This window comes from Canis lupus, chromosome 1 (genome assembly GCF_048164855.1).
Source record: "Canis lupus baileyi chromosome 1, mCanLup2.hap1, whole genome shotgun sequence".
Taxonomy (NCBI): Eukaryota; Metazoa; Chordata; class Mammalia; order Carnivora; family Canidae; genus Canis; species Canis lupus.
In genome coordinates this window covers 102,199,157-102,270,884 of record NC_132838.1, presented here as the reverse complement: position 1 = coordinate 102,270,884, position 71,728 = coordinate 102,199,157, and the positions used below count along the sequence as shown (strand labels likewise).

The following is a 71,728-nucleotide window of genomic DNA, read 5'->3' as shown; positions in this document are numbered from 1 at the left end:
CCCAGGGTCCTGGGATCAAGTCCCACATCCGGCTTCCTGTAGGGAGCCTGCTTCTTCCTTTGCCTATGTCTCTGCCTCTCTGTCTCTCATGAATAAATAAAATATTGAATAAAATATTGGCAGTGGATCCACTTGCCAATAGCCACATGGCACACACCTCCTCACCTCCCTCAGATCTCTGCCCAGAGTCACTTTCCTATAAAGTCTCTCCTGACCACCAGAGCAGGCCCCTGATCTCCCATCACTCTTGTCCCTGCTTGCCTGTTTTTCCCTGTAGTGCTTCGCGCCATCTAACATGATCTGTTTGCTGGTTTATTGTCTAGCCTGGCTAGAATTAGGATTCGCCAGGGCGGGGCTTTGGTCTGTATCCCTGGTGCCTAGACAGGGGCCCAGCCTAAGTCGGCCTCAGTAAACCCTTGTTAAACTGAATGTATTGCGGTTTCCTATGAACCCCACCGGGATGTCAGATTCCTTGAGTCTGGGGGCTTTTCTAGCTCTTGGACCACCACATGCAGCCTCAGACATGTTGTGCTAAGTCCTGTACCCAGCCTGACCTACTTTTTTTGAGAGACCAACCCTGGCCCCCTTTCGCTATGGCCATGTGAAGGGGCTGGTCATGCCATGGCCTTGTTATTCCAGGACCTGACCACATCCCAGGACATGGTAGACTTCTCCCAGGAGTAGTGGAGGCAGCTGAGTCCTGGCCAGAAAGTCCTGTACTGGGGATGTCATGCTGGAGAACTACAGGAACCTGGTCTCGCTGGGTAGGGCAGTGATTTATCAGTGAACTCAGACCCCACCTCACTGCATAGAGGCCAAGGGGCATGGGGCTGGGATGGGGCTCAGACACTCTGTGCCTCTGTTCATGGTCCTCCCACCCTTCTTTCCCGAAGTGTCCACCTCACTGGATAAACATAATGGAAAGTTTAGGGTGACTCAGGCTTCAGGCATGGCTGGATCCAGGCTGGCCCCTTCCACTTCTGGCAGCAACAGGCTTCAGTGACACTGGTGGTCCCAGCAGGGTGGAAGCCTTTATTTCCCAGAAGTTGCAGGCACAAGTGTCATCAGACAATGTTTCCATCTTTCTTAAGACAATTGGAGGCCGGGGGATCAAGCTTTTTATTTGAGACAGAGTGAGAGAGCGAGGACTCTCAGGGAGGGGCAGAGGGAGAGGGAGAAGTAGTCTCCCTGCTGAGCAAGGAGCCTGTCAAAGGGCTTGATCCCAGGACCCTGAGATCATGATCTGAGCTGAAGGCAGATGCTACTGCCACCCAGGCACCCAGGGTTTGAGGTTTTTAACTGTCCACATTTGGATTACCTATTATTAGACCAGCTGAACACTCATTATGTGCAGCGTGTGGGGGAGGAGAAGGGGAGGGCCCAGTAATGAGGGTGCCCTTGACGGGTGCCACAGAGAACACACCGTGGACGTCTCAGCTCAGTTTAAAGCCATGTTTCTTTCTCTCTTGTCTCTGCCCCTCCCTGCCTCTGTCTGGCTCTATCCCTGTGATAGAACTGACTGCCTCTATGTCCGTGTTCCTCAAACTTGTTCCTACCACAGCCCTGATAAAAGGTACATTCTACTTCCCAGCCCACTGCATATACTATGTATACATCTGATATAACTGGAACAAAAATTTTACAAAATGCTACTTATCCTTATTATACACGCTGCACTCTTGCTCTGTTCTATTTCTTTTGTTAAAATTCCTTGCCACAACCCACTAGAGCAGTGGTCTGAGCTGGGTGTGGCTTTGCCCTGAGGTGACATGGACCAATGTCCAAGGATATTTGTGGTTGTCACAGCTGAGAGGGAGACACTGGTCCATAGTAGAAGTGGCCAGGGATGCTCTCAACATCCTACAATTCCCAGACAGGCCCCACAAAAGACAAGTACCTGGCCCAAAATGTCAATAGTGCCAGAGTTGGGAACTTGACTGAGTCACTTCCAGGACTCACTGAAGAGTAGCAACCACCTAAAATAGAATGTGCCTGTGTTTCAACTTCTGAGACCAGGCTGTGAAGCAGCGAGGGCTTACTTTGACCTCTGTGGGCCCCCAAGGCCTAAATATCCAGGTCTGTCCTTTCCAAGTTCTCATTTCCTGGGTGACAATTCATCCTTGGCATGTGTCTCTCCTCCTTGGATCAACCCTGCTTTCCCTGATTTTATAATGTGTTCATGCTCTGCCTTCATCCAGTCTGGACCCAGATGTCCATCCTCACTAGCAAGCTGGTACATTAGTCAGAGTTCTCCAGAGAAATCGAACCAATAACTTATATATATTGAGGGATTTAGTTTAAGAAATGACTCATGCATTTGTGGGGCTGGTGAGTCCAAAATGTTTGGAGCTGCCCAACAGGTTGGAAACAGGCAAGAGCTGATGCTGCAGTCTTAAGGCAGAAGAAGTTCCTCTCTAAAAAACCTCAGTTTTTAAATCTTCTGACCTTCAACTGTTTGGATGAGGCCCACCTACATGATCAGGGATAATTTCCTTTGCTTACAGCGATTGTAAATGCTAACCAACACTTAGATTCATATTTGATTGAATCACTGGGCACTACAGTGTGGTCAGGCTGACCAGTAAGATGAACCATCACAATAGGTAATGGAGCAGCCATATTATTTTCAGTGTTTTGTCTTCCATCTCACAGGAATTTGCAGTTTTGAAAACTTTATTTCAGACTGGGGCACTGGGCCTGACAAAAGGACACCTTCAAAGCACAATGTCTCTGAAAAGTCACCCCAAAAGAAAGGACTTTAGGACAGACTCCCTGAGATACCAATCCTGGTGAAATCTCTAGCAGTTTCACAGAGAATAAAGGCTACAGATGTCCTGAATGTAGGAGAACCTTCAGCTCCAAATCCTTCCTCACTTGGTGCTGGCTGGTCCACACCCCTATGAATGCTGGGAGTGTGCAAGGGCCTTCAGCCAGAGAGCAAACCTTATTCAGCATCAGAGAATTCATTCTGGAGAGAAGCCATACAAGTATGTGGACAGTGACAAAGCTTTCAGGTAGAGCTCCTCCCTCAGAGAGCACCAGATCATCCACAGTGGCAAGAAACCATTTCTCTGTAATGACTGTGGGAAAGCCTTCAGCAAATGCTCAGCCCTCATCTCCCATCAGAGAATTCATACTGGTGAGAAACCCTGTCAATGTAACAAGTATGGGAAGGCCATTAGAGATCAGCCATTCTTCAGCCAACATCAAAGGATCCACAGTGGGGAGAGACCTTATGGATGGAATGAATGTGGAAAGGCCTTTAGTGGGCCTCATCCCTTAATCTCCACCAGAGAACTCATACAGGCAAAACCCCCTACAAGTGCTCCAATTGTAGGAAACCCTTCTGGTATAGGTCCTTACTCATCGAGCACCAGAAAACCCACACAGGAGAGAAACCCTACAAATGCAGTGACTGTGAGAAGACTTCCAGCTACAGCTTCTCCCTCAGCCTCCATCAGAGAACTCACACTGGGGACAGTCCCTTACATGAAAGGTGAGGGGACACCTTCAGGTACTGCTCCTCCCTGACCAAGCACCAGCAGACCCAGAGCCTCAAGACACTCTATGAGTGTAGGGCATGTCTGAATGCCTTTAGTTGTGGTTCATCCCCTAAAGTACATCAGAGGATCCACACCATGGAGAAATCCTACACAGACAGGGAGGGTGGAAGACCTTTGTGGCAACTAACTTCTAGCAGTTAATAAAACATACTATGCTCATGGAACCTTCAGATTTCATTCACCCCAAGATGTCTGAGACATTACATTATACATCAGTCTTGGGGATATGCCTCAGGGGTGCCCAAGACCACTCCCAGGTTTGGTAACTCAGTAAGAGGACTCAAAAGACTCTGCATATAGTCATACTCATGGCTGAGTTTCTATAGCAAAAGGATACAAAGCAAAACTGGCAAAGAGGCGCATGGGATAAAGTCTGGAAGAAGCCAGGCACAAGCTTCCCGGAGTCCTCTCCAGGCTGAGTCACACAGGACACATTTAATTCCTCCAGTGAATTATGACAATACTGCTCTCTCACTCCTTCCTCCCAACATTAAACTATTTTTCTGACCTCAGGACCTTTGCTCATGCTATTCTCTGCCTAGAACCCTCTCCTCCCCAGTGTTCCTTGGCTGACTTCTCATAAGGCCACCTCTTCAGAAAGCTTTTCTTGGACCACCCAGTCTAAAATTAGCCCCCCAACTGGCACTCCCTTTATTTACCTTCCTTTTTTCTTTCTTTCTTTTTCTTTCTTTCTTTCTTTTCTTTCTTTCTTTCTTTCTTTCTTTCTTTCTTTCTTCTTTCTTTTTTCTTTCTTTCTTTCTTTCTTTCTTTCTTTCTTTCTTTCTTTCTTTCTTTCTTCTTTCTTTCTTTTCTTTCTTTCTTTCTTTCTTTCTTTCTTCTTTCTTTATTTCTTTCTTTTCTCTCTCTCTCTCTCTCTCTTTCTTTCTTTCTTTTTTTTATATACCACCTTGTTTTGCTTATTACTTTCTCTTTATTGTACACTGAAGTTTGAAAAATACTGGTTTTTAGATAGGGTTGAAGAGCTCATATGCCTGCAGGGATCAAGCACTTCATGCAAATGTGTGAATGCCTTTAGGTCAAGCTCACCTCCAGTTCTGCCACAGGCCCCATTAACACATTTGCACAAAAGGCCAGGCTCCTGTTTTTCACCCTTGCCTTAAGCCAGTGTTTTTGGAAATTTAGCTTTCAAGAGAGTCCCCTGGAGGTCTTGTTAAAACACAGGGTGCTGGGCCCCACTCCCAGAAGCTCTGATTCAGTAGGTCTGGGACGGAGTCTCAGAATTTCTAACATGTTCCTAGGTATATTCGTTTCCTGTGACTTTTAACACTTCGCCACAAACCTGATGGCTTAAAACAACAGAAATCTCTTTCACACTTCTGGAGGTTAGAAACCTGAAATCAGTATCACTGGGTCAAAAATCAAGATGTCAGCAGGACCATAATCTGGAGTCTCTGGGGAACAATCCTCCATTGCCTCCTCAGCTGCTGGTGTTCCTTGTTTTGTAGCTGAATCATTCTAGTCTTCAAATTTTGTGTGCGTGCATGCATAGGTGGGTGTGAAATCTCATTTTGCTTCCTTATAAGAATACATTAATGGCAGTTTGATCCCACCCAGATAATCTCTTCATCTCAAACTTCTTAATCCTATTTGAAAAGACCCCTTTTCCAAATAAGGTAACATTTAAACATTCCAGGGATTAGGACCTGACCTCTGTGGCCATTATTGGTCTACTACACCCAGTAACAGGATGCTGCTGGTCCAGGGACCACACATTGAGAGACATTGCCTTTAAATCATGGGCTGAGTAATAGCATGGCTTGGGAGTCACACTGGCCTTAGACTCAGTTATGATACCACCAATTTCCACCTGAGTGTTCTTGAGCAAATGACTGCCCCTCCCAGTCTATTCACTCTAATCCATACCTAATCAAGCATGAGGATTAGAAACCAGCAGAGGATCCGGCCCAGAGTGATTCAGGTGCCTCACAATGGGACTTGTGGACTGGATATAGCCCACAAATATTTTATGGTCCTGAGTGGGTTTTTTTTTTAATTAATTGTCTCCATTAAAATACTGGGAGACATCACATAAAAATTGAGCATTCCAGCATCTCTTAAAAAATCAAAAGATCTTGTAACAGGAGATCCTTTATTTAGGATTATTCCCCTTCTTCTTCATGACTTTTTCCATCCTGCCCACCTGGCTCCCTTGGTTACACCTCATAGTGGAGATTCTCTGCAGCTCAGTTCCCTCCTTCTCTTTATTCCAAGCCTAATATTTTACTTGAGAGGCTGAAGTGGGCCAGGTGCCATAGCAGTAGGTCCTGTACTTCTCTCCTCCTGTAAGAGACCTGATGGCCTGGGTACCAGCACTGAACCCAGAGCTTCCCAACTGAAAGTGTCAGTGGGAGGAGAGATTCAAAGCTGAGGTTGTATTTACAAGTACATGTGTGGGTGCGCACAGATGCACATACCCACCCACACTGCTAGACTTCTCTACATTTCTTGAAGAAAGGGTCTCTAGCTTACATCAACACTTCAGAAGCATCTGTGGTTCTCAACTGCTTCTAGAAGCCTGGGGTTTGGTTGGATTGAATGCACGCAGTGGGGCAACACTGAAGTGACCCCATTTCTTGGATGCTGGCTTTTTTTATGAGAACTATAATAGAAAAAAGAAAAACTACACAAGGAAACCCAAAACTGCAACAGTATATAGGAATGACTAAGGAAAACTTGTGACCTGATGAGAAGTAAACTATAAACTTTGATATGAAAGCTTGAATACACAGAATGACAATATGTTCCTGGATGCTAAGATTAAATGTAGTGATGTTTATTTTCTCTAATTATAAGTTCACTAATCATCTAAAGGCTGTTTTAATTGATAAACATACATTTCATTCAGATGAATAGCAATTACATATTTTTCATATAAATATACACTCATACTCATATAAATACTTTTTAAGGTACAATGATAGAAAACTCAAATATAAGGCTATAAAAATTAAGAATATAGATCTAAGATAAAATAGGGCAACAAGTCAATGAAACAAAGTATATGGTCTTGATAATAAATCCTACACTATACAATGTATGACTATGAATCATTTACTAATAATTGATGTCGGAACAATTAATAATGGTAATTTTGATCTCTTCACACAATACAGCAAAGTCAATTCAAGAGTAGTTAAAATAGATTTGAAAATAAAATAATGATGAGATGCCTGGGTGGCTCAGTGGTTGAGCATCTGCTTTAGGCTCAGGGAGTGATCCTGGGGTCCTGGGATTGAGTCCCGCATCAGGCTCCCTACACGGAGCTTGCTTTTCCCTCTGCCTGTGTTTATTTATTCATGAGGCCTCTGTGTCTCTCATGAATAAATAAATAAAATCTCTTAAAAAATAAAATAATGAAAAAAATAAAACAATGAAAACATTCACTCTAATGTTTAGATTTTATAGGCTTGGAACAAAGAAGGATTAAACTATACAAAAATTGAAACCTTGTCAAAAAATAATTCAAAGAAAATGTCAAACAATTTGGGCAAAACATGGCCAAAATGAAGAGAAAGAATACATTAATTATATGAAGAGATTAAATTGACAGAAAAATATTAAAGCCACAAAAATCATACAAAGAGAGGAAAAATATAATTACTTTAAAAACCTAGGAAATGTTCAAACTCCTTAAAAACTAAATAAATGCAATTAAAATTAGGTGCTCTTTCCCCTATTAAATTAGCAAAGGAGAAAAATGCTGTAAATACATAAGGCCAACAAGGCTGTGTGGAACACACACCATCACATTACAGGCAGCAGTGCAAACTGGTGAATGTTTTCAAAGGAGCTTGGATGTAATGTAACAAGAATCTTAAAATGATCATACCCATTTTGACTCAGTGATTCCCCTTTGGAAAAACCTATCTGAAGGAAAGAATCTTAAATTTGGAAAAACATTTAAGCACCAACATGTTCACTGCAGTGTCATTTACAACTATGAAAAATCAGAGCTAAGTCAAATGTTCAAACAACAGAGGAAGGCCCCACATGGAAAGCTCTGGTACAGCTGCTAATAAGGTGCTAACAGACAAGAGGGTGAGAGAGCAGGGTGTAGGGTATAAAACTGGGTGGAAAAATATGACCTGCTCTTGTACACACAGAATGATCACAGCTCTATGAAAACTATAAACACCTTACAATAGATAATACAGTCACATGGGTAGAAAAGTGAAAAGGTAGATGTACTGGGAAAACTAGACCTTTCCCCACTACTTCCCAAAGGCAACTACTATCATGAATCTAGTAATTATTTTTAAATTATAAGAAAATGGTGTTCATGGTGCATGGAGATTATTGAGGCAGAGGGAGGAGAACACTACCTTTCTATAAAATAGGAGTTATCTTTAATGAGCCAAAATGAAAACATTATTTTAAAATGAAAAACACTTATCCTTCAGAAATGCATACTTTAAAAACTATGGAAGGATCCCAGATATCCATTGACAGATAATGAACTAAGAAGATGTGGTATAATATATACAATGGAATGTTACTCAGCCAATAAAAAGAATGAAATCTTGCCATTTGCAACATGGATGGAACTAGAGGGTATTATGCTAAGCGAAGTAAGTCAGAGAAAGATAAATACATTATGATTTCACTCATATGTGGAATTTAACAAAAAGATGAACATAGGGGAAGGGAATGAAAAATAAGACAAATACAGAGAGGGACACAAACCATAACAAATTCTTAACTATAGGAAACTGAGGGTTGTTGGAAGAGAAGTGGGCGGGGGGATGGGGTAATTGTGTGATGGGCATTAAGGAGGGCACTTGATGGAATGAGCATTGGGTGTTACATGCAACTGATGAGTGACTAAATTCTACCCCTGCAACTAATAATACACTGTATGTTAACTAAATTGAATTTAAGTAAAAAATTTAAAAAAAAAAGAAAGTGAGTTTGGGCAAATCAATTAAGAAAAGGCACGAAGACACACCAGCTAAATAGGCAAAGGGCCTAGACTGTTCACAAAAAAAATTTTAAAGCACTTATGAATTTAAAAAATTCATTAGTAAGCAAATAATCACTTTTTTGGCTTATCAAATAGGCAAACTTCTTTGATTTGTTTTAAATGAGTTATCCACCCATCGCTAGTAAAGTTTTTCAAATGCTTATTTATACCAGGCGTGGTAAAGACATTGCATATACAAACTTTGCTTAGTTTGTCTTGTCTGTCCAGAGTGCTGTGTTGTGAAAGATTCTTCCAGTCCAGTGGACCCAGAGGGCAGAAGTGATGAGCAACACTTGTTATTGACTCAGGAGGGAGGACAATTTGTCACCTGTTTCACACCCCTGGACCTCCCTTTGGAACAAATGGCATGGCCCCTCCAATTTTAGTATATGTGCTGCTGAAGCGAGCACGGCATCGCCCCTCCAGAAAGAAATTCATTAGGATCTTTCAAGAGACACAGGAGTGTTTAAATCACATCTCATATAATATCACTTTTTGGAAATGTGTCCTAAGAAAACTATAAATACAATCATTTATGCTCTGTTAATCAAACCTTTATATAATTAGTCATTTAAAAATGTGATTACAGAGTATACTGGGTGGGGCTCAGTGGTTGAGCATCTGCCTTCAGCTCAGGTCAGGATCCTGGGGTTGCAGGATCTAGTCCTGCGTCAGGTTCCCAGCAGTGAGCCTGCTTCTGCCTCTGCCTATGTGTCTACCACTCTGTGTCTCTCATGAATAAATAAAAATAAAATCTTTTTTAAAAATGTGATTACAAAATGAGAAAAGGAGAACTTCAAATTTGCAACATATATATGAGAAACCCTTACACACAGAAAAACTTATTTTATTCCCCTGCAGGGAGCCTGCTTCTCCCTCTGCCTATGTCTCTGTCTCTCTCTGTGTGTCTCTCATGAATAAATAAATAAAATCTTAAAAAAAAAAAGGTAAATGAAAAATACATGAAAACAAAATATTCCATACTAGCAGCTACCAGTAACTGAGAACCTACTATGTACCATGTTACTATGTTAAAATTAGGGTTCTGGGGCACCTGGATGGTTCAGCCAGTTAAGCTTCTGCCTTTGGCTCAGGTCATGACCTTAGAGCCCTGCATGGGGCTCCCTGCTCAGTAGGGAGCCTGCTTCTCCCTCTCCCCTGCTGTTCCCCCAGCTTGTGCTCTCTGGCTCTCTCTCTGTTAAATAAATAAGTTAAATATTTTTAAAATAATAAATAATAAAATTAGGGTTCTAACAAACTACTTTGCCTGTGACTCTTTCCGAGTCTGACTTTAGTCCTGTTATTAGATGGGTTCATAGTGCAAATTCTTCAAGAAGAAAAGTGGGAGAGAGTTGAGTAATTTAGTTGTCCCCCAGAGAAAAAAAATCACAACTTTTAGACCTTCCTGGGATGAGGCCAGGAATGTTTCTAAAACCTTTCAGATGCACATACTTCTTGGTCCAGAAATTCTGCTGCTGGGAATTTCCTCTTAGGAAACATGACTATACGCAAAGACATTAGAGCAAATTGATAAGGGAAATGCTAAGACCGAAGAGAGAACAGGGAAATGTAACAATAGCAGTAATGTACACATACAAGATAAATTATAAGCAACCTTAATTTACAATCTTAGAAGGCTAGTGTTAGAAAATAAATAAATCAGGACACATATATGTAACCAGGACTAGGCAGCTCTAAAAAACAAAAGTTAGGGGATCCCTAGGTGGCTCAGTGATTTGGCGCCTGCCTTGGGCCCAGGGCACGATCCTGGAGTCCCAGGATGGAGTCCCACATTGGGCTCCCTGCATGGAGCCTGCTTCTCCCTCTGCCTATGTCTCTGCCTCTGTGTGTGTGTGTGTCTCATGAATAAATAAATAAAAATTTTTAAACATTAAATAAATTTTAAAAATATAAAACAAAAGTTAGAGGCATAAATATGGATGTGGAAAGAAATTCATGATATATTAGAATAAAAATTACAACCTTCAAAACAGTGCTAATGGTACAATTCTATTTCATAAAGCTATTTTTATATAAAAACCTATATAGATCTATGTATTAGAAAAATATCTGGACAATTTTATATCCCTTTTAGCAGCAAGTATATCTGGAAGAGAGAAATAGAAATATTCAAAGAAAAACATGTTATTTTCTAATTCTTCAAGGAATATGTATTACTTGTATAATCACAAAAAAATGCTTAAAACGTATTTCTAATGAAAACAAAAATTAAAAAAAAAAAAGAAAGAAAACAAAAATTAACCTGAATAAAAGAGCAGTGCCCTGTCAGATGTTAGGGGTTGGGTGGGAAAAGCAGGGAAGCAGAAAAGCATTATCCTTGGGAGCATACTAGAAGAGCAGCAAGCTGAAAGCCAAAATAATAGTCTGAGGTATGTAACATCTCAGTCAGGTCAAGTTTGTAAAATACAGAGGCAGTGGCTTGTATATTTCCATATGTTCTACATAGTTCAGGGGTGAAAGGCGAGTGAACTAGCTCATGTTGTCACCAATACCAGTTTTCGCATGAAAGAAGCATCAGGACAAAGTTAGTCAGGTCGGGCTCCTTGACTTTCTCTAGTTAAGGCTCCTCAAGAAGTCTGAAGCCCTGGTCCAGGGTTCTCAGCAAATGGCCCACACCCAGATCCGTCATGGAGTCTCCACCACTTCTTAATTCAAGTGCCTGAAGACCAAACTGAAGTGATGGAGGAATGTAGAGAAAACCTAGAAGAGGTAATAAAGAGGGAACTAAAGCAGCTGGCCTAAGTATAATCCAGGGATGGTAAATGCTTTGAAACCTCATTGCCTCTGACTGGTGCAGTGGCTTGGAGAATGACTTTAAAAGGTGGGGTGTTGGTAGGAGATCCCTGGGTTGCTCAGTGGTTTGGCACCTGTCTTCAGCCCAAGGGGTGATCCTGGAGTCCCGAGATCAAGTCCCACTTCGGGCTCCCTGCATGGAGCCTGCTTCTCCCTTTGCCTGTGTCTCTGCCTCTGTGTGTGTGTGTCTCATGAATAAATGAATAAAATCTTTAAAAAAATAAAAGGTTGGGTGTTGGAAAAAGCCAGCACCATATCATGTTGGTAAAGCACATAAAACTACCTAAGAGGTATTCTTGCCAAAGAAGTTGAAGATGAATCTATGCCTCTGATATACTAACTTCCATTTACAGAAAATACAGAGAGAGGAACAAGCATAAGGACACCACAGAAACAAACAGAAATATTTAGAATGGGAAACATCCCACAGGACAATTGGCAGTTTCTTTCAGTATTATTTACATGATCACACAAAGCTTTAACAGAAAAAGAATACTGGAATGATGGTTGCCAGGGCTGGGGAAAGGGAGAAATGTGGAGTTACTACATAATGAGTATACAGTTTTTGTTCTGTAAGATGAATAAATCCTGGGGAATCTGTTGAATAATTATATGGCTATAATTAATAATACTGAACTGTATACTTAAAAATGTTTGAGATGGGGCAGCCCGGGTGGTTCAGCGGTTTAGTGCTGCCTTCGGCCCAGGGCCTGTTCCTGGAGACCTGGGATGGAGTCCCACATCAGGCTCCCTGCATGGAGCCTGCTTCTCCCTCTGACTGTGTCTCTGCACCACCCCACCCACTCTCTCTGTGTGTGTGTGTGTGTCTCTCATGAATAAACAAATAAAATCTTTTAAAAAAAAGTTTGAGATGTTATGTGGGTTTTTTTTTTACCACAATGTAAAATAAAAAGTCTTTAAAAATAAGTGCTTCCAAATTAAAAATTAAACCAGAATATAAGAGGAGTACCAAAACTGTTAGTATATTAAGAACTGAGTGGGGAGAGTGGGGAGGTATATTTCTACATTATCCTTGGAGTCACACAAGGCATTAAGAAAAGAGGAGACTCCTTTAAGGCCTCAAGAGATCAGACAACCAAATGCACTTTGTGGACCATGTTTGGATCTGGATTCAAATGAGCCAACTGTAAAAAGACATTTTAGCGGCAATCAGGGAAATCTGTTTATGGCCTGGGTAAAACCATTTGAGGTGATTTAAAATTTTCCTTCTAAAGTATATGTATTAATGTTTTAAAAACAGAGAGGAAACAATTGGGGGAAAATATGTTAAGTGAATCACAATCTGGGTAGAATATGGATTTAGCAAAAATGGTGAAGGGAGAAATGACTGAGATTAACAAGAGCCTGAGGAAATAGATGGCCCTGGGGAAAGAAGCAGATTTCACAAGATGGAAGGTAGAATCCAACAAAAGGTCAGGACAACGTTTACCTGGAGGAGAAGTGAGAAAAATTAAGGAGAGTGTAGCAAGTTAGACATGTTCAGAAAAGGATGGGAGCTTGTCAAAAAGGCCCAGGAGCCAACCTGAAAGAGTTCCCAATGGCCAAAGGTGGAAGAATGTGAACAAAATGACAATAGTATTTAATTAGAGTCCATAGAACAAAAGAAATATCCATGAATTCATATTGATAAAAATAAATTACTGAATAAATAAATAGGGAGGGCAACTTTTCCTCACAGGAGAATTCTAAATGTAGAAGGAATGAAAGAAGTAAAAGATTCACTATTACAATACCACAGAGATCTGGCTTTAGGCAAGATCCACTTCCAAGATGCTAAAATTTAGTGGGTAAAAGTTTGAGGAGAAACTGGGTACAGGGCAGCCCAGGTGGCTCAGCAATTTAGTGCCGCTTCAGCCCAGGGTGTGGTCCTGGAGACCCAGGATGGAGTCCCACCCACATCAGGCTCCCTGCATGGAATGGAGCCTGCTTCTCCCTCTGCCTGTGTATCTGCCTCTCTCTCTGTGTCTCTCATGAATACATAAGTAAAATCTTGAAGAAAAAAAAAAAAAAGAAAAAAGAAAAAAAGAAAGAAACTGGGTACAGATGGTCCCTGACTTGTTCAATTTATGAGTTTTCGACTTTGCAATGGTGCAAAAGCAACACACATTCAGTAAAAACTGTACTTCAAATTTTGAAGCTTTATCTTTTCCTCAGTATGCAGTACAATACTCTCTCATGATACCGGGCAGTAGCAGCGAGCCCCAGCTTCCTGTCAGCCTTGCAACCACAGGATAAACAGCTGATATACTTACAACCCTTAAGTACCCATACAATCATTCTGTTTTTCACTTTCAGTACAGTATTCAATAAATTACATGAGAATTTCAACATAATCATAAAACAAGCTTTGTATTAGATAATTTTGCCCATCTGTAGGTGAGTATAAGTGTTCTAAGCACTTTTAAGGTTGAATATGCTAAACTATGATGTTCAGTAGGTTAAGCATATTAAATGCACTTTCAGCTTACACTGAATAAGCTTGCACTTTTCAGCTTATTTTCAATTTATGATACGTTTATCAGGATAAAACTTCATTGTAAGTTGAGGAAGATCTGTACTTGCATAGTCTCAAAGTTCCTCCTGCAAGATATTTATTAATTACAAATAATAACTTTATATTTTTTTTTAATTTTATTTATTTATTTATGATAGTCACAGAGAGAGAGAGAGAGAGGCAGAGACACAGGCAGAGGGAGAAGCAGGCTCCATGCACCGGGAGCCCGACGTGGGATTCGATCCCGGGTCTCCAGGATCGCGCCCTGGGCCAAAGGCAGGCGCCAAACCGCTGCGCCACCCAGGGATCCCCATAATTACAAATAATAACTTTAAAGAACCCAGCAGACAGTACTTTAAATCAAGGTATCAAGACTAACTGACATCACCATCAATAAGATGCATTGACATCCTGTCCCTCTATGGGAATGGTGGCAGGATTAGAAACCAATTTACAGTAGGTTGAAGAGTAGACTGTTATTAGGAAATAGGGCCAGCCAATGTTGGAAATGAAGAGAGGCTGTGAGGCTAACACTCATTTGGCTTCTGAGGTTCTGCTGAGTCATGTTTGTTTTTAATTTCATGACTTTGGGCCACACATAGTAGATCAACCTCAAAAATGGCTGGATGAAAAAAAGCAGGGTAGTGAATAACAACAGCAACAACTCAACCTACCCGGCAAAGAATCAGGTTCTGGGACTTCAGATCTAACTGGTTACCAAGTGTCTTTGTAATTGACCACCAGTCAAGGCAGTGATGGAGAGCTTTTAACAATATAGCAATATGGTATTCAAGAGATTTTTATGCAATTCAGGGCTCATACCTTTAAAGAGTGAAGTGTATTCTGCATAGAATTAGGATTTTAGGTTGGCTGTGCTAATGATGCCACAGCCCAAGAAAGTTCTCAAACAGAATTTTTTTAAAGACAGGAAAGTAAGAAACTCCAATCCCTCAAACAACTACAGGAAACTACAAAAAGACTCTCTTTGATCAGTAACTGTTTTACGATAACAATTACAAGCATTTAGCAAAAATACACTTCTCTGAATTAGTGTCTCAAAAAATCATCCTCTATTCATAAGTCTCAAGATAAGTGGCTATCAATACTTCACCCTAAGAAAGCTTTCTGAACCTCTAATACTGTAGATGTTCTTGCCTGATTTCATGTGAAACAGTGCTGGGCCTACCACAGAGGAAGACAGCTGAAGTCAGTATAGTACTGTACCTTTTCTTCAGAAGGGATGTGGCAGGAATAAAGAAAACCAGGCTTGAACATCAAGATATGAAATAAATATCTCATGAAATCTCAACATAAAACAAAACCTGAGTTCATTTTCCTACTTCATTACTTATAACCTAGGTCAGATCAACTGATAACTTTGGAGTTTCAAGTTTGCTTTACCTGTAAAAATAGAATAAATATGCTCACTAGGTACACTGCAGCGTTCCTTAAAAGATCAAATAAAAAATGTACATGACAATATTTGATAAATTATGAAGTACAATGTAATACATTACCAATTATATCAGCTTTGTGGATGAATCAATATTAGCACACCTTGAAAATCTTTTTAACATGCTCTGTGTTGACACATCCCATGTGGCAAAGACACCATATGTAAACACTTCTAAAAAAACTTGGGAACAGATTGCCTGTTTGTAGTCCAACTGCCAAAGATGTTGAGAATGTTCTCTGATTAGAGGTTTTCAGTAATAATTGCCCCATCAGGTTTCTCTTGAGAATGGAGTTGATAATGCTGAGTGAGGTATGAGGGTCGGCTGAAACATTTCCCACACAGCTGACACTGGTAAGGCCTCTCTTGAGCATGGATGCGATAGTGTTGAATGAGATGTGAACTCCGACTGAAGGCTTTGCCACAGTCACAACACTGACAGGCTTTCTCTCCAACATAGTCATGTTTCCGCTGATAGCGAATTAAATATGTCTTAATGCGGGGCAACCCAGGTGGAAGGGCTTTTGCTGCTTCGTGGGCTTGGAGATGTTGAAAAAGATGCACATCCTGGATAAAGGCTCTGCCACACTGGAAACATTCATAGTAGTCTTCCTGACTATGAATTCTTACATGGCCAGAGGTATTTGTATGCTGAATGAAAGACTTTCCACCTTCATTGCATCCAGAGGACTTCTCATTGGAATGAGTCCTCTGATGTCTGGTGAGGTGTGGCATGAGGTAGAAGGCTTCTCCACATCGTTTACATTCAAAGGGTTTCTTCCCAGTATGGATCTGCTCATGTCTCTCACGAGCTGTTTGGGTAATAAAAGTTCTTTCACAAAATCTACATCTGTTCTCTTGGAGGAAAGGCTCATCATCTGCCAGTTGGGGACTAGGGCAAATTTCAGGAGTAGTACATTCCTGGGGATCCTTTACTGGAGGCCCTTCTGATTGTTTAGTAAGATCTGAGCTTCTCTCAAAATCATCACTGTCGTGGCTTCTTTCTTGAGCGAGGGTCTTGGGCTTACTCATTGTTACAGGACTCAAAAGTTTCTTCTGGTTGTCCTGGTACAAATCTGATGGATCATCAGGAGAATACTCTCCTATGTTGACACTGCAGAAGTTATCTACCTTCAGATCCTCCATTCCTACCCCCAAGGATGACTTTTCCATAGGCAGGCTTTGCTCTGGAGTTAGATCTTTGGTTTCAGGTCTTTTCTCCCAATCTAAAAGAAATGTGAAAGTTCCTTCTATTCTTTCCTGACAGAGACACATCATTATAGCAGAAACAGAAGAAAGAGATCCAAAATAACAGAACAGATCTTATGCAGATTGGGAGAGATCTAAATGTTTTGCTAAAAGTTTGGATTTTCTTTAGAGACTAGAAGTAGTTAAAACTTTGTGTTTTACAAAGGCAACTCTCTGTGTGGGAAAGAAATGGACAAGAGACAAAGATGAACATAATGTCCTGGAAGATACAAAGTATCTGAGCAAAAGATTGTGTGAGCAAAGTACAGATGAAACAGTAGAGCCAGAATACAGCTTAGGAAATCGTCAGGAAAGGGATAACTGGACCCATCACAGCGGATTAGATCTTTTAGGAAGTGGTCTTTGAAGAGAAGACAAACGTGGAAGAGTAAGAGACAGCTGTTCTGCCAGTTCTCCTCATAGAGAATACCTCAAATCTGTACTCTACAATCACAGCACCAGCTTCCATCAGCTTTAGTCTGCAATAGCAGGCTCCCAGCTGGTTTCTCTGCTGGTCTTCCTAAAGCCCACTTTCCATAAACGGCCAGAGACATCTTTCAAAAACAGTGCTGCCCAGTGGAATGTCCTACAATGAGGTCAATAATGTATATTTTTTGTCACCTGATACATAGCCACTAGTGACATGGAGGTAATGAACACTTGAAATGTGGCTGGTATGACTGAATTTAAATTTATGTAATTTTAATTAGTGTAAATTCAACTATGTATGTCTAATGACTACCACATTAGATAGCACAGTTCTAAGGAGTCAGTAATACTACCTCATTCCCTGGCTCAAAACCCTCTAATACTTTTTTCACATCTCACTTGTAATGAAATCCACATTCTTTTTTTTTTTTAAAGATTTTATTTATTTATTCATGAGAGACACACACACACAGAGAGAGAGAGAGAGAGAGAGAGAGGTGCAGAGAGACAGGCAGAGGGAGAAGCAGGTTCCATGCAAGGAGCCTGATGTGGGACTTGATCCTGAGTCTCCAGGATCACACCCCGGGCTGCAGGCGGCGCTAAACCGTTGCACCACCGGGGCTGCCCTGAAATCCACATTCTTTAACATATTCCTATGTGAGCTGGCCTATGTCTATCTCCTTGACGTCATCTCCTATCCCCCTTCACTTGACTCAGGCCATATTGCTTTTCCTCCTTTTTCTGGAACACCCAAGCACATTCCAAACTTGGGGCCTCTGTATTTGCTACTCCCCCTGCCTGCAACACTCTTCCTCAAGATTTCAACATGGTTCCCCCTCCATCTGACTATCCTTTTTTTTTTTTTTTAAAGATTTTATTTATGCATTCATGAGAGACACAGGGCAGGGGGCGGGGGGCAGAGACATAGGCAGAGGGAGAAGCAGCCTCCATGCAGGAAGCCTGATAAAGGATTCGATCCCAGGACTCCAGGATCACACCCTGAGCCAAAGACAGATGCTCAACTGCTCAGCCACCTGCTGAGTCAGGTGTCCCTGACTATCCTGTCTTAAGCAGCCTCCCATTTATCACTGTCTGCTTTATACTCAGACTCTATTATTTGTTTGTGTATCAACTATCACCCCCATTAGAATGCAAGCTCTGTGAAGGAAAGGATTTTGTCTGACTTGTTACTGTATCCACAGAATCTAGGACAGGGCTGGCCCACTACAAAGGCTCAGTAAGTATCTGTGGAATGACTGAATGAGTCAAAGAGTGCATGAACTAGATTAAAGAAGACAGTGAAAACAACAGAGAGGCGAATAGAGGAGTCCCCTTGGTATGTCCTTGAATTTTGTTTGGACATCCACTTCTCTGCCCACACAGGAAAAGGCAGAGAGAGCTGTCCTGATTGGCATTAAACTGGGCACAATTACTGGTTCAGGGATGGGATATGACCCAAATGAACACTGAAAAAATGAGGTGAAGTGTGTCAAGGGCTTCTAGGGAAGAAGTGTCCTCGCTCTTGACAATGCTTCTTGAACACACCTGCTTGTTTGCATACGCTCTCTCCCCACCTCCCCGCCCTTGGACGGGAACAAGAAAGGACACCTAGGATTTGTTGGCAGCGTGAAAAGAAAAAATTAAAGTAGGCCCTGATAACATCTTTGAGCCCCTAAATCCAGCCATCCATGAAGCCTAAATGAGTAGTATCATAAGCGAATACAATCCTCCTATGGCTTATCCCAGTTTGCATGTGGTTTTCCGTTAATAGGACCTGAAAGGCAACAATGATCCTGGCTGATACACATAGTGACCCAATTCAGAGAAGGAAAGGATTTTATAAAGATGGCAAATGGTATCATACTGTAGTCACAGAGTTTGGAGAAGGTAAAGTCTAGAAGGTTCTTGTCCTTGAGCCATAAGGATATTGGTAGGGAACTTCTGGGGGCTGTAGCACAGTGTGGCAGTGAGAGACTGTGTGTGTGTGTGTGTGTGTGTGTGTGTGTGTGTGTGTATTGGCAGATGTAGGGGGATGGAAACCAGATTGTGGGGGTTAAGGACGGAAGAGAAAGGGAGTCTCTGGGTGTCAACAAGTCTCAAGAGCTGGCAAAAGGGAAGCAAGTGGAAAGAAGAGTGGTATCACACCAAGGGTTTTTGTCTTAGTTAAAGAGGAAAGACCTAGGATTTCTAGCTGCAAGGCTAAAGGTCTGAATAAGCACAGGAGTTGAAATACCAGAGGAAAGGGAAATGGGCCTCCCTGGAACTAGGCAGGAGAGTCACTCAGACTGCAGGAAAAGAAGATGAAAATAGTAGTAGGTGCACACTCAGTGGTGAAGCCTTGTGAGCCCCGAGATGAAAGCGTCGATCAGCCCTGTCTCTCCCTTGCCTGAACAGACAATCCCGACTGACTGGGGGTGTCTTCCCATGATTCGTCTCCATGGGCCTCCCCCTCACTACTCACCTTGACATTTGTCTGTATTGATGTCTTCCTCCCTCACATGTGACTCTTCCTCTTCCAGCTGTGAGATAATGTCGGGCTTAGAGAACTGGTACCCTGTTGAAGAAGGAGACTCATAACTTGGGGGTTCTGCCCTGCATCCACAGGAACTCCCAGCCGAGGCTCTAAAGACTCTGAGATAATAAGGAAAATGCAAATTCACACAAAAGAGAAGTGAAGGGGATTTTTGGGTGGCTCAGCGGTTTGGCGCCTCCCTTTGGCCCAGGGCGCCGTCCTGGAGTCCCGGGATTGAGTCCTGTGTTGGGCTCCCGGCGTGGAGCCTGCTTCTGTCTCTGCCTCTCTCTCTGTCATGAATAAATAAATAAAATCTTTAAAAAAGAAAAAGAAAGAAAAGAAAAGAAAAGAAAAGAGAAAAGAAAAGTGAAGCCTGTTTCTAATGCTTTGGGCCCAAATGGAGACATTTTTGATCATCATAAAAGTTCAGGGAGAGGAAGGAAGGCTATGGATATCTGATCTAGTACAGAGGCCGAGGATGTCGTTAAACATCCTGCAATGCCCAGGACATTTCCCCACAGAAGGAATGATCTGCCCAAATGTCAGTTGTGCCAAGGTTGAAAAACTGCTCTGGAGTAAAAAACAGGACAGTGTGCTGGGGTCTCTACTTCAGCACGGGGGATCTGATGTCATAGCTGCTCAAAATGTAAACAACATGTGGTTCTTTTCCTCCTATAATACCTTCATTCTCTTTGTCTGAAAATGCTCCTACTCCCTCTCCCCTAGTTGTTTTCCAAACTTCAGTCATTTGCAGACCACCATGGCAGGTGGTCTGCAAATGTTTGTATGTTTGTATCCCCCAAAATTCACCTATTAAAATCCTAATGCCCACTGTGATGTTATTAAGTCGGCCTCTGAGAGGTGCTTAGGTCATGAGAATGGCCCCCTCATGAATGGGATTAGTGTCCTTATAAAAAAAGAAGGATTCACGGAGAGTCTCTAGCCCTTTCAGCCTAGTGAGGAGACAATAAGAAGCCTGTGACCTAGAAGACAGCCCTCACTTGGCAGTGCTGGCACCCTGATCTTGGACTTCCAGACTCCTGAACTATGAGAAATAAATATGTTGTTTAGAAGCTGCTCACTGTGTGGTATTGTTATAACAGACTGAACAAGCTAAGACACCACCTCATTATTTCCTTATTTATTATATGTCTCACCCTATTAGAATTAGTAATACCCACCAAAACAGGAATCCTCATCCATTGTGTAACCCCAACACCTATACCAAAACCTGGCACACTGACAATTTCATGGACAAACTTATTAATGACCCTCACATTCTGGGGCTATCTATGTGCCACTCATAGTAACATTTGGTATTTGATACTTTTCTTTAGATTATCTCTTTTAACAAAAATACACTTATTTAAATGGCAGCTTTTTATCAACTTTAAAAACAGAAATTGATGCCACTTGCAAAAAAGAAAACAGCTCTGAAGATGATACAGCAATAAATTCAATTGAAATTAATTTTATTGAGTGCTACCTAGTTTTGGTTGCCTATCTACAGCTCAGAGCTTGAGGTCTGCTCTCTCTTTACTAAAACAGAAGGCCAACGAGATATACTACCTAAAGTAAACTTCTGTATAGCCCACTGTACTCATTCCACATCTGGGAAGATAGAATCCTGAGTGACATGTAAGATCTCTATTAACCCCAAAACAACAGTGATACAAGAAGCCAATGCCCCACAAGAAGACAGAAATGCTTCCACATCACTGCATGAGGGCAAAAAAGGTAAAACTGATTTATTCCCTCTATTTAAGTCATAAATGTGGTAACTGAGAGAAGAGTTATATTGGAAAAGGCACTCCCCTTTGTCTTCTTTGTGACCAATAGAAGTACCAGTTCAAATGACACACTCTTTTTAAAAATATTTATTCATTCATTCATTCATTCATTCATTCATTCATTCATCCAGGAGCGGGGAGAGCATGCATGCATGAGCTGGCGGGGCAGAGGGAGAAGGAGAGAAAATCTCATGTGGACTCTGCACTGAGCATAGAGTCTGATGCGGGGCTCAATCCCAGGACCTTGAGACCATGACCTGAGCCAAAACCAAGAGTCAGACCCGTGACCTACTGCACCACTCAGGTGCCCCTCAATTATACACCCTTGTGCCAGGTTTGAGGTAGGGCACTTCTATCTCCCCATACAGGTCTCGGACATCACAAGAACTAGAGCACCAGCTTGCTGCCATTGGAATTGTTTGGTTGCATGTGTCAGGAGATTTCAGGCCCCCCCAAAAAGCCACTGAAATGAGGATCCTGGCACCAGTAACAAAAAATATTTAGCTTGTGGCAAGAGGTAAACAATCTTACCTCTGGATGTGAAGAGAGACTGGCTCTTAAACTTTAAGTCTAGTAGAAGACAGTGGAGGTCCTGAAATTTTAATCAATTCCTTCACCCATTCAAAAAGCATCACTAGGAGTCTTCTACTGTGCCAAGACCTGATGAAGCCCACCCTTGTCTGGCAGTATAGTCAATTTAAGGGAGCATATTCTAGAGCTGAATCACTTAGGGTCAACTCCCAACTTGCCACTTTGTAGCTGGGTGGTTTTAGAACAGTAATTTAACTTTCCCATGACTCTGCTTGTAAAATGGCATTATAATAAAAGTAACAGGAAATATACCTCCCCCTCATAGGACTAGTGCAACAATTTAAAGAATTAGGACATGTACAGTGCTCAGATTGTACATATTAAGTATTCAGTGTTAGCTCTATTATGAGTAACTGAATTTTTAATTATTTTTAAAAGATTTTATTTATTTATTCATGAGAGACACTGAGAGAGGCAGAGACATAGGCAGAGGGAGAAGCAGGCTCCCTGTGGAGAGCCCAATGCAGGACTTGATCCCAGGACCCTAGGATCATGACCTGAGCCAAAGGCAGACACTCAACCACTGAGCCATGTAGGTGCCCCTAAGTAACTGAATTTGATATTAAAATATTGCCTCTGATTTGGGTTGATATTCACTGACATGGTGAACCACTATTACTGACATTTCTGATGTGACAACAGAAGAGTTGAGAACCACTCCATAGTGGGCAGAAACCAAGTTTCATGGAGAAGGCAGCCTTACCTAAGGAGACCAGGTTCCTATAATTCTCTAGCATCACCTCCCGGTAGAGGTTCCTCTGAGCAGCACTAAGGTAGGTTAACTCCTCTGGGCTGAAGTCCACAACCACATCCTTGAAAGTCACCAAATCCTAAAATACCAGAAACACTTCCAAATTATCAAAATCCAGAAATTATCCCAAGGAGGGTGAAGGACCCTAATGAGAGAGAGGACTGAACATAAAGCATTCAAACTGGCAGAAAGCGTCTTATCCAAGTGTTTTAATCCAGAGGGTACAGGGACCTAGTACTGTACCTTTCCTTGTCTTACAGTAAGAAGGGGAATATTTCTGAGAGTTCTGCTGCTAATTACTACACATTTGGATTAGAGGCAAAAGATTCTTTTAAGCCACTTTATAAGGAAATAATGAATGTGCATCATTAAAGCTAAGCAGCCTCAGCCTCAGGAATCAGAGAGAGTTAGATTTAAGTCCTCACTCTGGTTCTTGCAATCTTTGTGAGTGTGGGTTAGTTAAGTCTCAGTGACTCATCTGTAAAACCCAAAGAGCTCATAAAGAAATTTTCCATCTTATTAATAAAGAGATATTCAATCTTATTAATAAACAGAGACATGCAAATCAACATGACAAAGAACGATTTATATTTATTCAACTGACAAAAATTTTAAAAAGTATCAGTAAGTCTGGCAATACCAAATGTTGTCCAGAATGTGGACCTATGGGATCTCTTATTAGATGCTAAGGGAAATGTAAATTGGTAAACCACTGTCAACCCAGAAATTACATTCCTAGGTATATTTTTGCTTGTGTGTACTTGAAGACATTTACATTCTTTTTTTTTTTTTTTAAGCTAGAGAGAAAGAGAGAGAGAGAGAGAGGGAGGGAGGGAGGGAGGGAGAAAGCACATAAGCATATGTGAAGTGGAGGAGGGGAGAGAGAGCGAATCTTAAGCAGGCCACACATCTGCTGTGGAGCCCAATGTGGGGCTTATCTCACAACCCTGAGACCATGACCTGAACCAAAATCAAGAGCCGGACATTTAATCAACTAAGCCACCCAGGTGCCCCTGATGTTTATATTATTAACAATGTTGTTTGTAACATCCAAAACCTGGAAACAATCCAAATGTCCATTTAGAGTAAATATATTACAGTATAGTCACACAAAGGAATAATAGTCCAGAAATGTAAACCAATTAACTATAGTTACAATAATCTTGATAACCTATGGTTGAGTTAATTAATTTTTAGATTTATTTGTTTGAAAGGCAGAGAGAGCACACTCAGTATGCATGCACACGTACCCTGTGTGGGAGGAGCAGAGAGAAACCTAAGGTGACTCCACACTGAGAAAAAAGCCCAACATGAGCCCCATGACCCCCATGACCCCAAAAAGCCCCCCATGACCCCCAGATCATGACCCGAGCTGAAACCAAGAGTTGGACACTCAACCGACTGTGCCACCCAGGTATCCTGAAGGTTGAATTTAAAAAGCAGATACTAGGGACACCCAGGACTCCAAGATGGCGTCGCCCGTACCAGTGAAGGAAAAGAAGCTCATGGAGGTGAAACTAGGAGACCTGCCAGGCTGTATACTGATGCGGGATTTCACCCCTAAGGGCATTGCTGGAGCATTTCAAAGAGGTTACTACTGGTATTACAACATGTATATCAATGTGAATAAAGGGGGCGTTGCTGGGATTTCTATGGTGCTGGCTGCTTATGTGCTTTTCAACTACTGTCGTTCTTACAAGGAGCTCAAACATGAACGGCTACGCAAGTACCACTGAAGAGGGCCCAGTGTGGAAGCACATTTGGCATTCCTGACCATGACTTTTGCCTGGCATCCCTGAATCCTTCCATTGCTTAATTCACAATTAATATCCAATAAAAGTTGACTGGTACTCGAAAAAAAAAATTAAAAAAAAATAATAAATAAAAAGCAGATACTAGAAGACTACATAAGAATTTGATATATATTTTATTAATATACATCTTCTATGTTTTCAGGAAAACATTATGCAGATCAATGAACAACTGATTTAAACTAGAAGTCATACATTGGCTGCCTAGCTCCTACAAAGGGTTTATTTGGCTTTTATTATGGGTTTATTTTATTATTGTATTTAAAATTCGTATTAACTGCCAAGCACAAAAAATTTATAGATTTGATATTATTAACTGGAGTTTTAAAATCAGAAGATCTAGAGTCCTGGACCCACATTCTCACATGGCACCGACCAGCTGAAGCTAAGTCATAGCTTCCCGTTGATGGACACTGTAGGGACACAGGGCTATTCTCAGGAGCAAGTCTTTTACAACAGTGTTTCTCAAACTTTTTTCCTTATCTCCTCCTCAAGAAGTCATTTTAGACAATTTCTTCTAATTGCCAACCTCCATGAGGTTTTTTCTGGTTCTAAAGGAAATGTAGCATATTAATTTCATTATCTCTTAGGTTTCAAAATATGATTTAAGGGGCATCTGGATGGTGCAATCAGTTAAGCATCTGACTCTTGGGTTATGATCTCAGGGTCGTGAGGTCAAGCCCTGTATCAGGCTCTGCACTCAGTGTGGAGTCTGCTCAGGATTCTGTCTCCCTCTCCTCCTCTCCCCCTCTAAAGTAAATAAATAAATCTTTTTAAAAAAATGATTTAACAAGAACGTTAAGGAGAACATTTTTGAAAAAAATAATAAAACCTCATAATAGTATCATGTCCCTATAACAGCTGCCATTTGTTTCACATATAAAAAGGAGGATAACAGTGCAAACCACATAAGGATTGTTTTGCATGAGCCAACACTGGGTGTAAAATGGAATACTAAAACAAAACAAAACAATTTGAGATAGAAAAAAAGGGAAAATGTTAAGTGTGTGGTATGTGGGATGGTCTAAGTCCAAGAGAGAAAAATAAAGCAGGGAAAGGGGATATAAAGAGTCAGAAAAGGATTTTAAATAGGCTAGCCAGGAAAAGGTTAAGTGATATTTATATAAAGACTTAAAGAAAATGAGAATGTGGTTTAATTTGATAGGGAAAGTGAGATCCCCATATTGGAGAACCAAATCAGAAGCTTGACTTACCTGGGATCCCGCAGATACGGGACTGTCAGACATCTCTGTGTCCTCCTTTTGCTGTTCTTTGCTGTTCCTCTCTTCTGCAAGTACAAAGTCCTGAGGAGAGAAACCTGCAAGAGACAAAGGAATGACCATGGAACTGAGTCCCGTCTGGCAGTACCCAGAGACATAGAAAGTGGCTGGCCACCCACACCATCCTTCCTGTCCTGGAAGACAGCAGCCGTCCTGGACTTCCTATAAGAGAAAAGCCATAGACATCTTTTCTCCTCAGTATAGCAAGTTCCAAACAAGAGCTCTGGGCATTCCCCAGCTCGAAACTCCTCAATAGCTCCCCACTGCCTTCCAAATAAAGTGGAAGTTCCTTCTTTATGTCTGCTTGTAATCACCAGGGAACCTCAGTTTCTCAATTGTACAATGGAAATAATAATTCTAAGGGATCTTGTAAGGATTAAACATTACATATAAAAAGCACACAAGCATTTTTAAAAGGGGCCGCTCTTAAAGCTTTTCCTCCATCTTTGTCATTCACTGACCTAGAAGATGGCTACATTCCCTACAGAAACCTGAACCTTGAAGGCCTTCCCCGCCTATAGTCTTCCCAAGTGCACCTTTCATTAATCTGTTGTTTCATTCTCATATCCTACAGAGCTCTCTTTCCTTTCCCCCAAATTCCAGCTCCATCAATAGCCCAGGGCCTTTGGCCAAGTTTTTAACTTCTGGTACAATGTCCCCTATGTCCACCTGAGACAGTAGAACACCAGGATCAGAGTATAGATGCTGGAGCCACCTGCCCAGGTCTGAATCCCGACTCTGACAATTACTAATCATGGGGTCATGGGCAAGTATCTCAACTTCCTTATATGTCTGTGTCCTCATCTATAGAATAAGGGTAACACCTATTTCAAGAGCTATTAAGAAAATTAAATAAATTAGTATTTATAAAATGCCTAGAACAATGAATATATTCAACATGTTCACTATTAGCATCTTTAAAATCCTTTTAAGAAATGCAGGTGCACAGAATTGGATTAATAATAATTCTTAATTCATAATATCCATATTAAATCATGTATGACCCTATTTACTTTAAATTTATTCATTTATATGTTTAAGTATAATTAAGAAATGTGAATTCACTACCCAACCCCCAATCTAGAAAATTCCCAATAATTTACATCCACCCATGTGCTTTTTCCTGTCCACCCCCAGCCTTCTCTCCAGAGGTAACTGTGGTCTCATATTCATATTTTTTGTCCCCTTGCCTGACTCTGTCTATCCCTCTGTCTGTCCATCTCTCTATAAAATACCCCTAAACAATCCTTTGTTTTTAGTTAGTATCACTTTTATTCAAAGGACTATTATTCTTCTATTATTAAAATACCTTTAGCCCAAGCTAATAACTTGAGTTTCCAAGAGGTCAAATTTTGGTAGAGGTTAAATTTCCAGGTCTCATATCTCCCACACTTTATGCCCCTCTTTTTTGGGCTGTGTTGTTTTGTTTCATGTTGACACTAAAGTTTAGGCTGATTAAGAAATAAAACAGGAAGGAGCAAAGCTGGAGAGAAGAGGTACTCTCAGAGAAATAGTAAATATTAAAGGCAAAAGCCAAACCCCAAATTTCTTTCTTCTTATATAAGGCAGATTAGAATGGATTATAAAATTCATTCTTTCAGGGATCCCTGGGTGGCGCAGCGGTTTAGTGCCTGCCTTTGGCCCAGGGTGCGATCCTGGAGACCCGGGATCGAATCCCATGTTGGGCTCCCGGTGCATGGAGCCTGCTTCTCCCTCTGCCTATGTCTCTGCCTCTCTCTCTCTCTCTCTTGCTCTCTCTGTGTGTGACTATCATAAATAAATAAAAATTTTAAAAAAAGGTTAAAAAAATTCATTCTTTTATTTAGTCATTTGACAAATTTTTATTCATCTCCTATTGCATCCAGAGGATGTTCAATTAATGGAAATGCCTAGTTGCTTCCTTTCTCTCTCTCTTACCTTTCTCTCCACATGCTTGTATCAAATTGACCACCAGGGTTCCTGCCTCCATGCTGTTCTGAGGCTGTTTTGACCTCACCCAGGTCTGAAGCTCCTCTGGTAGGGTGTTCAGAAACTGTTCCAACACCAGTTGCTCCATCATCTGCTCCTCGGTGTGGGTCTCTGGCTGCAGCCATTGACGGCAGAGCTCCTGGATTTGGCTCACAGCTTGGTGAGGCCCAGTCACTGAAAGATACTGAAAATGCCTAAACTTCTGATGAGAAACTTTCAGAGACTCTGGATTTCTTAAGGAGATGGCTTCTGGATTCTCTTCTTGAGCACGTAGATGGAAGAGCTGGGGATTCTTCAAGATCTCCAAAACGTCTGTCACGTGCAGCATCTTTACAGATTGGCCCTTCACAGGATAGAGGTACTCTAAAAGGCAGGCTGCTCTAGAACACACTGTTGTGGAAGATGGTGGGTAGAGTTGTAGCATATGAAAAAAAGATATAGAAACCCAGGACCTGTAGAAATTACAGAGAGACTTACATATGGACTACACAGTTAGGACTGAACAATGGGGTGGAGGTGATTTGAAGCAAAAGGAATTACTTAATTTCACACAAATGCCTAAATACACATTCACAGAAATTTGCACATCTCCAGATAAGATGCTATCTCAGTACCATCCCCAGGTCTGGAAAATCCACAGGCACAGGCTTGAAATATTTCAAAAATAGCACTGAAGGGAAAAGAGACTTGAACCCCAAATACAATACACTGAATTAATTTGATGAACCACAGAAGAATTTCACTTTAAAAAAAAATGAGTTAAAATGGTTTTGTATTATACAAAGTTAAGTAAAGAGCCTTATAAAACATGTATCCTACAAAGGACTGGATTCATATGCAAAATATTTAAAGAATTCCTACAAATCAGGAAGAAAGAGTCATATTAACAAGAGAAAAAAGTTAAAAGATCTGATCAGGTATTGCACAAAACATAGCTAAATGGCCGACATGAAATGGGGCTCAACTGCATTACAGAAATAGAAATTAAAACCACCATGAGCTATCACTACACATCCTCCAGAACGTTCTAATTGAAAAGAATAAGACAATAGTGTTTGAGGGGAGAAAGAACCATGGTAGAATAGTACATTCATACAAGGAAGGCTTCTACTAATTTTCTCTTCCAATCTCAATACATAAGATTAGATAGCCATCTTGCAAGCCAATAGGCCAGCTTCATTGGCACGCAACCAGTGTAGTCATACAAGGCCCTATGCTAAGAAAGGCCTCAAGCTTCGTTTAATGTTCTGCCGTTGCTATCTTGAGATTTTTCATATTTTAAACAAGGGGCCTCATATTTCATTTTGCATTAGGTCCCGCAATTATGTAACTAATTCTGCCTAGCAAGAACATTATCATTCCTCAAAATCTGTTACTAGATGAAAAATATCTTTTCACTTTTTAATTTTGCATTTCTTTAAATTAATAATGAAGCTTACCTTTTTATTCAGATTTAATTGGCCCTTTATAAATTACACCTATTCTTTACCTTCTTTCCACTAGGGTGTGTCTGGTGCTGATTGGTAAAGACTATATATAAATGAAGGATATTCCTGGGACACCTGGATGGCCCAGCAGTCAAGTGTCTGCCTTTGGTTCAGGGCATGATCCTGGAGTCCCAGGATCGAGTCCCGCATCAGGCTTCCTGTATGGAACCTGCTTCTCCCTCTGCCTCTATCCATCTCATATCTATGCCTCTCTCTCTATGTCTCTCATGAATAAATTAAAAAAAAATCTTTTTAAAAATGAAATATATTCCTTGTCCTACTTGCTTTAAAAAAATTCTATCTATGCCACATCTTCTCTTTAGTCTTTGTAGAATTTTAACATTTTTAAAAAAATTTATTTATTCATGAGAGACATAGAGAGAGGCAGAGACACAGGCAGAGGGAGAAGCAGGCTCCCTGAAGGGAGCCCGATGTGGGACTCAATCCCAGATTCTGGGATCACGACCTGAACCGAAGGGTGGTGCCCAATCACTGAGCCATGCAGGCGCCCCAAATTTTAACATTTTAAAGTATAATTTATCACTATTTAGAAATAAATAGGCAATTGCATTTCATTATTGCTTTATTTAAACATTTCATTTTAATTCTTTGGCTGGAATCCATTCTGGGATAGGGTGTGAAAAGAGTGTCCTTTTTTTCTAAAATCTTTCCTGCCACTACCAATTACCAAGTTTGCTATCCTCCTTCCTTTTTGGGATGTGTGATGCCCTGCCTGAATTTAAAGTACAGGTCTGCAGTTTCCAGGAAAGGATCCTGAGAAAGCATTACTGGAAATGAGTGTGAGATCACAACAGCTTGTCTCCCTAGACTAGCTAAGTTCATGGGCAATGGGGTGTAGCAATCCTTTCTCCTGTACCAGAAAGGGGAACTATGACCATGAAGGGCCAAGGCCTCCAGTTCACAAGTGCTGAAAGGAAGCCCATGGGCCTCCTCCTCAGAAGGCACCTTCAGCACTCCTTTTTCATACATTCTTAGCTCTGCTTCCCTTAGGTTTCTATATTTTGGAGTTCAGTCTTATCTTATTCTACATCCATATCATCCAAGTCTTAACCACTTACCTCAGTAATTCTCAACATTTTATTTTTCTTCCTAACATTTTTTTACCCAATCTTTATTTTCTTTTTTTTTTATTTTTTATTTATTTATGATAGTCACACACAGAGAGAGAGAAGCAGAGACATAGGCAGAGGGAGAAGCAGGCTCCATGCACCAGGAGCCCGATGTGGGATTCGATCCCGGGTCTCCAGGATCACGCCCCGGGCCAAAGGCAGGCGCTAAACCGCTGCGCCACCCAGGGATCCCCCAATCTTTATTTTCTAACTCTCAGTCCCACTGAAATAATCTGGACAGAAGGCTCTCTAACCAGTCAACCAATTGTTTCACAACTTATTTCAGTACTTTTCAATGCACATTGGTCTATTAAGATTTTCCACTTTTTGACCTCAGTTTTAAGAAATCTTTTTCCAGAAAAATCATCCATTTGCTTGAAACTGAAATATACTAATACATGATTGAACATAGTATTCTTATAATATTAAATCTTAATAAATATGCAACTTTATTAAAGAATGATGTTGCTTTATTCCTAGTTTTTAAATTATTTCTATTGTTTGTTCTTTATTGCCACTTTTCTTTTATCCCAAAGAGATATTTATTCCAGCACTAGCTGCCAATTCCAATGCTACTATTTTTGTTTTCTCATATATTTATTATTATTTTTTATTCCTAGTTTTTTTTTTTTTTAGTTTTATCAATTATTTTTTGTTTATTTCTCTGTTTGGCGGACTTTGGGAACCTCCTGAAACAAATGTATATTTTCATTCTTCTTGACTATTGAAAACTGTTAATTTGGGTCCTGTGTTAAAATTTACAGGATGTCATCCCTCTTATTTTCACTATTTCTGTAATAAGTCATAATTGCACTCCTGGGAAACATGGAGGAAGTCATGTGAAAAAGTAGTAATGGGGCACCTGGGTGGCTCAATCAGTTAGGCATCTGACTCTTGCATTTCAGCTCAGGTCATCTCACTGACAGAGTTCAGGATGGAGCTCTGCACTTAGCTGAGAGTCAGCGTCCTCCTTCCCCCTCTGCCCCTCCCCCAAAATAAAGAAATAAACCTTTTTTTAAAAAAAGTAGTAACAAAAGTAGCTAACACATTAAATACTTAAAACAAACAAAAAGGGCACCTAAAAAAAAAAAAAAAAGCCCGTATTTAACATGTTAAATACTTTATAAAAAAAAAGTGTCCCTTGATTTCAGAGTGGAGAAGAGCTTTCAGAGAAGGGAATGGAGCCAAGCCATCCTGGATGAGCAGAGGTTATGGTGGAAGGAGGAAGCAGGGACGGGAAGGAACAAATGGAAGAGAGGTTCCAAGGCTAGAGAATAGCAGAGCAAGGCAAGGCAGAGAGCAGGGGCAGAGCTGAGGACTGGGGCAAGGAAGGGAGGAAGAGCAGATGGGAGAGGCCAAGCTGGGAAAGGAGGGGCGTATCCAGGGCAGACGGGAGAGACTGACAGAAGAGGGAACTGAGGTGGAGGGGAGCAGGGAGAGAGAGGCAGGAGCAGCACAGCGGGGCAGGACAGAAGTGGAACCCAGGAGCCTCCATAGGGAGAAAAAAGTGGGAACGGGGGTCCTGGAGCGGGGCCTGGGGTGGACCCCTAGAGAGGGTAGGGGTGTGGCCTAAGTTCAAGGTGGAGCCTGGAGTCCAGGGGGACGGGGCCTGAGGTGTCAGTCTTGGGGTCTGTGTGGGAACCGGGTCTGGGGCAGATGCCTGGAATGGGTAGGGGCGTGGCTTGAGCTCGAAGCAGGGCCTGGGGTGTCAGAGGCTCTGGGGTTCCGGGATGGGGCCTGGTGTGGGGGCGTGGCGGCCCCAGCCGACAGCCGGTGTTCCCACAGGCCCAGAGAAGGCGTTGGCCCGGGCCTGCGAGGACTGCCCACGGAGGCTGGGGAACTGAGGCGCACCAAGGCGCGGTGAGGCGCCCCCATGCCGGCGCTCCTCAGCACCACCCCCCCACCCTGGTCTTCGCAGCCTCCTTGTCCAAGCCCTTTCCCCATAAGGGTCACTACTGCCGCTGTCTCCTCACGCGGAGGAGCACCCCGGCCCTCTCCCTGCACTGTCTCCAAGTCGGCCCAACATGCCTTGGCCCCTCAGGGAGGCTCCACCGCCGGCCAGAGGCTCGCGCCTTCAGGAGTGCCGGCCCCTAGCCCTCAGGTCTCCTCCCACCACGTTCCATCCCGGGCTGCCCGCGCGCGGCTCACACGCTCGCCCGGACGCCCCCACGCGCCAGCTCACCTCGCCCGCCCGGCGCCTCGCCACACTGAAAGGCTCACGCTCGGACTTCGCGCCCAAGCCCCGGCGCATGCGCACTGCCATGTCTGCGCGTGCGCTCTGCAGGGCTTCTAGAGCCCGCGTGTGGCAGTCCGGAGTGCTCCCTGCCGGCTCCACTGGGGGTGCTCGAGGGCAGGTCGGCGGGAGGGTGGAGAAGGGGGGTGAGGGATGGGCGCCAGGTGGCCTACCTCCTCAAAATGCTTTCATTCAGGTGAATAGGTAATATATGGTTTATATGGGTTTTTAAAAAGATTTTTTCATGAGAGAGAGGCAGACATAGGCAGAGGGAGAAGCAGTTTCCCTGCAGGGAGCCCAATGTGGAACTCGATACCAGGACCCCGGGATCACCACCTGAGCAAAAGGCAGACGCTCAACCACTGAGCCACCCAGGTGCCCCTGGTTTATATGTTTTTAAGTAAATCAACAGTATGCAGTGAAAAGTCTTACTCCCACGGTGTGTGCAGCATCCACTAATTTTTTACGCCCGTAAACCACATTGTAACCACTGCAATTAGTTTGTCCTTCCATAGATCTTTCATGCATGTGTGTATATGTGTATACTTATATAGCATACACACGCGTGGATAGTGTACATATGCACATACATGTGTGCGATTATCATTGATATTTTATACATGTATGTTCCCATCCATGCGTATATATCTCCAATGTAAATGAATGTTTAAAAATACAAGATTAATATTTTTATAACTACATAAAAGTATAATACAATATTTACATATACAATATATAATAAAAACATATAATTATATACTTGTAATATATATTGTTATATGCAGGTTCATTCATATAAATATAAGAAATAATTTTAGGGGCACTTGGGTGGCTCAGTTAGACATCTGTCTTCAGTTCAAGTCATGATCTCAGGGTCCTAGGATCAAGTCCCATGTGGGGCTCCCTGCTCAGTGGGGAGGCTGCTTCTCCCTCTCCTTCTTTGGTCTCTCTCCCTCTCTCACAGATAGATAAATAAAATGTTTAAAAAAAAAAGACAATTTTAGGTCTGTGTAAGCATTCGTATTCTTATGTCCTCTCTTTTTTAGACAAAAGGTGGCACAATTTACACGCTGTTCTATGCCCTGATTCCTTTGTACTTACCAGTAAATCTTGGAGAGCTTTCCATATTAGTGCAAAGATAGTTGCTCACTGTTTTTGGACAGTTGTTTGGATGATCTTGTATGGTTATGACCTCACTTATTTAACTAGTTCCTGACTGCAAGATGGTTGAGTTGTTTTCAGTCTTTTTTCCACTACAACCAGTGTTGAGCACATGCCCCTGACCTCAACAAGTGTGCTGACATGTAATCTACAGGTAAGATAAACCTCCTGAATTGCTGAAGCAAAACATGTGTGTGTCCTTTTTTTAAGGTTTTATTTTATTTTATTTTATTTTATTTTATTTTATTTTATTTTATTTTATTTTATTTTAAGAGGGAGAAGTGGGGGAGAGGGAGACAAAGAATCCCAAGCAGGGTCCATGCCCAGCACAGAACTCACACAGGGCTCCACCTCACACCCTGGAGATCATGACCTGAGCCAAAAATCAAGAGTAGGATGCTTAACCCACTGAGTCACCCAGGCTCTCCAAGGTTTTGTTTTTAAGTAATCTCTACACCCACTCTGAAATCAAGAGTCACATGCCCTACCAACTGAGCCAGCCAGGTGCCCCATGTATTTGTCATTTTGATAGAGGTTTCTAAGTTACCTTTCATGAACTCTATTGCATCTTAGACCCCACCACCCTATGTGAGTTTGTCTGTCCAGGGACTCCACTCAGGTGAGAGAGGAAACCCCTGGCTGAACCAGGGCTGGGACAGAGCCGCCTTCTTGCCCAGGAAGGCCTTGAATGTCATAACCAGACTGCATCTCACCATTGTGGGAGCACAAGCCCAGAGGAACCAAGGAACTGATGACTGTGGGATTACTTTGAAAACCATACTGATTTTGTGGATATCAAGAAACTGATTTTAAAGTTTATAAGAGAGGCAAAAGGCCCAGAATGGCCAATACGATATTGAAAGAGAAAAACAGGGGCACCTGGATGGCTCAGTGGTTAAGAATTTGCCTCCGGCTCAGGGCATGATCTTGGGATCCTGGGATTGAGTCCCACATTAGGCTCCCCGGAGGGAGCCTGCTTCTCCCTCTGCCTATGTCTCTGCTTCTCTCTGTGCGTCTTTCATGAAAAAATAAAATAAAATAAAATAAATAAAATAAAATAAAATAAAATAAAATAAAATAAAATAAAATAAAGAGGAAAAACAAGGGCACCTGCATGGCTTAGTCAGTTAAGCATCTGCCTTCGGCTCAGGTTATGATCCCAGGTTCCTAGGATTCATTGGAGCCCCACATCGGGCTCCCTGCTAATTAGGGAGCCTGCTTCTCCTTCTCCCTCTGCCCTTCCCCTCCCGTCCATGCTGTCTCTCATGTATGCACTCTCTTTCAAATAAGTAAACAAATAATCTTAAAATTTTTAAAAAAGTATGAAAGAAAGATAAAAACCAAGTCAGAGGACTTCAGGACTTAACACTACTCAACTTTCAAAACGTAACTGGTGAGAAAATTAATAAAGGGAAACCCCACTAAAATAGAGTTAGGAGACCACAAGGGGGTGCTCTCACTCCGTTCCACAGAAGCCAGAAGGATGTCGCACAGGGAAGAATCAATTACAGGCCCCAACAGGAAAAGATGGACATGGCATCTCCTGCAAGAAATCGACCACCCTTGCAACCCAGCCAGTAAAAAAGCATCACCACCTTGAACCCCTACTTTTTTCCCAATGGACTTTCATTCTAAACGATCCCTCTCAATTTCCTCCTTCTCCGTAAAAAAAAAAAAAAAAAAAAATGGACTAGCCTATGCTTTCTGCAGCAGCTTGCTTGTCTCGAATTGCTATTCACTATTACCAAATAAGAAAGACCTTTTCAGTTGGTAAAATAATTGTTTTATTTTTAAGGTCAACACCAGAAAGCTATAGTAATCAAGATAGCGTGGTACTACTGGAACAATAGACCAATACATTGATGGAACAGAATAGAGAGCCCAGACATAGACTCACATAAGTCTGATCTTTTAACAAAGAAGCAAAAGCAGTACAATGGAGAAAAGATAGATTTTTCAGCAAACAGTGCTTCCATATGCCAAGATGTCATGTTTAGGTGTATGTTATCCAGAACCCCATCACATAACAAGTGATTAAATGCTGTCTGTCCCCACTACAGGCACTTTATGTGCTGCCTACAATTTTACCATTATTAGTGGGTAAGGATCAGGAAGCCTCTTTCTCCACCTTCTTTTGTGGACCCCAGCTATCTTGGATCATTGCCCCTATGGTTGGGGTCTTCATTTACCCTCAGATATCAGATCTCTTTGCTTAGTGCCACTCCCCCAGTTTTCCACCCACAGGGTCTCAGCCAGGACTTACTAAAAGAAGTATATTACAGTTGAAGGCAACGAAAGATCAGAGAATGTCATACATCAGAGCAGCAGAGAGAGAACGGCCTGGACTCCTGGTCAGGGGTGGCTGGTAGAAGGGGCTGAACACTACATGATCATCCCTCATATAATTAATGACGCTCAGTCTGGAAGAGAGCTTCCTCACAATGCAGAATTCATATCATGAAAAATAACATAACTAAGATAAGGAAACGTTAATTTGACAGGGATTATCACTTCAAGAAATATGCTTCTGTAAATCATATTGTACATGTAAAGATGTACAATTTTATTCACCAAGGATAAATCAAAAGACAGAAAAGAAATTAAATTTGCTTTAACTTGTGGAGACTCAAAGACAGAATTACAGCACCACCCTCCATTATCAATACCGCCGGCATGAAAACCGAAGGAGATGGCATGAAAACCCCTTTACCTAGTCGCACACACAAACGTATGCCTAGGGTGGGAAGAAATCATTGGCCATAAAGGCCTCTTCTAAAAATGGACAAACTGGGGATTCCTGGGTGGCTCAGTAGATTAGGCATCTCAGTTCAGCTCAGGTCATATCTCAGGGTCCTGGGATCAAGCACTTCATCAGGCTCAAGGAAGCAAGAGGCCTGATTCTCCCTCACCCTCTCCCTCTGCAAAACCCTCTGCATGGACTATCTATCACTCAAATAATTAAATAAAATATATTTTTAAAAATTGAGATAATGGCCAACTACACCCACACATTCTGCACACCAGGGCAAAAACAAAACAAAACAAAACACAACACAACACATAAAAACACAAACATTAGTTGAACACTGAGGAAATCCACACATCCGGCCCCAACATGTCTGCAGAGGCATACCAAAGGCAAGCAGCCAGACACGCACACATACACCCACCAGCAGGTCTCCCCGGACTCCTAGACCCCTCTTCACACATGCAGGCACGGACATGCATGAGCACACGCCCGGGGAGACACACACCTGCAACCGCACAGCTCGGACACTCGGAGGCCCCCTGTGCACACGCACACACCCTCAGACTGACCCCTAGGGCCTATGCTCAGCGCCGCGGTTGCACCCATCCCCGCCCAGTGTCCCCTCCTGGTTGCACACCCCGGCAGGTTCCCAGCCCCACCCCAGTCGGGCATGCGCATAGATTCGCTGAAGGCTCCAGAGCCTGTTTGTGGACACCCTTCCCATCCTCAGATGTTCATCCACATCCAACTCAGAAGTCTGATCCCCCCGCCCTCGGTGCCCAAGGGCTCCTGGTGAGGGTGCATTTGTGGAGGGAGGAGGTCCTGCCGGCCCAGAGGCCCCCACTTCTACTTCCCCGCTCAGTCTGATTTGGGATTATCTTCAAATTCCTTCTCCTGGGTCCCAGCCAGCCAAGTGAGCCACTGTGTCCCCTGATCGCTGGCTGACTTCTCCAGAGTCCCGCAGGTCCTGAAGAACCTCTGTCTCTGCCATCAGACTGCCTGGGACCAAGGTCTGATCCTCCCGCTTTCTCAAGCCCTCAGCCCCAGGCCCCAAGTCCCCGGGCCCTCAGGCCCTTCCTGGAGGGACACTGGGTAGTCCCCTTTGCTGGCCAGCCCAGCCTCCTCTGTCCCTGGCACTCTTCTCTCCTGCCCTTGGCCTCAAGAAATCCTGGGAGCTGGAGTACAGAAGCTGTTCTGAGGTGTTCAGACAAGGGGTCCCCTCCCTGCCCCACCTGCAGAGGTGATCCTGGGTCCTGGGCTGGGCTCAGGGGCCCGTGTGCACACTGGTCTCAGCGTCCCCTGCGCACTGCCTCCTGTCCTCACAGCCAAAGGCAACCACTTACGTACTCTGTCATGGGGCCGTGTTCCCAGGGCCCCTCCGCCAAGGTCCAGCACCCCAACTCCCTGCACACATGCCCCCTCCATTAGCAGAGCCATCAGCCCCTGGGAGCTGCAGGTGCTGGACTGTGCCCTGGGCCGGCTGTGATTTCGGCACCATTGCTCTGCAGGCTGCTCTGCTCTGTTCTGCTCCCTGGCTTGCAGGGGTGAGGAGGATTGGTTTAGTGCGTCTCTCAGGAGCTGCCCCCCACCCTTAGGCTCACCCCATGCCCAGGAACATCCCTAGACAAAGACCAGGGAAGGGGCTTCAGATACACTCAGTGACACATCTCTCCCCTCTCCCCACACACACCTAGGCACACATCCAAGAGAGGAAACCGCCCAGGACACTGAGTGTGAGCACAGGATTCAATGACAGAGGACACACGTTCTTTTCATTCAGAGCATGAGACAGAGTTGGGGCACCTTCTGTGCTGCTACCGTTTTATTGTTCTTAGGAGCTGAGGATCAGAGGGGCTCTTCCCCCACCTTCTCTCTGGCCCGACTGCCCTCTCTCAGTGGCCCTGTGCCCAGGTCACAGAGAGGTCTCCCCTCCTTTCTCCCTCCCTGCCCCGACCCCCAACCCCTCCTTACCATCTACTCCCAAACATCCAAGGAACCTCCACCACAAGCACAGCCCCCGGAAGGGCAAAGGCCTTCCATGGAAGGGCAAAGGTCAGTTGCTAGGGGGGATGGACAGGCTCAGAACTTCATGCTCTGGAGCAACAGAGGCAGGCTCCATGGATCAGGGACAGCTGGGCTATGGGGGCCCGGCACAGGAGGATCATCAGACCTGGTGCCAGCTGATCCCCTAACAGAGTGACCTGAGGGTGTAGGTGCATGTGCGCGCGCGCGCACACACACACACACACACACACACACACTACTGCTCTCCTGACCTACTTCTAAAACTCCCACCCACTCCTTTGGACTTCGAGAACGACCTGGAAGATCGGACCCCCGCTGGCAAATGCACACACAGGCACCTGCTCAGCCCTCAGGCACACAGGGGCAAGCACACACACAGACACGTGCCTCTGAGGAGGCCCATCCTGAAGCTGCAAGTCCCCCTGCAGGACACGCAGATGCCCTGCCCTCTCTCACACCCAGGGTCCATGCTGGCTCTCACACTGGGGCCCATTGCCCCCCGCAGCCCTCCTGGCTGCACACTCACTTGAGGCTCTCTCCCAGCCCCCATGCCAGGCTGGGCACCCACACAGACTCACTGGAGGCCCGAGGCTGGTTTGCAGGTGCACTGCTCCTCCACGATCCTTCAGAAGCAGCCTCCATGGATGCCTCCAAAACCAGTATTCCCCCACCCCCACCCCTGCCTCAGCAGCTCCAGTCACTCACCTCTACCCCCATCCTGCCAACTTCACACAGGACTCGCCTCTAAATTCCTTCTGTGCCCCAGCCAGCCATGTTCATAACTTTTTGGTCTGACTCCTAAGTGACCAGTCTAGCGTCTTGAACTCCTCCGGATGTGCCCATCCTCCCCCACTCACTAGCACACTAGCCTGGAGTCTGCCTGCAGCCATGTCCTCTGGGCTGGTCCCAGAATTCTGTGTTCCCTCTGGTCTTCTGTCCTGCAGGTGGCAGGAGGGATCCACACAATTCTGGGTGGCCTGCAGCTGGGAAGTGGCTTGGAAACTGCCAGCAGTCCTGGGGATGAGTCCCTGGTCCTCTGCAGGGCTCCAGGCCTCCACTCCCACTGCAGATGCTCTTAGGCAGCTAGCTGGAGCCCCCAGGGCCCCAAGAGCACTGGTTGTGCTGTGTTGACGGGGAGTGTCTGCCTCTGCCTCAGAGCCTCTGTTGCTCTTCTGGTCTTTCTGAAACTCCCTGGGCAGCAAGATACATCTGGATTCCTATTAGGATCGTGATTCTCATCCTCATCCTCAACACCACTCCCATCCCCATCTGGATCCAGCTGCCACAGGACAGACCCCAGATCAGTGCCCCAGCTCTGAGCAGAGTGCCAGTGGATACCTTCAGAGCAAGAGCAGCAGCCGGGACTGTCCTTCCCATTCCTGGGGTCTGACCTGGAGCTTGCTTCTGTTCTTAGCAAGGGTGGATTTGTCTGGTTTAAGTCGTCTCCTGGGTTCAGTGAATGTCCTTCAGAAAGTCTGTGGACTTCGTATTTCCTGGAGTTCAGGATGAATTGGGCTCTCTGGTTCTGCTCCTACTTGGAGTCACTCACTTCTGGGGTCGCCAATTTGTTTTATTTTAGATTTTATTTATTTGAGAAAGAGAGAGAAGAAGGAGAAGGAGAAGGAGGAGGAGGAGGAGGAGAAGAAGAAGAAGAAGAAGAAGAAGAAGAAGAAGAAGAAGAAGAAGAAGAAGCAGCAGCAGCTGAGGGAGGGGCAGAGGGAGAGGGAGAAGCAGACTCCCTGCTGAGCAGGGAGCCCCACATGGGGCTGATCCAGGACCCCGGGATCATGGCCTGAGCCAAAGGCAGATGCTTATCTGATTGAGCCATCCCTGTGCCCCAGCATGGCCTATTTCTTGTGTATTGTTTTAGAGGTAACATTTTTTATTTGTTTGCTTAGTTATATCTTAAATTTATATGTGTTTGGTTCTATATGCTATATGCATGGGTATTTAAATATATATATTTTCCATGTGTCCCTCTCTGTTCCCATTTTTTTTGTTTATATATATATGGTATCTTATTGTATATGCTTTTGCCTGTGTTTTCTTTTCTTTTTTTTAATTTAAGTAATCTTTACCCCCAGCATGACCTTGAGAGCAAAAGTTGCAGGCTTCTCTGGCTGAGCCAGCCAGCCACCCCAGTGTTTTCTTTGTTTAGCTAAAAAAGTAGTATATTTTGGAAACCTTGCCTTATCGGTACATAGGGAACTGCCTCATTCTTCTTAATAGTGATAGGATATTCCTCTGAATGACTCTACCATAACCTCTTCAAGCAGTCTCTAATGGATACTTAGGTTCTTTCTGGTCTCTTCTTACTACCAGCAACACTGGAATGACCATCCTTGAACAAGTGTCATTGTACACAAGTGGAAGCTGACCACAAGTTTTAGAAGGTAGTTGCATCAAGGGGTATTTGCATTTCAAATTTTCCATAGCTATTACCAATCTGCCCTCCACAAAGACTACAAACTTAGACTCCAACTAATGATGTATGAGAGTGCCTTTAGAGAGGTGATATCAGTATGTTAGCCAATTTTTAAATCTTTCCCAACTGCTGGATGAAAATGAGGTTAAAAACACTTTCAATTTTGACTGGGTCTTTCATGTGGGGTTTTTTTTCTTATTTAGTTGTAAGAGCTCTTTACATATTAAAAATGCTGATCTTTTATCTGTAATTTATTCTGAAAATATTATTTATCAGGTTTTCATTCATATTTTGACTTTGTTTATGGAAGAAATGGATGAAGGACTTTTTTTGACCATCAAGTACAATTTTGACCTGCAAATCAGAACTCACTGGGTAGTGCCACATCTGCTGGGTAGTGCTGCATCCACTGGGTAGTGCTGCATCCCATTCTTGTTTGAGCCGGAATCCAGAGATTCATCCAGGACACCTACCCCTCCTTGGTCTTCCACGACCAATTGCTAGCACACGTATTGGCTCAATCTTGTAAATGTTTTTCATGAAACCCTCCACTTCCATCTATCCCCACTATCACCAACCTGGACCGGGCTACCATTACTTCCTGCTTTGGTGACCACATCAGCCCTGTCAGGGGTCTCCATGTTGTACTCATTGTCCCCCTCCAGCCAGAGTGATTGTTTATTGTTCCTTGTTAAAGTCCTCTTCAAGAGTGAGAGAAGTTGGGACACCTGGGTGGCTTAGCGGTTGAGTGCCTGCCTTCAACTCAGGGCGTGATCCAAGAGTCCCAGGATCGAGTCCCACATTGGGCTCCCTGCGGGGAGCCTGCTTCTCCCTCTGCTTGTGTATCTCCCTTCTGCCTGTGTTTCTCATGAATAAATAAAATCTTTATAAAAAAGTGACAAAAGTGTCACATCTTTAATACAATCACCCCAAGAAAAAATTGAAAAGACAAATAATTCTTCTAATTGCTCCACCAGATTATAGTAGCTTTATTGGTATTCTGAGTCTGTGGGGGAAAGAAACTCTCTTTTTCCCCTAGGTTGGACCCTGGGGCCTCCAGTAACTGTGCTTCCTGGTTAATAGAGAATGCTCCTGTTTGCTGAAAGAAGGACAAGACAAAGATTTGCAGAGAGGACCAGAGATGAGATGTGCCAGGGAGTCCTGTTGGCATCAAATTCTCCATTCCAATCTCTAAAGTTCAAAGATAACTTTGAGCAAGGAAGCTTCCCAGTTGTGTGAGCCAACTTTTTTTTAAGACCTGAGCCAAAGGCAGATGCTCAACCGCTGAGCCACCCAGGCGTCCCTACATTCCTTTTCTTGATTTTGGTTTCATTTAAGCTAGTGTGAGCTGGGTTCCTGTTATTTGCAACCACGAATGTAGTGAATATGTCCAGACGCATTCTTCCCTTATACTGGAGGAATCTCCAATCTCCTCTACTCCTCTCACTTCCACAAATGTCTCACAGACAACAAGAATGAGCATCTGCCAAAGGTCCTCCTCCGCATGCCACCCAGCCCAGTCCTGAGGCAATTTGCAGGAGGATGCAGCCACATTGCCAAAGATGGCTCCCTCTTAAAGCCCCACCGGAGTTCTTGGAGATCCTCATACAAGCTCTTTCCATCCTCACCCTTAGTCTAACTCTGGACCCTCCAGTCCTCCTAATGCCAGGAAGGAAATGTTCTCGAAGTTGTAGAAGCAATCCAGAGAACTAGGTCTGTCTATCCTCCAAGCTGCTCTGGGACCAAGCACAAAGTCACACCCTCAACATGGTGGTGCTTTCCACATTCTACCTTCTGATAAATTCTCCAATGGTGATGCCAACCACAGCCTTGTTTGGAGGCCTTCGACTCCAAATCTCTCAAAAAGGAGGCAATATCTCACACTGTCCTGCCATGATGGCAGGGCTTTTCAAGCTGGGGGTTGCACACCACATTGATTAGTGAAATTGACTCATAAGGTTGTGATCAGCACTTTTCAAGTGGAAGAATTGATGTGGGCACATGATAAAGGTAAGTAGTGGTTCATTAAACTTGTCTTTCATCTATGCACACATATGTTCATACACACATAGAAAATACACAATGTGCACTGTACTGCAATACAAAATATATTTTACACTTTGAGTCATAGTCACAAACATTCAAGAGTTTATCTCTTTCTTTGCCAACCACTCCCACACTTCATCCTGATTCACTTCAATTTGTCAGCTATTCAGAGCAGGGATCACTCAACTATTTTTGGTCAAGGGTCTCAGAGCAAATATTTTAGGCTTTATGGACCATCTGGTCTCTGTTGTAATTATTCATCTTTGCATGGGAGCAGTCATAGACAATAGGTAGCTGTGTGCCAATAAAACTAGATTTATAAAAACAGGCCATGGGCTGGGTTGGCCATAGTGTGCCAACCCCTGATCTAGAGTCTCCTCTGTGCTAGCTCCTGCCATAGGTAAAGCCAAGCTGCTCTCTGCCCAAAAGGGCAGTCTGAACAGAAATGTAAACAGTGATATGTATTTTTAAAGATATATTTTGTGAAAATGTGAATCCCATGAATTTGAAAGCACATAATATAAAAATAGCAGTACTGCCCTGATTTATGTGCAAAATTTTAAAAAAAGCTCTCCCGAGCCCCATTTTCTCAGCTATAAAATAGGATCACATGAGTTCCTATTTCATAGGATGCTAGAGAGAATTCCAGGAGGCTATGTAATGTAAAGTGCTCAGCACCATGCGTGGCAGGGGAGGTGCTCAGGAAATATCAGCATTTATCAGTAACATCATCAATGACTGATTGTTTGTTCTGCCCCAGGTAGAAGGAGGTGTATGCCTCCAATCCTGGCCAATCCTGGGCAGCCCGGGTGGCTCAGCAGTTTAACGCTGCCTTCAGCCCAGGGCCTGATCCTGGAGGCCCAGGATCGAGTTCCACGTCAGGCTCCCTGCATGGAGCCTGCTTCTCCCTCTGCCTGTGTCTCTGTCTCTGTCTCTCTCTCTCTCTGTCTCTTATGAATAAATAAAATCTTAAAAAAAATAGCCAATACAAAAAAAAAAGAATAGCCAATCCTCACATATCAGAGTGCCCACAGAACCATCTGTGGATGAGCCAACACAATCTCAAAGCCATTGATGGAGTGCTACATTTGGTTGTGCTGCCCTCTGTCTTCCTCTGGCAATTGAACCCCATACTCACTTTCTTGGGGCTATGCTGGCCCATAGATAATTTTGGATAATTTTGATAAAAGATCCAAACCAACGCCAAAACAGAACCTTCTGTAACAACAGACATATTCTTTATCTGTGCTGATTTGGCACCCGCTAGGAAATCTGGCCACTGAATCCTAGCTGTCTGTGGCTGAGAAAACATTTTGAATTTTATTTCTGTTTGATTCATGTAAATGTTCAGAGCCACATGCAGTTTAGTGATTACTGTACAGGATGACACAGAAAACTATTTCTGAACTCCTCAAACTCTTAGCACCACTGCTGCTATTTGGAACCAGAACCTTCCTTGTAGAGGGAGGTATCTGATAGGGTTTGGAGGATCCTTGGCCTCTATCCATTACCTGCCAGTAGCAGCAACGGGTTGGGACAATCAAAAGTATCCACAGATACTTCCCAAACGTCCCAGGTTGGGGCTGTGTAGAACTGTCCCCTGAATGAGGACCCCTGGTCAGCTAGGTAACCTTTCTGGTGAGAGGTGCAGTTAAACTCCACTCACATACTTCTCTGGGGGTTAGGAAGGTGTGGGTCCTGGCTGAGGGCTCTGTCACACGCAAGTTCACTGTCCCTTTCCAGCATGTGCTTTCTGGTGGAGCATCAGGGACGAGAGGTGCCTGAAGGCCGTCTCACATTTGGGGCAAGGGTACAGTTTCTCTGTGCTGTGAATTTTGCAGTGATTGTTAAGGGTGGAGCTGTCGGTGAAGGCTTTCCCACACTCAGGGCACATGTATGGCTTCTGTCCGGCATGCATCCTCTGATGTCTCTGAATGCTTGACCTGCACCGGAAGGCCTTTCCACATCCCTCACACCGGTAAGTATGCTTCTCTCTGTGGCTCTTTTGGTGCTTCAGAAGGGCAGCCCTGCGGCGGTAGGCTCTCCCACACTCCGGGCATTGCTCTGGGGGGCCCCGCTGGTGCACCCTTCTGTGTTCCGACAGGTGGGAGCCGTTTCGGAAGTACTTCCCACATTGCTCACACCGGTAGGATTTTTCCTCCTGGTGGATCCTCTGGTGCTCAGAAAGATGCGAGTTGCATCTAAAGGCTTTCCCACACACTTTGCAATGATATGGCTTCTCTCCTGTGTGGATTCTCTTGTGCTCTGTTAAGGAAGAACTGCGGCCAAATGATTTCTCACACTCACTGCACTGGTAGGGCTTCTCTCCAGTGTGCACCCTCCGGTGACGAGTAAGCTTCGTGCTCTGCTTGAATGTTTTCCCGCACTCCTCACATCTGAAGGGCTTCTCCCCTGTGTGGGTCCTGTGGTGGCTGTGCAGTGTGGAGCTGCTGTTGAAGGCTTTCCCACACTCTTTACACTTGTAGGGCCTCTCTCCAGTGTGAATTCTATAGTGCGTGAGGAAGTAGGAGCTGTGCCGGAAGTGCTTCCCACACTCATCACATCTGTGGGGTTTCTCTCCTGTGTGGATCCGCTCATGCTCAATGAGGTGGAGGGTCTGGTTGAAGGTTTTTCCACATTCTTTACATTTAAAGTGTGCCTTCCCCCTTTGGATTCTTGGACGACCTTGTCTCAGAGAGCCTAGTGCCTGTGTTTTTCCATGAATATCTCTTTTTGGGGTCTTCTTTCCTTGAGAGGTACTCTGTGATGTTGTCATCGGTGGTGGACAACTCAGGCATCTCCTCACGGCCGTAGATTCATGCCTTTTCTTTCTAGGGAGAATTTTTTTGCATGAGTCTGAGGCCAGCCTGAGGCCAGATTTTTGCCTGCTCCTCAGTGGCCTGTCCTCAGTTTCCAAAATCCTTTCTGTCCTGGAACCCCTTTGGACCACTTCCTTTGCCTTCCCCGGGGAAGGCCTCATAGAGATGCCTGGCTTTGGAAATGTCTTCAACACAAGCCTTCTCTTTTTGTCTGAAAAGGAATCAGAATGTAAATCTCTCTCTTTTTTAGCGCTATTGTTTTTATCTTGGCTGAAAATGTTTTGTTGAGTATAAAAAACATACAAAAGAGGCACATGAGTCATAAGTGCATGGCATGATTAGAATTCACATCATGCAGGATCCCTGGGTGGTGTAGCGGTTTAGCGCCTGCCTTTGGCCCAGGGCACGATCCTGGAGACCCGGGATCGAATGCCACGTCGGGCTCCCGGTGCATGGAGCCTGCTTCTCCCTCTGCCTATGTCTCTGCCTCTCTCTCTCTCTGTGACTATCATAAATAAATAAAAATTAAAAAAAAAAAAAGAAGTCACATCATGACACCAAAAAAAAGTGGTAACTATGTGAAGGGATGAAGGCATTTTATAACCTTATTGCCATAATCATTGCATAATATATCCATGTATCAAATTATCATGCTACACACAATAAGCTTATACAATGTTCTATCACAATAAGCTCACACAATCCTACCCTAATAAGGTTGGAAAAAGAAAAGACAGCCAGCTCAAATGAAATGGAAATGAAGAAGGAAAAAGAATCAGTGAGAAAATATTTTGGCATGGAAAATCAAAAACAAATCCTGCATCAGAATACTCAGAGATATAATTCAAGAAATGTTCCATAAATAAATCAAGATCTATAGATTGAAGGAAAAAGGGATACAGAATGTTCCATACTAAATGTAACTTTTATTAGCTATCATTTACAAAGAACCCAGCGCACTTGGACAGCCATGCACAGAGGAATGGTCAGTTCGTATGTTCCCTCATCACTAAAACAATGTGATACTATCTGTAAATAAGTGAAATAACGTGTTTTGTGAGTCTAGTTAGGGGAGGAGAGAGAATTCATAATGTGAACACATTCATGTGTGCAGCACAAAAGCCTGCCCACAGTCCCTTCTCCTTCAATGTCTCTGTCCCTCTCAGAAAATTGAGATCTTGACTTCTAACAGTGGAGATTGGCTTCAGGTTTTTGTACATTATATAAATGCAACCTTGTAGTATGCACCATTTTGTGTCTGGCTTCTTTTACTCAACCGTTCCGTGAAATCCATTCAGATTGTTGCATGCAATTGTAAATCATTCATTTGCATTGCTTGTAGGGTCCCATGTGTGACTATACCACAATGCATTTAACTATTTTATTTTTGATAGGCATTTGGGGAGTTCCCGCTTTGGGACTATTAAGAATTGAGCTGCTATGAACATTCGGAGGTATCCTTTGGTGAGCACAGGTATGCATTTCTGTTGGGAAGATACTCAGGGGTGGAGTGACTGGGATGGGAGTGTGTAGACATGGAGTTCTAGCCAATGAACCCATGTGCACTTCTGCAAGCAACCAATGGAGTGCCAGTCGTCCCATGCACTCACCAGCGCTCATGGTTTTCATTTGGTCACTCTGATGGGCATGTGATGGCATAACTGGAAGTGGTTGTTTGAAAGTACAAACTTTTTAAAGAAATTCCTCAACCTGGACAGGTAATAAACACTAACAAAATTGAAACTAGGCAGGAGGGTAGGGGCACCTGGGTGGCTCAGTTGGTTAAGCATCTGCCTTTGGCTCAGGTCACGATCCCAGGGTCCTGGGATGGAGCCCCTCATCAGGCTCCCTGCTCAGCAAGGAGTCTGCTTCTCCTCCCTCTGCCCCTCCTCAGCTTGTGTACTCTCTCTCTATCAAATGAATACATAAAATCTTAAAAAAAAAATTGAAACTACTTCCAGGAAGTATAAGCCGGAACGAAACAAAGGCATATTATTTTTTTTTAATGAAAATACTTGGTTACTATTTTGGATTCTTATTAAAACAAGGTATTATCTTTATTTTCAAAAAGTTATTTGAGAGATAGAGAGAGTGCTCAAGAGTGCACAGAGGGGAGGGGCAAAGGGAGGACAGAGAAACTCTAAGCAGTCTCCGCACTCAGGTGGGGCTCAATCCCATAACAAGAGATCATGGCCTGAGTGAAACCAAGAGTGAGATGCTTAATCAACTGAACCACCCAGGCATCCCTTAAATTCATGCGTTATCTTAAAGAAAAAACTCTCTCTATTCTTCTATATTCGTGAGGTTCAGAAGCTGATGGGGGTTGGTTTGCTGCCCAGAAACATCCTGTTGTTTTTCTAAGTCAACAGGGGGCTACCCAGTGGTGATAATCTTATGATTTAGGTTGAGTGCCAGACCAGCATGCAACAAAGAACTGCTGTAAACATCTTTGTAACCAGGAAGACATCAACCCATGCATACAAGGAGGAAAGTGAACAGATGCTGTCTGAAGCAGTTAAGGGAAAATGAGATCCCAGGAGGCCAGAGGAATGGAAAAGCATTCTTGGAAGGAAGCATGCCCTGCAGCCTTCTCCCTTCTCCTGCTGCTGCTCATTGGGCTTTTGGGGAGAAGCTCCTGTGGAGGCTGCCACGGTAGCTCCTCCTGCTCACCTGTGGAGATGCGGCTCCCACTGATTCCAGCACTGCCTCGCTGGGGAGCTGGAGGGATGCCTCTCTCCTTGACACAGGGCTCGTCTCCTTGCTCTAACCTGGTGATCAGCTTGGGTTTGAAGAACCAATGCCCTGCTCCACAGAAGAAAAGAAGTTCTGGATGCCCCCCAGACCCAGATTTGCACAGAGAAGTGTGTTTATATTTCTGCTCCCAATTACAGAGTGTGGGTCCTACCCCTGCCCCCAAGCAATTCTCTCCAACACTGCTGGGGTCCTATAATTCAACTCAATTCTGACACTACCTACCTGGAGGTGGTATCCCATCCCACAGGTGGAGGGCTCAGTCCCACAAAGCTGATCCCCTCCCCCAATTCAGACATCAATCACAAATCCAAGTTGTCACTGGTACCTCTGACTGGCAGGCTATGGATCAGAGGTTGCAATGATCCCCTTCTTGGGTTTGATGAATTTGCTGGAGCAGCTTACAGAACTCAGAGAAATGTTTTACTCACTAGATCACTGATTTATTATTAAAGGATAGAACTCAGGAACAGTAGGTGGAAGAGTTGTCGAGGGCCAGGTGTGGGGAAAGGGTGTGGGGCATCCATGCCCTCTGAGGCCACCTCTCTCCCCGGAGCTTCACTTGCTTACCAACCTGGAAGCTCTGCAAACACTATCATTTGGGGTTTTTATGGAAGCTTAATTATAGACATAGTTGATTAAATCACTGGCCATTGGTGACTGATTCAACCTCCCTGGAGGTCAGGGGTGAGACCCAAAGTTGCTTCCCCTAGCAACCAGCTCTCATCCTGAGGGGTTTTCTCAAAGTCACCTTACAAACATAGCAAAAGATGCATTTATCCCTCTCACCACGTACGAAATTCAAAAGGCTTAGGAGTTCTGTGCTAGAAACAGGAGGGAGACCGAATATATCTTTCTCATTATAAATCACATCACAATGATACGAAGGCCCTCCAGAGGAAGTACAGGGCTTCTGCCTCACCAGCCTCCATCTCCCCCATCACACCTGCCCAAATTCCTAGTAAGGGGTACACCTGCAGTTCCCAGAGAGCAGAGCCCACCCTCAAAGAGGACGGCACCAATCAGCCTCTTCCTGTTGCACTGGCCACTGTGATTGGCTTAGCAGCAGTCATATGACTGAAGCCAGTTCTAATGGGAGCAAAAGTCAGACTTTTGGAGGGAATACCAGTACCAATCATTCTACCACTTCTGTTGCGAGTGAACTACAATGAGGGCCTGTCGGTGGCCGCTGGCAGCTGTCTTCAGACCATGAGCAGAGCCAGTCTTAGAATGAAACCACCAACCCTTAGCACATGGGACCAGTCCTAGGGGTAAGCTCATCCAAGTCTTCTGAACTGTGCGACTTGTCCTTACCCAAAGATGCCAGGTGCCCATAGTTCTCCAGCATCACATCCCTGTATAGGTCCTTCTGCGCAGGCTCCAGCAGCTGCCACTCGTTCTGGGTGAAGTACATGGCCACATCCCTGAAGATCACAGGTTCCTGTAACCCAAACCCCCATTCCTATTCACCAAGGGCCTGATCCTTCGTTTGGCCCAGGACACTAGGAGGAAAGCCAACAGAAGTTTGGGATGGGTTCAGAGTTCAGTGTTGTGTCAGCTTGCAAATAAGGCCTGGGCTCTTCCACCCTGCCCCATATCCAAACCCTTTGCTATGTGGCTGTGCAGTGCATTCCTGTTCCAAACCTTTACTTGGCCTTGGAGCTTGCCGTGGCCAGTGTGGTGTTGTTGGTGGTATGATAGAAGCAATCAGCACTCACGTCTTTCTTGTGCCTCTACTGCCTCCATGAGTGAGGATGTGCCCCAGCTAGTCTCTGGAGGATGAACGATATGTAGAGCAATGCCAAGTCACCCCAGTCCTCTGAGAAAAGCCACCCCAGGTCAGCTGACCAGGCACCTGTCCAGCAGCTGTCCACCAGGGTCCACCAGACATGTAAAGGAGCCCAGCAACACCAGCAGAGCCACATAGCCAAATCCTTATTGCTGTGTGCTCCTGATGTTCTGTGGGTTTTGTTGTTGTTTACACACCATTACTGCAGCCACAGAGCACACTCTGAGTGTTCACGTGTGATGTGAAGAGATGAATGAAGGGATGCTATGAATGCTGAAAGTGGCCCTTTCACTCACCAGTTGTATGGCCACCTGGGAATTTCTGTTTCCACTGAGTTAGGTCGATACCACGACAGTTAAGAGCATAGGCTATAGGGCCAGACTGCCTGGGTTCGAATCTTGGCTTGACTACTTAGTATGTATGACCTCAGACAAGTGACGTGAACCCTGCACCCCCATTCTCTTATCTTGAAGATGGAGATAATACAGTACCACATCCTAGAGTTGTGAGGCTTAGGTGGATGAAAATAGGTAAAGACATTAGCTCTGTGCCCAGTCCATGCTTGGTGCTCAAGAAATGTCAATTATTCTAAATACATGTTTAAAAGGGGAGGGGATTCTAGTCAATGGGAGAAAGGATTGCAGGCTTGGAGAGTAGCTTTATTCACTCATGTGCTCATCACAGCCTGGCGCTGGGATAGATTAACATAACAGACCAGGTCAGTGGTGGACATAATATCCATTTTTTTTTTTTGCCATAATAATGGAAGCTACAGTTGAGCCCATGATTGCACAGCCAGACTACGTTTCCCAGCATTCCTTGGAGCGGGGGCAGTCACGTGGCTATGCTCTGGCCGATGAAGTACAAGCAGAAGAGAGGCGTGTCTTCTGGCCTTTGGCTTTTGAGAAACTAAGCACGTTCCCCTTGGAATGCCCCTGAATGTGGATGGGTCACGCGGGGCAGAGGCACGCTCCCGGGCTGTCCACACACTGTCACGGTGAGGAGTAAGTAACGTCGTTTGAGTGAAGCAGCTGTGTTTTGGACTGTCATGTTACTGCAACCAGACCCGTGTGGTTAGAGGTCTCCAGCCCCAGGCTGGGATGCAGAGGGCCACGGGGCACAGGTGCAGGGGGCGTAGGTGCAGAGGGGCCTAGGGGCTGTGGTCGCAGAGATGCGACCCGTGCCCATTTCCTGAAATGCTAGGAAAGGCTACAAAGCCAAGGCCCTGCAGAGCTGGAGCCACGGTGTACAAGGAGGAGCCAAAGCAAAGGGAGCAGCTGCAGGGGGAGAGAGCAGCAGATGGGACAGTGTTCACTCCGGGGGTGGGGTCTGCACCCCTCAGTGTGGGAGCCAGGCGGGTGGCTGAGGACTTGCCTTCCCGTGCCTCAAGTCTCCACATCTGTAAAATGGGAAGAATAAAGAGTAGTGTTGCCTCCTGGGACAGGGGGAGTGTGAGCATTCAAGGGGATAGTCCAAGAACACAATCCGTGACAGTGCGTGGCACTTAATAAGGGCTGGAAACTCAGCTGCTATGACTCTGCCTTAGCTGGTGTCTTAAAACTATCTGCTTTCCTACTAATGTAAACGCTGCTTTTCCAACATGAAGCACCAGGCTGGCTTTCTTGGCTGTGAGGCACAAAAGGGCCACCAAGGTTGTGCCTCCTTTTCTTTGCAAAACCAGCCTTCCCTATTCTGGGTTTTCTGAGATCATCTGCAGGCCAGAGCATTCTTTGCTGTGGATTACAGGGTGCTGAGCAGCATCCCTGGCCTCTACCCTCCAGATGCCAGCAGTACCACCCCTCCAGTGGTGACACCCAAACATGTTTTCAGCCATTGCCAGTATCCCCTGGGGGATGAACTGTCTCTGACTGAGAATCACTGCCTTGTCCTACCATTCTGTCTTGTGGTTGCATCACATAGTGATAATGACTCTGAAGAAAATTAAGCAAGGGGAAGGGTTAGGGAGTGATGAGGAGGAAGTGAGCAGGGAGGCTTCCTGGAGGAGGCAACATTCCAGCAGAGGTGGAAATTATGAAAGAGAAAGGCAGGAAAGAGGCAGCATTCCCAGGAAAACCATCCCTCATGGGATGGGGCCATATTCCTGCCACCTTAGGGTCTCTGCTGGGGAGAGAGGGTGGCAGATGTGCCTGACTTCTCTGAACTGTGGGGCCCTCTGGTCAAAGGGAGAAGGCTTACCATGCTCCAGGCCGGCAGGGACCTGACTGGTATTCTTCCCTTCTTTTTGGAGAGCTTCTCTGAAGTAGGAGCAGGGCTCTGAGAAGGCAGAACTGGGAAGGAAGAACGAGTAATGAGGTCACCCTGCCCTCTGTGCATATGGAAACGCAATAAAATCTTAATAATGAGACCATAAGAGCTAACATGGATCAAACTTGCTGTGTGCCACATTCTGTTCTAAATACTCTACTGGTATTTTTTTATTTGGTTTTTCTTTTTTTTTTATTTTTACTTATTTATGATAGTCACACACAGAGAGAGAGAGAGAGAGGCAGAGACACAGGCAGAGGGAGAAGCAGGCTCCATGCACCGGGAGCCCGATGTGGGATTTGATCCTGGGTCTCCAGGATCACGCCCTGGGCCAAAGGCAGGCGTCAAACCGCTGCGCCACCCAGGGATCCCCTTATTTGGTTTTTCATAATAACCTTTGGCTACTATCATCATCCCACTTTACAGATGAGGACACAGGTACAGAGGTTAAGACACTTGCTCAAGGTTGCACAGGGGTACCCTTAAGACATGCATTAAATTGCATCCCAAAGGTCAAGAGGGAACAGGCAGGAAATGTCAGTGAGTGAAGGGGCTTGGGTAAGACAACTGGGGGGCATTGGAGTCTGTGGAGGACTGCGACACCCATGCCGAGGAGGAGGTGAACCAATGTGCAGCTGCCTGGGAGAACGCCAGCTGGAAAATAGTCCAATTTTTCCAAAGAAGCCAGATATCTAGATTTGGAGTGAAATTTAAAAGCTGGCAACTGGGGCACCTGGGTGGCTCAGTCGGTGTAATGTCTGCCTTCGGCTCAGATCCTGACCTCAGGGTCCTGGGATCAAGCCTTGTGTCACGACTCTGCTCAGTGAGGAGGCTGCTTCTCCTTCTGCCCCTCCCCCAACTCATTCACACGTGTGTGTGCCCTCTTTCTCTCTCATATAAGTAAATAAAATCTTTTTTTTTTAATAATAAAATCTGGCAACTCATTAAATATTGTCTTACAGACTCCCACGTGGCCACAGGGTCTGGAAATTGGTCTCTCTGTGGAGGACCATTTGGCCGTACTGTCCAGATTACACATGCACATGGCCTTTGATGCAGCGAGCGCTTCTTTTGGACATCAACTCATGGAAGTGGTCCCCCATGTGCAAAATGACCCAGCTATAAGCCTATTTGTAGATGGCTGGTCATCATCCCCAAAGCCTGGAAATAACCCAAAGGCCCACCTGCAGGGATCTGGTTAAGTAAATCAGCGTGCAGCACAGACAGACAGCAGGCTTCCACACAGCCAGGAAATGCACTTGGCACCTTGGGGGTAAGCATCACCCAGACTGCCAGGATTCAAATCCTCACATGGGCAGATCACTCACACTTCTCAGTCCTCCAGTTTCAAATGTGCAAAATGGGTCTAGTCACTGTTCATATCTCACAGAGTTGTAAAGCATAGACCAGCAGATGCAAGGAAAGCAGCTGCGAGCTGAGTGGAACACAGTAGGTGCTTTATCAGAGTTAAATAAAACAAGACAAAACAGAAACCCAAAGAGTCTGCTACTACTGGTGTATGTAAAAAGAAATTCGTAAATATATAGTAATAGATACATGGGTGTTTGCATGAGCGAGCATAGAATATTCTGGAAGGCCATACACGAAGCAGGAAAGTCGCTGCTTCTGGGGAAGGAACTAGGAAGCTGAGGAAGGGAGAGGCCAGGTCAAATTTACAAACAGTGAAATGGATACATCTCAGGAGAGTAGTTTCTAAGATTTTCAACATGCCTATGCCTGTGAATGAAACTCCTATTAGATACAAACCATTATCTTTGTGCCTGCTTAAATTCTGTCCATAAACAAAAACTTTCCAATCAAGAAGTCAAATTACATGGAACAGGTTAAGAGATTATTTAGTTGCAGAGCTAAATTCATATACATCCTCCTAGCATCATGTGGTCCACAGCAGGAAATCCCACCGGGTTGTGTATGGTCTTGATCTTGACTCCAGGGATCACCAGTGCTCACATATGTGAGAGGCAGAGAGACCAAGACCAAATCAATACACTAGAAAATACTAGAGAGTGACAGACATCAGGATCAAGACAAATTAGGTTGGAATGAGGGCAAATCCTGGGGTAATGCTTCAGCTAGGACAGTCCAGGGTGGCTTCTCTGAGTTGCTGATGACTTAGTCTTGACCTTCATTTTGAGAAGGAGATGGCCAAGTGAACATATGAAGGAAGAGCATTCTGGGGCAGGGAAACAGCACATGCAAAGGCCCTGAGGTGGGATGTTAAAGGCAAAACTAGGAGGCCAGGGTGGCCAGACCTCCTTAAATTGGAGGGAAAGAGAGAGGTGTGATGCAGTCAGGCCAGTAGGGCCCCTGTATGGAGTTTGTACCATTTTCCACATTGAGAGGTCTGCCCAGACGTGATTCTCATTTTTATAGGATGCCTTGGCCTGCTGCATGGGGAACAGTTTGAAGGAGGCAGGAGTGGAAGCCAGGAGGCCACCCAGCACAGAGTAACAGTACTTTGGGCCGTGTTTCTTCCTGGATAAGAACAGAAGAGTTCTGTGAGGATATGAGGGAAGCACAAGAGTTTCCTGAGGATATGAGGGAAGGTGGTTTCTTAGACTTTTCTTAGATTTTAAAACACAGCATCACAACACTTTTTGTGTGTCTAGCTAATCTGTCTGTGAATGGTCACAGTTCTGAGCACCTCTGCCCATGAAATGAAAACATACATTCATGCAAAAACCTATACTTGTGACAGCTAGCACCTGGAAACAACCCAGATGTCCCTCCAGACTTACAGCCACGTCACAGAACCTCACTGAGCAATAAAGAGTGATGAAGTGTGTGTGCACACAACACCATGATGGCTTTCCAGGGCACTGTGCCAAGGGGGGTAAAGCAAATCTCAGAAGGTAGCCACCAGATTCTGCTGACACAAGTTTCTCAAAATGACAGAGTCACAGGGACGGAGAGGGTCTGTCACAGCCAAAGGGGGCAGAGGATGGACAATGAGGGGCAACTCCAGGGAGATCTTGGGGTGATGGGACAGTTCTGTGTGTTGATGTGGGTGATAGTTATACTCAGCTACAAACATGAGAACCTGACCCTGGAAAACACACATGTTGTGTCAGGATGGGCTTCCTAATTCACTGTTGTGCTATCACTGCGTAAGATATGGCCATTTGGGGAAATGGGATGAAGGCCCATGGGAACGTCAGTAGTCTACTATTATGGCAACTTAACATGAATATGAGTTATTTCCACATGAAAAGTTTTAAGACAGGAAGAATCCCAGCAAACCCAACAGCCCTCCCTCATCCAGGCCAAGCTGCCAGCAGGACTTGATCCACTGCCACCCATCCCCTCCACTGTGTCCTTGGGTCGGACCTTCATCATCTTCCACTGAGATGACTCCACGGCCCCCTGAATGGGAACCTTGATTACAGGGCACAGTGAGGAGCCCAGATTGCCTCTGGCTCCCAGAACACACCCCTGCAGGCTCTGAGCAGGGCTTCATCAGGATCCATTGACATGATGTCAGTGTGGGGGAGATTCCATCCCGGGTGCCCTCTGCACCCTCCTGCCCAGGACCAGGCCATGGAGCTGTGTCTCCAGTGTGTAAACCCTCCCACCATTACCGAGCCTTGGCAGCCTGCCCCCCCACCCACGTGCCCACAACTTTCCACCCTTTATGTCTCTTACCTCCTGTGTTGGGCAGCCAGGCCTCCACCTCCACGGCACCCCTGCCCTCCATGGCACTGAGATGTAGCATCCTGGGCCTCCCTGGGGGCAGAGACCTGAGCAGTTAGTGTGTGGGCTGTGGCAATGGATGGGCCGGGTTCTAGTCCTAGTGCTGCATTCAGAAGTCAGGTGGTCTTGGGCAGGTGATGTCACCTCCCCAATTCTGTGTCATCAACTGAAGGGAGTGTTAGCCACACCTCCCTCCTGGAGTTGCCTTCTAGGCCAACTGGATGGTTTATGGAGAGTGACTGGTGCCTGGCAAGGGCATGGCCAGGGCTCATACGGATTGGGGCTTGTGATACAAGGTGCTGGCACTCTGACGGTGAAGCTTGGTTACCCAGGCATCAAATGGGCCTCTGGTGCCCGGCATACATACAGCAGGCACTCAATAAATGTGACTCTTGGCGAGCACTGGTGTTGTTGTGTTTCGGGCCCTGTTCTAAAGCTATCAGGCAGCCTGACGAAGTGCTTCAGAGCTGGACCTCACCTCGCCTGGCATGATGCCTGCCCTTCTGACATAGGAGCCTTGTCCCAGGGGGATGGTGAGGATGAGGCCACCGGTCCACAGGACCCCTGGCCACAGCCCGGGGGAGAGGCCTGTGCTGGTCCACCCCATCAGCCCTGGGGTCCTGGGCCCTGGACCTGAGCTGGGCAAGAAGGCCCAGCAGTGAGGCAGGGTTGGAGGGCAGTCTCTCGGGAGATGGAGAGAGGATTCTAGCCTGTGGTCACCAGCTGTGAGAGCTCTAGCTGGCCACATTTCCTAACAACAAGTTCACAGCAACTGGAAATTTGAATTTGAGAGAAATGAATATTTTTTTAGTATATGTATATCCCACACACTGCATGAATATGACCATATTAAAAAAATCATTTTTGGGAGGTGCCTGGGTGGTTCAGATGGTTAAGTGTCTGCCTTCAGCTCAGGTCATGATCCTGGGATTGTGGGATCGAATCCTGCATCGCATAGGGCTCCCTGCAGGAAGCCTGCTTCTCCCTCTCCTTCTGCCTACAGCTCCACCTACTTGTGCTGTCAAATAGATAAATAAAATCTTTTTAAAAATCATTTTTAAAACTTCCTTGAATAAATTTTTTCTTTTTTTTTTTTTAATTAGCTCTATGCCCAACATGGGGCTTTGACCTCTGAGATCAAAAGTTGCTAGCAGGGATGGACAGGCTCAGAACTTCATGCTCTGGAGCAACAGAGGCAGGGCCCCTGGCTCCATGGATCAGGGACAGCTGGGCTATGGGGGCCCGGCACGGGAGGATCATCAGGCACACCATCATACCTGGTACCAGCTGATCCCCTAACAGAGTGACCTGAGGGTGTAGGTGCATGTGCACACACACACACACACACACACACTACTGCTCTCCTGACCTACTTCTAAAACTCCCACTCACTCCTTCAGACTTCGAGAACGACCTGGAAGATCGGACCCCCGCTGGCAAATGCACACACAGGCACCTGCTCAGCCCTCAGGCACACAGGGGCAAGCACACACACAGACACGTGCCTCTGAGGAGGCCCATCCTGAAGCTCCAAGTCCCCCTGCAGGACACACAGATGCCCTGCCCTCTCTGACACCCAGGGCCCACGCTGGGTCTCACCCCGGGGCCCATTCCCCCTACCCCCGGGGGAGCCCTCCTGGCTGCACACTCACTCAGGGCTCTCTCCCAGCCCCTATGCCAGGCAGGGTGCCCACAGAGACTCACTGGAGGCCCCGACGCTGGTTTGCAGGTGCCCAGAAGCATCCTCTCTGGATGCCCCCAAATGCCTCCTAGGGGGTCCTGCTCCACTTCCCCCAAAGTCCCCTCAGGGCTGGCCTCCGGTTTTTACATGCTGCAGCTGGCCAAGTCAGTTAACCCCATCTGACCTCTCTAGCATCCTGGAGCTAGCCTGCCCCCCATCAGACCAGCATGTTTCAAGGTCTGACCCTTGTACCTCCCACATGGACCTGTGCTCCCCAGGTGGTCCTGGAGAGAGTCACCATAGGAGCAGTTCCAGCATCCTCTCCCTTACATTTTTCTCCCTAGCAGGGACAGGGGAAATCTTTGAGATCCAGAGGCTCAGAAAGACCTGAGCATGCCAGTGGCCCATGGGGCTAGTACCTGGTCCTCTGCTTGACTCTAAGGCATACCTGCCACACCAGCTGAGTTTCTGGGCATCGGAGTCCCCTGTGTCTCCCCAGCCAGATCCCTCCCTGCCAGCGCGCATCCTGCTGGGCACCTCCTCCCAGACCCAGGGTGGCGGGGCCTCAGCGCTTCAGCAGTAAACATGACTGCCTGCCGGCTGGAAGCAGCAGCCATGGGACTGCCCCCTATGCCCGGGGTCTGAATCACAATGGCTTGCTCCACGGCAGCTGGTCCAATGGGCACATGCTGGATGGGTAGGCTTGATCAGGGTGCTCCTTGGAGCCTGTACGGATCAGGCTCAGGAGATGCCCTGGGACCACCCTGGTGAAAAAGTGTGGGAATGAACAAACTTACATGTTCAAACAGACTCGGAAACACAGATTGGGATGCCTGGGTGGCTCAGCAGTTGAGCGCCTGCCTTCGGCCCAGGGTGTAATCCTGGGGTCCCAGGATCAAGTCCTGCATCTGGCTCTCTGCATGGAGCCTGCTTCTTCCTCTGCCTGTGTCTCTGCCTCTCTGTGTCTCTCATGAATAAATAAATAAAATCTTTAAAATTAAACAAACACTAAGACACACACTCAAATACACACACTCAACCCCCACCACAGACACACTCAGATGCACACAAACTCCCACAGACACAAACTCACTCAACTACACAGATATGCTCTCAGAGCCACAGAGACTCCCAAAGTTATACCACCACACAGACACAGTCTTCAATCACAGCAGCTCAATCATACAGAGGCAGGCACGCTGACACAGCAAACACAACCACACATACACAACCATATATACGCGGAACGAGGTACACAACCAGACCTAGTCACGCCCAAAAGTCAGACACAAACTCACACACAACGGGATACACACAGTCTCACACAGTCATACCTTGGCCACACAACTGGACAAGAGGTCACGACCCACCAAAATGCACAGACACACGACCACACACGTTAGGCTACACACAAGTGGCCGACTCGTGACATGAACTTACACCCCCACAGGGATCAGACGGCAGGTACCCGGGTTCGGACACCACGAGACACAGGTGCGGGCAGACACTCTGACACGTGCGCAGGGCGACAACCTGCACCTGCCGCAACCTCGGCCCCGCGCTGTGTGGGTCTCCCGCGCTGGCACAGACGCGGCTCCACGTGCCCCGGGTCGGTCACCCCCACCCCTGCACACTCACTCACAGCCGCCCCGCAATACCCAACCATGGCGGGGTGGTGAAGAGCGTACACACACCTCTCCCTTCCCCTAGCTCCTGGTCCTCTCCCGCCGCGAACTCACTGCGCCTGGTACAGCCCTCCTTCTCCCGAAGCCGTCTGAGGCTGGGCGGAATTCAAACCCCGGTCCAAGTGTGCGCGAGCGCCGCCCACCAAACTACCAGTCCCAGAAGGCCCCGCGCCTTGTCACGCCCGCCGCTCCGTGTCCGCCAAGGAGCCCAAGCCCGAGAGGCGCGCGAGGATCGCTGGGAAATGTAGTTCTGAGACCGATGGGGGCGGTGCCTGGCGCTCCGCCTGCATGGGAGGTGTTAGCGGGGAGGTGGCAGGAGGTTCCATTCCTCCCACTGGACAGCGGGGAAGGTCTGGGTTGCCGCAGAGGGAAGGAGCCTTCCGGGAGGGGTGGGCTTCGCGCTCTGCAGCCCATCCCTTGACCTGGCCGTCCAGGTGCAAAAGGGTCCGCAGCGACCCCACCTCGAAATTTCCAGCATCCCTCCGCAATCCGGGGAGCCAAGATTAACGTGTGCTCGATGAAAAGCGAATTAATCAAACAAACACAAAACCCCTACTTTCAACAAATTTTACTTTTTGTGGCTTTTATATGAGAGGAACATAAACTTTTAAAACCAGTTTGTTACTTCTGTTGGAGAAATTTAAGCTCTGGGTATTTGGTGATATTAAGAAGTTATTTTCTGGCGCCTGGGTGGCTTAGTGGGTTAAGCGCCAGACTCTTGGTTTCAGCTCAGGTTTTGATTTCAGGGTGGTGAGATGGAACCCACTTAAGGGCTCCCAGCTGAGTGGAGAGTCTGCTGGAAGATTCTCTTCCTCCCCATCCCCCATTTGCTATCAAATAAATATTTTTATAATTTCTTAAATTATTTTAGGTTAAATAGTGATTTTATATATATATAATATATATTATGTATATTATATATATATTCAGTATTTATCTTTGACTGATATATACTGGGACACAAGGATGGTTTAACGACACAAGGATGGTTTAACATATGCAAATCAATAAATGTGATACACAGCATTAATAGACTGAAAGATAAAAACCACATGAAAATCCCTAATGTGGAAAAAAACATTTGACAAAATGCAATACCCTTTCACTATAAAAACTCTCGATAAACTGGGTATAGAAGAAACATATCTCAGCATAATTAAGGCCATATGCAATAAGCCCATAGCTAACATCATATGACCAAAAGAGGTCAAACAAAAGCTTTTCCTCTAAGATCAGGATGGAGACATGGATGCCCATGCCCACCACTCTATTCAAGGCCGTATTGGAAGCACTAACCAGAACAATTAAACAAGGACAAAATAATAAAATAACAAAAAGCACCCAAATCGAAAAGGAAGATGTAAAATTGTCTCTGTCTACAGATGACATGATCTTTTATAGAAATACTAAGGATTCTACAAAAAATAGAACTGTTAGAACTAATTCACCTATTTAATAAAGTTGCAGGATATAAAATCAGCATACAAAGAATCAGTAGCATTTCCATATACTAATAAAGTACTATCCAATAAAAAATTAAGAAATAATTCCATTTACATAACAATCAAAACAATAAAATACTGAGAAATAAGTTTATCAAAAGAGGCAAAATATCTATACACTGAAACTATAAAACACTGATGAGAGGAATTGAAGACACACATAAATGGAAAGATATCCCATGTTCATGGGTTGGAAGAATTAATATTGTTAAATGTCTATTCAGCCAAAGCAATTCTCAGATTCAATGCAATCCCTATAAAAATTCCAATGGCATTTTCACAGAAATAGAAAAAAATCCTAATATTTATAAGGTATCAGAAAAGACCCAAATAACCAACACAATCTTGAGGGAAAAAAAAAAAACACCAATGCTGAAAGCATGACACTTCCTGATTTAGAAATATATTACAAATCTACACTAATAAAAACAGTATGATATGGGCATAAAAACAGACATGTAGACCAATGGAACAGAATAGAGAGCCAGAAATAAATTATGCATCTTTAGTCAACTGATCTTCAACATAAGTGCCAAGAATACGTAATGGAATATGGAATTCTTTTCAATAAATGGTGCTAAGATAACTGGATATCCAAATGAAAAAGAATGAAATTGGACCCTTATCTCACACCATGTACAAAGATCAACTCAAAATGGAATTAAGACTTAAACATAAGATCTGACACCATAAAATTACCAGAAGAAAACAAATGGGGCGCCTGGGTGGTTCAGTTGGTTAAGCATCTGACTCTTGGTTTCAGCTCAGGTCATGATCTTGGGTGCTGAGATCGAGGCCCCTGTTGGGTTCCCAGTGGGGCTCTGCACTCAGTATGGAGGCTGCTTGAGATTCTTTCTCTTTCCTCTCTCTACCCGTCTGCTCCTCTCATGCTCACATGTGCACACAGAGAAACAAACTAACAAATAAATAAATAACAGGAGAAAATCTCCGTGGTCTTGGCAATGTTTTTTTGTTTGTTTGTTTGTTTGTTTGTTTGATGTAACACCAAAAGCACAAGTAGCAAAAGCAAAACTAATTAAGTGGGATTGCATCAAACTAAAAAGTTACACAGAAAGTAAACAATCTGTAGAGTGAAGAGAACCTATGGAATGGGAGAAAATATTTTTAAATCATACATCTGACAAAAGGCTCATGTCCAAAATATACAAGGAACGCATACAATGCTGAAAAAATAGCCAATTTAAAAATGGGCAGAAGTTCTGAATAGATATTTCTCAAAAGAAGACATACAAAGGCCAACAGGTATATGGAAAGGTGCTCAACATCATTAAATACCAGGAAACTGCAAATCAAAACCACAATGAGATAATACCTCATATCTGTTAGAATGGCTATTATCAAAAAGACAAAAGATAACAAGGATGTGGAAAAAGGGAACTTTTTTACACTGTTGGTGGGAATACAAAGTGTAAAGCCACTATGGAAAATAGGATGGAGTTTAACATTGCATGATCTCACTTATCTGTGGACTATAGGAAAAGTTGAACTCTGAAATAGAGAATAGAATGGTAGTTGCCAGTGGCAGGGGGAGGGTAGGGGAAATGAGGGTACAAATTTTCAGTTATGCAGGATGAATGAGCTCTGGAGTTCTAATGTACAGCATGGTGACTAGAGTTATTAATATGGTATTGTATATTTCAAATATGCTAAGAGAGTAGATCTTAAGTGTTCTCACTGCAAAATAAAATGGTAACCATGTGATGTGATGGATATGTTATAAATAACATAATCAATATCTTGATTGTGATAATCATTTCACAATGTGTATATGAATTTCAAAGCATCACGTTGTACACCGTCAAATAACATATATAATTTTTATTTGTCGGTCATCTCTCTTCGAAGCTGGAAAAAAAAAAACAGAAAGGAAACACAGTGGGTGTCTGGGGGTAGGGTGTGTAGCTGTGGTAGGAATTGCAAAAGTAACCACCACTTATGGATGAGTAGCCAGGCTATCTGAATTTCTTTGAACCATGAAAATAACCCCCTTTTACAAATGAGGAAACTGAGGTCAAAAGGCTTAAAATATATACCCATGGTAACATAGTGGGCCAGTGACAAAGTGGGGATCCGATCCCAGGAAGAATAGATCCAGAGCCCAAGTCCCTGCTCATTTAACATTTACTGAGTATCTATTATGTATGCCAGGCACTGAGTAGGGAAACCAAGCAGACGGAGATCCCTGAATTTGTGGCATTTCCTTGCTAATGTAAAAGAGAGAAAGTTAAAACTAAGAAAGGTAAGTAGTGAATCAGATGGTAGAAAGTAGTATTATAGAGAAAAATTAAACAGGGGTTATGTGGTGGGTGGGACCTATATTTGAGAGGTGCTACAATTTCACAGTGGCCAAGGAATGTATCCCTAAAAAGATGACATTTGAACAAAGCTCTGAAGGAGCCCAAGAAACAAGATAGACTGATATCTGGAGGAGGTATGTTCTCGGCAAGGGAAACAACTGGTGCAAAGGCCCAGAAACGGGTACATGTGTAATGTGTTTGAAGAATAGTGAGGAGGACACTGGCTGGACACTTTTCTGTTGCAGCAGCAGAAAACAGCTGACCCTAGGAGGCCTATTGGGGATTTGGTTCAAGAGGGCCCCTCAACCCCTTGTCCTAGACCTAAGGGACTGAGTGGAGGTGGGTATCCCTTCACGTCCAGAGTCACTGCCTGGAGAAGTCTGTTCCTTTCATCCAGGACTCTGCCCAGAGTAGGGGCAGGGAAAGACTCCTGTTCCCTCTCTCACAGGTTGGTTGAATGATAGTTGCAGACCACTGGGATTCCCTGTTCCTGGCCTGGCTGAGGGGGCTAGGGAGAGGGGCCTATGCCTAGGGCTCACTGTTCACCAGCACCCCCGGTCATTGCCAAGACCCAGAACACCCCTTGCTAACGTAAAGAGAGACAGGGGTAAAGGAGTGGGATTGGAAATGTGTCCCGAGGTAGATTTAATGCTCTGCTGTGCACGTCTGAAATTCTTAATTTTTTAGCATGGGCTCCCATATGTTAATTGTGCAATAGGCCCCCCAAGTTACATATCCTATTCTGGATAGATATTATTTGTTTTATAAGAAGTGAAAGCACAGAGCTGTTAAAAGAAGTAAGTAGGGAATGGCGAGCTGGGATTTGAAGCCAGAGCAGCTTGGTTCAAGGGTGGGTGCTTTTAATCACAGGTTTAGGCAATATCTGACCTTATTAGACCTCCTTAGTAAAAGGTAAGTTGCTCTACTTCTCATTCCAATAGAACAAAGCAGGCAACACCCTGTCCTTTCCCTCTTTTCCAAACTAAGGGAGGAAAATTTAGGTAGAATAATGGCTCCCTGAAGATGAAAGGTGTCCACATCCTAATCGCTAGAACCTATATTCTCTTCTGTGATGGCAAACACACACACACACACACACACACACACACAGAAATTTTTCTTCTTCCTTTCCAATTTGGATTCCTTTTCTTTCTTTTTCTTGCTCAATTGCTGTGTCTAGGACTTCCAATACTATGTTGAATAGATGTGGTAAGAGTGGTCACCCTTGTCTTGTTTCAGATCTTAGAGGAAAAGCTTTCAGCTTTTTTATTATTAAATATGTGAGCTGTGGGCTTTTCAGATGTAGCCTTTATTATTTTGACATTGAATTTTCCCAATACCTCAGGGATGAATCTCATTTGATCATGGTGTATGATACTTTTAATGTGCTACTGGATTCAGTTTGCTAGTATTGAGGATTTTTGCTTCTGTTCATCAGGGATAGTGGCCTATAGTTTTCTTGTGGTATCCTTGTTTGGCTTTGGTATTGGGGTAGTGCTAAAAACTCATTGTAAAATGAGTTTAGAAGGGTTTCTTCTAGTTCCTTCTTTTTTGGGGTGGGGGAGGGATGGAACTGGGGAGAGTTTGAAAAGGATCAGTGTTAATTCTTTAAGTATTTGGTAGAATCACCAGTGAAGCCATACGGTCCTGCAGTTTTCTTTGTTGGAAACTCTTTGATTACCAATTTAATCTCCTTATTCATTACTGGCCTGGTCAAATTTTCTTCACAATACAGTCTTGGTAGGTTGTGCATTTCTAAAAATTTTCTTCTAGGTTGTCCTACTTAATAGCATGTAATTGTTCATAGCAGTGTTAAAATTTTGTTTTGTAATTCTGTGATTATCAATTATAATGTCTCCTCTTTCATTTATACTTTTATCTACTTGAGCCTTTTCCCTCTTTAGTCTAGCTAAAGTTTTGTCAATTTTGTTTATATTTTTAAAAGTCAGCTCTTTGTCTCATTGATTTTTTCTATTGTTTTGTATTATGTTTGAAAAAGATAGATGATGTGGCTTCCATCTTCCTAAATTAGTTAAGCCTTATTTTGTGGTCTAACATATGTATCTAGAGGAATGTTTTGTGTACATTTGAGAAAAAGGTCTATTCTGCTGTTGATGGAATGCTCTGTACATCTGTAGGTCCATTTGGATAGTGCTGATCCAATCTGCTGTTTCTTTATTTTCTGTCATTGAAAGTGAGGTGCTAAAGCCCCTACTTCTGTTGCATTACTGTCTCTTCTTTTAATTTGGTTAATATTTACTCTATGTGTTTAGGGACTCTGATGTTGGGTGCATATATAATTGGTGAATATATCTTGGTGAATTGGTCCCTTTATCATTATATAATGACTGTCTTGGTCTCTTGTAACAGTTTCTGACCTAAGGTCTACTTTGTCTGATATATGAATAGCTACAGGTATTCTCTTTTGGTTACCATTTTGTTTACATGAAATCTCTTTTTCCAACCTTTCACTTTCAGCTTATGTGTGTCCTTAAAGCTAAAATATGTCTCTTGTAGGCAGCATATATTTGGATCATGTTTTTGTTTTTTACCTGAGCAGCTATTGTCTTTTGATTGAAGGATTTAATCCATTTACACCAAAAGCACTTACTGAAGGGCACCTGGGTGGCTCAGTCTGTTGATCATTTGTTTTCAGCTCAGGTTGTGATCTCAGGGTCCTGGAATTGAGCCCTGTGTTGGGCTCCCTGCTCAGCAGGGTGTCTGCTTCTTCCTCTCCCCTGCCTCTCCCCCTGCTCATGCTCTCTCTCTCTCTCTCAAATAAATGAAATCTTAAAAAAAAAATAGAGCACTTACTGGTAGGTTAGGACGTATTATTGTCATTTTGTTAACTGTTTTCTGATTAAAAAAAATAGTTCCTTGGTTCCTTTCTTTCTCTTGCTGTCTTCTCTTGTCATTTGATAATTCTATGTAGTGGTATGCGTTGATTCCTTTATTCTTTATACTTTGTGTACCTATTTTTTTAAATCTCTGTTTATCATGATGCTTACATAAAACGTCATATAAAACAAGTTTTAACCGTCTACTTTAAGCTGAGAACAACTTGACTTTGATTGCACAGGAAACTCTATACTTTTACTCTCCCCCCCCCCATGCATATTGTGATTGATGTCAACATTTACATCTTTTTATATGGACTACCCAAGTTATTGTCATTATAATTTTTAAATACTTTTGTCTTTTAATTAAATTAATTAATTAATTTATTCATTCACTCATGAGAGATGCAGAAAGAGACAGAGACACAGACAGAGGGAGGAAAAGCAGGCTCCATACAAGGAGCCTGATGCAAGACTCCATCCTGGGAATCTGGGATCATGCCTGAGCCAAAAGCAGATGCTCTCAACCACTGAGCCACCCAGGCATCCCTGTCTTTTAATTTTTATACAAGAATTGAAAGTGATTTATCCACCACCATAACAGTATAGAGTGTTCTGATTTAACTATATACTTCCCTTTACCAGTGAGTTTTATTTCATGTGTTTTCATACTGCTAATTAGTATTTTTCTTCATTTCAGCTTGAAGAATTCTCTTTGGCATTTCTTGTAAGGCAGTTCTAGTGGTGATGAAAGACTTATCTGGGAAAGTCTTATCTTCCTTCATTTCTGAAGAACAGCTTGTCCAGGTATAGTATTCTTCAGTTTTTCCCTTTCAGCACTATGATTCTGTCATCCCATTTATTTCTGGCCTCTAAGGCTTCTGCAGAGAAATCTGCTGACTGTCTTATTGAGGCTATCTAGTTTGTTACAAGCCTCTTTTTCTTTGGCTTTGGAGAACTTGATTATTTTGTGTCTTGATGTGGGCCTTTTAAAATTTAACCTATTTAAAATTATTTAAGGTTTATGAATCTGGATGTTTATTTGCTTTCCCAGAATTGGGGAAATTTCAGGCATTATTTCCTTTTTTTTTTTAATTTTTATTTATTTATGATAGTCACACACACAGAGAGAGAGAGAGAGAGAGAGAGAGGCAGAGACACAGGCAGAGGGAGAAGCAGGCTCCATGCGCCGGGAGCCCGATGTGGGATTCGATCCCGGGTCTCCAGGATCGCGCCCCGGGCCAAAGGCAGGCGCCAAACCGCTGCGCCACCCAGGGATCCCTAGGCATTATTTCCTTAAAATGGCTTTCTGCTTCACTCTCTTCCCTTCCCTGGACTCCCATAATGTGTAGATTTGTTCATTTTATGAAGTCCTATTAAGTCCTTTAGGCTTTCTTCACTCTTTTTCATTCTTTTTGTTCCTCTGACAGGATCATTTTGAAAGACTTTGTCTTCAAGTTCACTCATTTTTTTTTTCTTCTATTTGATCAAGTTTGCTTTTGAACTCATATATTTTTCTGCCATTGTATTCCTCAGATCCAGTGTTTGGGTTATCTTTGTATTTTTTTATTCCTATGTCTTTGTTGATATTCTGTTTGTTCATGTATCATTTTCCTGATTTCACGGTCTATCCATGTTCTATTCTCAGTGAGCTTTTTTAAAAACAAATTATATATATATTTTAAATGTAATCTCTACTCCCAATTTGGGGCTCAAACTCACGACCCAGAGATTATGACCCTGGATCCTCCAACTGAGCCAGCCAGCACCCCTAACTCACTGACCTTCTTAAAGATGATTATTTTGAATTATACTTCTGCTACCACCACAAGGAGGTAGTCCAGTCTCAGGAAGTTAAGAGACATGTAGCTAAGAGCCTCACATCCCCAGCTATAACTAGCTTACACTGGCTGACAACCAGCCAATTCCCAAGCAAGAGAACAAGCCCAACTAAGATAAGCAGAGCCTCCCACCCAATTCTGAGCTGATCTTAGTTAGATGTGTGAGAAACAAATACTGTTATTCAGGTTTCATGGTTGATTGTTACACAGTATTATTGTGATTGACAACTGCTACATATAGCACAAAAGTGGTGTGTGCAAGCCCACAGATGTTGAGAAGTGGTGGGTGCGTGGGCAGGGAAAGAAAAGTGTAAATCAAGAACAAATTGCTCGGCGTGATCCACCTGCCCCCAGAGGTCTGGCTGGTGTGTGGTGGATATAGAACCAGTCCTGGCTTCTTTCTCATTCATGTCTTCCCAGGGGAGGAGTGATTTAAACCAAGTGAAGAATTTGGAAGATGTAAATAAGATGTGCAGAGCCCAGGGCACCTGGGTGGCTCAATCAGTTAAGTGTTTGTCTTCTGCTCAGGTCATGATCCCAGGGTCCTGGGATGCAGCCCCACATCAGGTTCCCCTGCTCAACAGGGAATCTGCCTCTCCATCTCCCTCTGCCCCTCCCCCATGCTCATGCTCTCTCAAATAAATAAGATCTTGAAAACAAATGCTTAAGATGTGCAGAGCCCAGTTCTCAGTAGCTGGCTTGCCCACAGACAGCCTGTTATATTTTTAGCTTCTCTTCAAGTCACAATGTTCTGATCCCCAATAATTAGTTTCTTTAGGTGCAACATCCACTAGTCCTTGGGAGGTTTGTTTGTCAAAAAATGGATTATCTATGTAAAAGGCTGCAAGTCCCTTTGCAGAAGGCTAGGTGGAAGGCAGAATTGTCATAGCAGAGTCCTTCCTCAAAGGTCCCTGGACTCTCCCTTAAATGTCTATAAACTGACTCAAGGAGGTTATGACTCCAGTAGAGTAGTTCTTGTCCACCTTTTTCAAACCTACATTTTAGTTTATTATATAAATAATTGGGGGAGGGGCATCAAGAAACCCAAATTTCTATGTCCACTCCCCCTAGGATCTCATTACAGCAGCCATGCCTCCTATGAGAAGCGGCCCCCTTTTCAATACTGTTTCCTCCCACCACCATGGAGATCACAGAGCATTTCAAATGCTGCCCCTCCCACAGGCACCCCCTCAACTTATCTTGTGTGGGAGATAAGTGATAAAATGGGGAGTGTTTTGGGACACCTGGGTGGCTCAGGGGTTGAGCATCTGCCCTTGGCTCAGGTTGTGATCCTGGGTCCTGGGATTGAGTTCCACATCGGGCTCCCTGCTGGGAGTCTTCTTCTCCCTCTGCCTCTCTGTGTCTCTCGTGAATAAATAAATTTTTTTTAAGGTATTTATTTATTTATTTGTGATAGTCACAGAGAGAGAGAGAGGCAGAGACACAGGCAGAGGGAGAAGCAGGCTCCATGCACCGGGAGCCCGACGTGGGATTCGATCCCGGGTCTCCAGGATCGCGCCCTGGGCCAAAGGCAGGCGCCAAACCGCTGCGCCATCCAGGGATCCCCTCTCGTGAATAAATAAATAAAATCTTTTTTTAAAAAAATGGGGAGTGGGCAGCCCCGGTGGCACAGCCGTTTAGCGCCGCCTGCAGCCTGGGGTGTGATCCTAGAGATCCGGGATCGAGTCCCACGTCAGGCTTCCTGCATGGAGCCTGCTTCTCCCTCTGCCTGTGTCTCTGCCTCTCTCTGGATAAATAAATAAATCTTAAAAAAAAAATGGGGAGTGTTTCAAAGGGGTTGGAGCTTTGAATGTCTCAATCTTTCCAAATCTCCTACACACCATCATTCCAACTGCCAGGATCCTATTTCCCTAGGGCCACCCGAACTTTTCATGTTACAAATAGAGCAAGGCTACCAATTCAACTGAGTAAGTCTGACTTGCAGGATCAAGGTGTTTGTAGAAACCCTTCTATATCTCTGATCTGGACACTCCTCATAGCTTCTGAATTTGTCTATGATGACAGCTATTAAGCCCTTCACCCCAGGAAGAAGATGACAGACTCCAGAAGGCCAACCACAGGCACTAATTAGTTATTTTACTGCCACATGCCTTGGTCTTCTAGCTTCCCATCCCAAGACCCAACACTGAATTCTAAGTATCCCACATTTCCCTCAGATTTATTATCTCCAACACGTTCTCTGGTATCAATTTCCCTATCAGGGCCCTTTTGGGTTGCAACTAACACTGGATAGTAAAGCAAATAAGGCATAGACTAAGATACTGGGTCACCCAGAGAATCAAAGAAGAAACTAAACAGTTCTCAAGGACATTTACCAGAACAGCTCTATCTATACAGGAACTTATAACAGTAAATGCTATCACTGGAATGACTTCTTGTGTGTCCTGCTCAGGGAGCCCAACAGAACCAGGCTCAGCCTTTGGTTGAGGTAGGGGCAGGACATTATGGCATACCCACACAACTGAGTAGTCTTCAGGAAGAGAAAAGGATTTTTTTTTTTTTTTTTTGGTTGGTAAAAACAGCAAAAACCATACAATAACAAAGCCAGCTCATGTGAGAAAGGTTAAAGATACAGGAGTTCTTAGGAAACCTCAAAGTGGGCAGTTCAGCCAGGATCCACAAGGTACTGGGGTAGGTGAGGCACCAGGGGCCAAGCTTCCCTCCAGCTATAGGGCCTTATTCCAGGCCTGTTTATTCATCAGCACACCCAGTCCCAACCTATAACCCATCAGGTAGCACATCATCTGAGTCTGACTGCACACTGGGAGTACAAGATCACCAATCAGTTGAGATCAGGGGGGAGTCAAATTTCATGGAATAGGCTGGGGCATGGCTACCTAGACTCTCCCTTAACTTTTTAGTGACACACAGTGGAGGAATTCCTTAAGACTGAACATGCTGGTCACGCAATCCCAAATGACTGTCACTTAATTCCCTTCCTCTACTTCCTTTTGTAATATACTTCAGGAAATCAATCTTAAAAGAGAACTGAAGCTCACCCTGAACTATGCTGATACCCCTCACCATAGAAGGGTCATCAAAGCTGTGACCAAGGAATCAGACTTTACAAGAGATAACCATAATTCAATGGACTTTCATTTAATACAAATAAGTTAACCTAAGAATATGAAAGAACCCAGGACTCTGCCACTGTCAAATTCCAGAGTGGTTAGAACTAAATGAAAACCACATTTTATCTCAAGGAGAATTCAATCGTGTGACATGTGGATTATAAGGGGTCAAGTATATAACCGTCTCCTTTGTGTCATGGAGTCAAGGACACAGCAATTCCAAATTTGTTGGGATGCAAACCACAGTTATACCCAGTTAGCAGCCTGGCCAAAAATCTCTGGTCATAATGGAATTACAGGCGTGTTTAAAAATTACCTCCCAATTTACCTGGGATGGTAACCTACCAAATTGTGTGAGATATTTTAGGTGGTAAAGTCAAGTTAAAATAAGGGAAATGACTCCTTTGAAAATTTTTAACCTCCAGGAAGAGTTAGGAATAGACACTTTAGAGATTCTATGGGCACCTGGGTGGCT

The 71,728-nt window shown here is 44.3% G+C and overlaps 2 protein-coding genes and 1 pseudogene across 3 annotated transcripts; 1 reads left to right on the top strand and 2 right to left on the bottom strand.

Moving 5' to 3' along the window:
- Positions 1-13,406: 13,406 nt before the first annotated feature.
- Positions 13,407-32,569, bottom strand: ZIM2 (zinc finger imprinted 2). Its single transcript, XM_072842976.1, has 6 exons — positions 32,506-32,569; positions 27,656-28,158; positions 25,673-25,776; positions 22,600-22,726; positions 19,465-19,557; positions 13,407-16,552 (listed from the first exon to the last, which is right to left on the bottom strand). Exons 2-6 carry the CDS (start codon positions 28,128-28,130, stop codon positions 15,570-15,572), a joined length of 1,782 nt encoding a protein of 593 aa, XP_072699077.1. The 5' UTR covers positions 28,131-28,158; positions 32,506-32,569; the 3' UTR covers positions 13,407-15,569.
- LOC140642635 (ATP synthase subunit f, mitochondrial pseudogene) lies at positions 24,103-24,535 on the top strand (annotated as a pseudogene).
- An 11,967-nt stretch (positions 32,570-44,536) lies between the features above and the next one.
- On the bottom strand, positions 44,537-59,792 carry LOC140642319 (uncharacterized). 2 transcript variants are annotated; one of them, XM_072842708.1, is made up of 6 exons: positions 59,673-59,792; positions 56,250-56,330; positions 52,518-52,609; positions 49,847-49,973; positions 48,452-48,583; positions 44,537-45,992 (listed from the first exon to the last, which is right to left on the bottom strand). In XM_072842708.1, exons 2-6 carry the CDS (start codon positions 56,317-56,319, stop codon positions 44,689-44,691), a joined length of 1,725 nt encoding a protein of 574 aa, XP_072698809.1. In that variant the 5' UTR covers positions 56,320-56,330; positions 59,673-59,792; the 3' UTR covers positions 44,537-44,688. The 2 variants fall into 2 exon arrangements, with proteins under 2 accessions (XP_072698809.1, XP_072698810.1); XM_072842709.1 differs by lacking the exon at positions 59,673-59,792 and adding an exon at positions 58,776-58,891.
- Between the last annotated feature and the right edge of the window lie 11,936 nt (positions 59,793-71,728).

Coding starts and splice junctions, on each gene's coding strand:
- ZIM2 (XM_072842976.1), bottom strand. CDS start 28,130: ATGCTACAACTCTACCCACCATCTTCCACAACAGTGTGTTCTAGAGCA. Junction 22,727..25,672: donor CCGTATCTGCGGGATCCCAG/GTAAGTCAAGCT, acceptor CTGGTATTTTAG/GATTTGGTGACTTTCAAGGA. Junction 19,558..22,599: donor TAGGAACCTGGTCTCCTTAG/GTAAGGCTGCCT, acceptor CTTCTTCAACAG/GGTACCAGTTCTCTAAGCCC.
- LOC140642319 (XM_072842708.1), bottom strand. CDS start 56,319: ATGCTACATCTCAGTGCCATGGAGGGCAGGGGTGCCGTGGAGGTGGAG. Junction 52,610..56,249: donor CTGGCTGCCCAACACAGGAG/GTAAGAGACATA, acceptor CTTCCTTCCCAG/TTCTGCCTTCTCAGAGCCCT. Junction 45,993..48,451: donor TGGGAGCCGCATCTCCACAG/GTGAGCAGGAGG, acceptor ATTCCTTTTCAG/ACAAAAAGAGAAGGCTTGTG.